Source organism: Mustela nigripes, chromosome 7 (assembly GCF_022355385.1).
Source record: "Mustela nigripes isolate SB6536 chromosome 7, MUSNIG.SB6536, whole genome shotgun sequence".
NCBI classification, from domain to species: Eukaryota; Metazoa; Chordata; class Mammalia; order Carnivora; family Mustelidae; genus Mustela; species Mustela nigripes.
Genome location: NC_081563.1, coordinates 22707478 through 22777702, shown reverse-complemented (window position 1 = coordinate 22777702; position 70225 = coordinate 22707478). Strand labels below are relative to the sequence as shown.

At 52.1% G+C, this 70225-nt stretch overlaps 1 protein-coding gene and 1 long non-coding RNA gene across 3 annotated transcripts; one reads left to right on the top strand and one right to left on the bottom strand.

Annotated features, from left to right (window-relative positions):
- Nucleotides 1–30605: 30605 nt before the first annotated feature.
- Nucleotides 30606–50218, bottom strand: FOSL2 (FOS like 2, AP-1 transcription factor subunit). 2 transcript variants are annotated; one of them, XM_059405363.1, is made up of 4 exons: nucleotides 49452–50218; nucleotides 39224–39475; nucleotides 34020–34127; nucleotides 30606–31619 (listed from the first exon to the last, which is right to left on the bottom strand). In XM_059405363.1, the coding sequence occupies exons 1-4, from the start codon at nucleotides 49548–49550 to the stop codon at nucleotides 31101–31103; spliced, it is 978 nt and encodes a 325-aa protein (XP_059261346.1). In that variant the 5' UTR covers nucleotides 49551–50218; the 3' UTR covers nucleotides 30606–31100. The 2 variants fall into 2 exon arrangements, with proteins under 2 accessions (XP_059261346.1, XP_059261348.1); XM_059405365.1 differs by lacking the exon at nucleotides 49452–50218 and adding an exon at nucleotides 48391–48476.
- LOC132021242 (uncharacterized) lies at nucleotides 31549–34013 on the top strand. The gene is made up of 3 exons (XR_009405270.1): nucleotides 31549–31636; nucleotides 32564–32687; nucleotides 33860–34013. It is a non-coding gene; the product is annotated as an uncharacterized LOC132021242 (long non-coding RNA).
- Nucleotides 50219–70225: the final 20007 nt, after the last annotated feature.

Below are 70225 nucleotides of genomic sequence, written 5' to 3'. Positions count from 1 at the left end.
GTGAGGACTTCATTAAGGTGCTTTAGGATGGAGGAACCAGAATTCTGAAGAACCTACGGTGAGGATGACTTGTTTAGTGAAGTCTGAGGTCCTGAAGGCCGGGGCTGGAACACAAGCAAGGCAGACAGCCTGACTGGCCACGCCCTACCCCATCCCTCCCGAGGGGAAGCGGGGGGTGGGGGACAGTCTTCTCCATTAGAAAGAATGGGTCCTCTACCCATCCCCCCACTCTTTTTTAACATTAGACTTAGTCCTTTATTTATTTTTTTAAAATAAAAGATTTTATTTATTTATGTATTTGAGGGGGTGTGGAGGGACAGAGTGGGTGTGGGGGAGAGAATCTTAAGCAGACTCTACACTACAGAGATTGAACCCTGCCTGGGGCTCGATCACACGACCCTGAGATCATGACCTGAGCCGAAATCAAGAGTCTGGATGCTTCACTGGCTGAGCCACCCAGGCACCCCCCACCCTTAGACTTAGTCATTTAAATGTAGTTTGTTAGAAGATCCATATGAAGGCAAAATATGTGTTAAGCAGTAAACTCAGAGATGTTTAAGGGAGATCTCTTTCTTCTCCCGGAACTCCGCTGAGACACCTTTGCCCCCAGAGCGGCAGAACGTTAATCACGGTTGATTCATGACCCTTCCTCCTTAGCATTGTGACTGATTTTCTGAAGCCAAGACACTGGGGTGACCTTCCTCAAGGCCACCTGGCCTAGCCTCTGCTGGGACAGCCATTGTTTTGGCCGCAGCTTCAGGATTCAGCTCTCTCCCCAGGCCACTGGGAGTGCCCAGCATTCACTCTGCTGCTCCTGGGCCATCGGAGATGGGGGGCTCAGCAAGCTGCCCCATGCCTCCCTGAGGTCTCTATGGCTCCTGAGGTCCTGACCATAGAGTTAGGGGTGCATAGTTGCTCTAATTCTTTCTACACTGCCTAGGGGATTTCTCTCTAGTTTTAGAAGTGCAGTTAACTGGAAGTAGAGGGTGGCAAGTGGGGGGAGGGGTGCTGTTCTCTAGCATGCCATTTTCCCCAAACTTTATGTATCCATTCCCCTAAAAACTTAGGTTTTCAAAACCAAAGCCTGAAAGGCCCCCCTTTCTTTTCTGCCCTGCATCTTGGGATTGTGCTCACATCCCTTCCCAATCAGCAAATGATTGCTTGAGTGCTGGTGTTAAGGGCAAAGGATAAATACTGGAGGGGATGGGTTGGTATTTCAAATACTTGCTACCCATGGAGGATTTTCACTGCCTAATTTCAGGCTTGCAGGAAAGCTACAGTAATCAAGTTCATTCTAGGGGCCGCCTCGGGGGCTCAATGGGTGAAAACCTCTGCCTTCAGCTCAGGTCATGATCCCAGGGTCCTGGGATCGAGCCCCGCATCGGGCTCTCTGCTCAGCAGAGAGACTGCCTCCTCCTCTCTCTCTCTGCCTGCCTCTCTGCCTATTTGTGATCTCTTGTCTGTCAAATAAATAAATAAAATCTTTAAAAAAAAGAAAGAAAGAAAGAAAGAAAAGAAAAAGATCGTTCTATATTGGTCTAAGAATGGACAATGCAATCAGGGATGAGTCCAGAAGTAGATCCACATGCATGTGGTCGACTGATTGTCAACAAAGACATCAAGGTCATTTGGTGGGGAAAGGAAAGTCTTTCTTAATTTTACAAGGTGCTGAAGCAACTGGATATTCATATATTTAAAAATGAGCACTGTCTCTTATCCCTCATCATACTCAAAAGTTATTTTGAAGTGGATTACAGACCTAAACACACAACCTAAAACTATGTAACTTCTAACAGGGAACAGAGGAGAAATTCTTCATGACTTCAAAGAAGGCAAAGTTTTCTTGAGCTGGTCACAAAATTACAGACTATTAAAAAATGGATACATTGGATTTCATAAAAAAATTTTTTTAAATCAAAGACACTGTTACCAAAAAAAAAAACCCACCATCACAACAAAAAAAACCAGACAAGCCAGTCCACAAAGAAATATTTGCAAAATATGTATCTGACAAAGTTCTGGTATCTAGAATATATAAAGAATACCAGCAAATCAATAACAAAAATACAATAAATAAATAATAAATGCAAACAAGCAAAAGACTTGACCAGACATGTCATGAAAGATTACAAGTGGCCAGTAACCAAATGAAAATTGCTCAACATCTTTGTTTTAGGAATTGTGCAATAACATTTCACACCCACTGGAAGGTTAAACTTAAAAAGAGCAACAATACCAAATGCTGGTGAGGATGTGGAGCAACTGGAACTCATACTTTGTTGGCGGAAGCTTAAAATGGTACAACCATATTGGAAAACTGTTTAGCAGTTTCTTATAAAGCGAAATATACCCTTCCTTATGATATACCAACTCCATTCCTAAGTACTTATCTAAGAATCATGAAAACACATATCCACAAGAATAATAATCCAAAAATCCAATCATCACAGCAGTTTTATTGATAATAGCAAGAAAACTAGAAACAACCCAAATGTCCATCTGTAGGCGGGTACATAAAAAACTATGTTGTCGGGGAGCCAGTTGGTTCAGCGACTGCCTTCGACTCGGGTCATGATCCCGGGGTCTTGGGATTGAGCCCCATGAGCCCCATGAGCTCTTTGCTCAGCAGGGAGCCTGCTTCTCCCTTTCTCTCTGCCTGCTACACTGCCAGCTTGTGATCTCTCTCTCTCTCTCTGTCAAGTAACTAAATAAAATTTAAAAAAAAAAAAAACCTCTGTTATCTTCATATAATGGAATACTACTCAGCAATGGAAATCAATATACTATTAATAGGTGCTACATGGCTAAATTTTAGGATCATGTTGAAAGAAAGAGAAGCCGGAAGGGAGTACCAATGGGATGAACAGGCAAAACCAATCCATGATAATAGAAATCAGGACATTGGTTGCCTTGGGAAGGGGAGACAGACAGAAAAGTTCTGGGGACCTAATATTCTGGAAATCATCATCACATGGTGACTATGATTCTAGTTAAGATGAAAATTTTAAAAAGGGAAATACAGCAGCTTTGTTGGGGATGGGAAGGTGTTGTATCTTGATTGGAGCTACACTTACACAGGTGTATGCATCTGTCAAAATTTGTCAGATTTTATCCTTAAGATCTATGCATCTCACTGTATGTAGAGTATTCCTCAATTAAAAAACAAAAACAAAAACAAAAAAAACTAGCCATGGGCTTGGTAGAGGGGGAAATGGGGAGTTGTGTTGAATGGGTATGGAGTTTCAGTTTTGTAAAATGAAGAAATACGGAGTTCAATCGTATAGCCATGTGGATATACTTAACACTGCTGAACTGTACATCTAAAGTGGCTAATAAAGTAAATTTTACATAATGTGTATTTTACAATCAAACAATATATGCTACCACGAACAACCTAACAAACCTTATTCATGAAGATTCGAACACAAACAGCCTAATTTCTTAATGTAATATTTATGTCGTCTCTTGAAACAGAAGAGACAAGGTAAATTATAGGTTATATTTGGCCCTGATACAGTATGACAGGAAATAAAATAAAACATGCGAGTACTGCCATGATCCCACTCTTGGGGCCCCTACCCCCTGGCTGGCTGAGTGTTGGCAGTTGTGTTGCTCTGCGGTGTGTTGGCTTTCCAGGCTGCACCACGGTGGGTTTTGAAGGGAAGTTTTCAGATGCTGGTACAGCTTGTACTATTAGGGGAGAAAGTTCCAGAAGGACTTCCTGGTGAATTTCACCCTAATGAGCCTGGTTTCTTGTGTCTCTGTATTGGTTCTTTTCCACCCTTGCTCTCCCCCACTCCCACCCCACACCCTGGCCCAGACACCACCTCCCACAGTCAAGGAGTGTTGGTGAAGGGGACTGGACTCCTCCCACATTCCCCCTTCTGGGCCCTGTGGGCCGCTCAGGGATGGGGCTGGCCTGTGGGTGCCCTGAGCCCTGAAGCACTGGGATCTGTGCTTGCCATGGGACACACTTGCCATCATTCCCGACAAGGATGCTGAGTCCAGCCGATCCTACCCCCTGCCCCAGGAGAATGCAGTTGAGGTGGGGGTCTTGAGTTTTCCGGAGACTGTGGCCTTGCTCTCTACTTCCATCGCGGCTATAGCTGTGCACTCAGCGTGAATCTTCTCCTCCTGCCCCAGCCCGGGGTCATGGTGGCAGGTGTGGGAGGTGGCCCCGGTGGAGTGGAGAAGGGAGGGCGCGCCACTGGGGCCATGAAGGCTCTCTGTAGGGCGACCTGGCTCTGGGGCTGAGCAACACCGTGGACCCTTCTCATTTTAGTCTCTGCCCACCTCGAGGACAAAGAGAGAGAGAGATGGAGCTAGAAGGTTCAGGAAGCCTCTCCCATGAACCCATTTTCTGAGAACAGGGCCCTGCAAGCCTAGCCAGTATCCTAGAGGTTTGCTCAGACCAAGAGAAGGCCCTGTCTCCGCTGTGTGTCTGCTGTGGAGGGGCCCACAGAAGGAAGAAGATGAGGGGACATGATGAGCCCCTGCCCTGGGGAAGCCTCAGCCTGCTAGCCTGGACGCCACAGACAATACCCTGCATGGTCTATGCCAAATCTATCATCTGTTTAAAAAAAAAAAAAAGTGTGCAGTGCAGAAACTAGCTCAGAGCTTTCTACACTGAGTTCCTCAGCACTGGCTGGGACTCCCCCCCTGGCCCTGCCTGTTTGGGAACCAGCCTGGGGCAGAGCTGAGGGCCCAGGGGACTGAGAGAGCCGATCCCCCATGCATGGCCAATGTCCAGGCCCACCGTGCAGCTGAGGACTGTGCAGTTGGTGGAATGGGGGTGGGAGCCGCTGCGGGGCCCAGATGGGAGGAACAGCAAGGGCACCCTTGAGAAGCAGCGAGTCACAAATCATGCTGTTCATTAACTCGAGCTAATTAGGAGGCGAGCATGAGGGCCACTGCGCTGGGCAATTTGCTTAACCCCCATTTCTATAGTCCCCACCAGCTTTGCGGATGGTGCCCCCACCTCCTCCTCAGTCCTGACTGTCCTGGGGTGGGTACCTGCCTTGGGGGCACCTGGAGGGGACAGCTGTCCTGTGGGAGAGGGAAAGAGAGCTGGCATGTATGAAACATCTCCCACATGCCAGGTCTGTGTTAAAGCTTTCGCAATGGTTGGGTCATTTGGTCCTCAATACCCTGGGAAGGGAGATTCATCATTCCCATTTTGGAGATGGGAAAATTGAGGCTCAGAGCAGGGAGTGGACTTGCCCAAGTTCTCCTACTAAATTAGGCATAGCCTCTGCCTCCCTCACCGCACTGAAGGCAGTCTTACAAGTAGGACTGAAGATACTTCTAGATTTTCTATTCTGACCCCTCCAGTTTGACGGCTGTCGCCTGTCCTAGCAATTAACCTCCAGGTCCTTCTGACAACCCCCTTCCCTCGCTGGAGATGGAAACTCCCTCCACGGAGACAGATTTCCAGAGCTTGGCTGAAGACTGCTCCCCATAAAAGGGAAGGTGGGATTTTCATCTTTCTGAAATAATGAGAAAAAGAGAAGTAAGAACAGCAACTATAATGTGTTGCAGAGACGATTGGAAGGGGGAGCTTAGAATGGTCTAGAGTCTGGGCAGGGTGGGGGTGCATTATGTCTGGAGTCTAGGGACCGAGGGAGAGGGTGGTGGGGGACAGGGAAGAGGCATTTTCACCTGGAGCGAGGGTGTCTAGCCACTGCCCTGTGTCGGGGGAGCAGCTCAGCAGGGTCTAGGGCTCCAAAGAGAGATCTGGGCTGGAGCTAGATGCAAGTCGTTCTGACAACAGCTCCCCAAAGGAAGGTTGGGTCTCCGCACTGCAGAGCCCACCACAGCGAGGTGCAAAACTGTTTGAAGGAAAATTTAGCAGATGCTAAATTTTTTGAAGGAAAATTTAGCAGATGCGCTCACTGGGGCCTGGGTGCTTATGATATGGGGAAGAGAGTCCAGAGGAACAACCTCTCTTCTGGGCCCCGCCCAGTGCCACACAGAAGCCTGGGGGTTCCGGAGTCTCACCCTGGGCTGCTGGACCCTACAGCATCCCCCTGAGATTCCGGAGCTCGTGCTGACCACCGCAGCTCCTCAGGCTGGCCAGCCCGTGTCTTCCCCGCAGCCCTCCCATCGAGAACTCTGATTCCCCAAGCCCATTTCTAAACTGGAGGCCTCCCAGTGCACAGCAAGACCTGGAGGGCAAGACCGCAGGTACACATAGAGGTAGCTCAGCCGCAGTTCTCTGAGGACCTTCTCCCACATGACTACCAAACTGGCCTATGCTGAAAGGTCCAGGGTATCAGCGGCTTGGAAACAGCCAAGTGTCCCATGAAGACGCTCGATGGCAAATGATCAGCTTCTTGAGTCCACCTGGCCGTTCCTTGGAGGACTGATTTGGTGCAGAAGACCATGGGCTCCCTGCTCGGCAGAAGCCTGTTTCTCCCTCTCCTGCTGTGTCTCTCTCTGTCAAATAAATAAATAAAATATTAAAAAGAAGAAGAAGTCTGTGGGCTGCCAGAGAGCTTAGGTGACAACCCTGTGCGGGGAAACCAGGCAGCCCTGGGCAGCCCTCGAGGGCTCCTGCCATGGGGGCTCAATCCCTGAGTGGACGGGCCGGGGAGGGGGACGAGGGGCTGAGTCGCTGTCATGTTCGCACACAGAGAACCAGGGCTATGGGGAATGGCCAAGGCATGAGGTCCGCCTGCCCACGACTCCCCAGGGACTGCAGAAGCCCTTTGCTTTTGAAAATCCTGGGAAAAGGGTTAACTGGGGGGAAGACAAGAAGCCCGTTATGATTGGGGCCTTTTCTAACCCCTCTATCATGGGCTGGAAACCCTACAGACTTGCATCACCTTTCCTAATACAACAGATTTGGGGGTGAAAAAGTGTGAGCGTGATGTCTTTTAAGTATTTAGAAATATTCCCCACCCCTGCCCCCAAAGATGAATATTTGTTTTACAAAAATAAACACTTGGGGTTGCCTGGATGGCTCAGTGGGTTAAAGCCTCTGCCTTCGGCTCAGGTCATGATCTCGGGGTCCTGGGATCGAGCCCCACATGGAGTTCTCTCCTCGGCGAGGAGCCTGCTTCCTCCTTTCTCTCTGCCTGCCTCTCTGCCTACCTGTGATCTCTGTCAAATAAATAAATAAAATCTTTTTAAAAAAATAAAAAAATAAAAAATAAACACTTGGCCAAGATGTCATGAGGGGCCCCTGACACAGGTGACTGTTGTGCAAGCTGGCCCGCCCACTGGCCGTGGGTGGGGACCTGCCTACGGCTGTCACCCAGCTCCTAACAACTCCTCAGGGCACACCCTGCTCGTTAGGCCCCAGCCACGCCCAGTCACCCAGACTCCTGGTTGAGCCGGAATGCCAGGAGCGGGCGGGGGCTCCTTGAACCCTGAACAATGGACTGCGAGGCGTTAATCCCGGCCCACCGCCCGAGAGCTGGGTGCTGGAGCTCAGGGGCTCCCTTCGTTATGCCTGGGGCTGGGTCCATGGGGCCTTCCCACTGGCCAGGCTCCCGTCTCCTTGGGGACCAGGGAGCAGCAGGGGCCCCCAGGAGGAAGCCAGAGCTCTAGGCAGTGAAAATAGACGTGTGTGTTGAGGCTGCCTCCCTCAGTGGAGGGCCGAGCCTGCAGACATTATCTCACTCCTGCTCAATGTCCCCCCAGGCGGGTAAGGGATGGGACTTGTTCCTGCATTATAGGTGGGGAGCCCAAGCAGAGAGGATGGGCGGGCAGAGAGAGGCGCCCTCCCTGGCACAGCCCAGCCCGCCCGGAATGTGGCCCCAGCCGGACAAATGGCCCTGTTGGCCCAACTTCCTGCCCCTGAGACAGGTGCTGCCCTATAGGGGTAGGAATGGGCCCCTGAAACAGGCTGACTGTGTCCCAGCCCCTCCTCAGCTGGCCCCGCTCAGATAACCCAGATCTGGCTCCCCTTCCTCCAGGGTCCCCACCCCCCTACTGCCTTGTTGGCAGCCCAGACGCCCTCAGGGCACAGGGCGGCATGAGGAAGGACGGGGCTGCCCAGCCCGGCCCCGCCTGGGAAGTACATCTCACGGGTGCTTCTGCTAACTCAGGCTAAACCGGATTGGGATTAGGCAGGTGGCAACATGCTGCTATTTGTGGAGGCTCCTGGCCTTTATGCTCCCACGACACCAGGAGGGTGAGGGCAGGGGCCATCTCTGCCCAGTCAGACTCCGGTTGGCTGGGGAGCCCAGATGGAGTCACTCACAGGCCACAGGCTGGAGGCACAGAGTCGGCACGGAGACACAGAAGGTGCCGGGAGAGAGCCCTGGCCTGGGACACAGGAAACCCCAACACAACATGCAGAAAACCCAACCTGGCCACTTACCTGCCTGGGTCAGCCTTCCCCTCCTGGGGCCTCATCTGTCCAATGAGGGGGTTGGAGTAAATGAGATCCTCCACTGTCATTAGGCTGGGTTCCCTGGCCCTTAGTCCCTCTACTGCATCTCTCAATAAAACCCATTCAGGTTGGGAAATTAGAATTAACCTCTGTCTAAATTAAAGGCCAGGCAGGGAGTGATGGCAGAGGCTGGGCAGGTGCAGCCCTGGGCAGGCAGCCCTGGGGCTTCCTGAGAAGAGCGGAGAGCCGACTGCAAGCCAAGGAAACCTGCCTTGCACTTCCTGCCCTGTCCCGGCCCCTAACCTTGACTTTGTGAGGCTTACCCACTCTCCCCAGGTCTCTAAAGCCTGGGCTAAGACAGTTGGGCCAGAGTCTCCCTCCCACCTCCCCGTGGAGATGTGAGCACAGAGGCTCTGCAGGGTTCATGCAGGGTGGGGGCCAGGAGCTCTCAGTAGAGAGCCCCCTCGAGGTGCCAAGGACCAGCCACAGGGCTTGAGAAGGAGTCAGAAGTTCTCTTAAAACCAACTCTGCTCCTGAAAGTCTTCCACAAGGAAGGCCCAGACCAAAGAACCTCCAGGTTCTGGAACCCCTTTACTTACCACTTGAATTGGCTAATCATTAGTAGACTGTCTTTTGGTTGACACAGCATTTTCCTATATGTGATGTCACTTGATCCTCAGAGCAACACGATGAGATATTTTCCTATTTTATAGAAGGCAAAACAAAAGCTCAGAGTTTAAACAACTTGCTTAAAGGATCCCAACCAGGAAGTGGAAGAACTAGGACTGGGAACCTGGTGGTCAGGAACTGCAAGAAGAGTGCTTCTTCTAGGACATCATGTCCTTGTCTCCAGGCTCTAGGGACCCAGAAAGATTCCACTGGAACTCAGACAATAGGCTGGGGATCTCCCAGCTAGCAAGGCTATGTGTCTGCTATGTGTCTGTAGTCCAAAGGGCTTAGAGAACCACCCTACTGTTGCCCTGGGCCCATGCCCAGGTCCAAACGAAGGACAGTAATGCAGTTTCTCTGTAGCAGATATGAAACTCAGGGCAAGCCTTCCCCCAGGCTTGAAAGGATTGGATGCTCCTCCTGCTAAACCCCATAATGTTCTTTCTTAGAGGAAGTGACCCAGTAGCTGCCTTCAAATCTCTGAAAAGCCATGGGGGACAGGGAATGTCCATTTTCTGTGGGGACTGTGGACAGAAGGATCAGGAAAGAGATGGAACACAGTGTAAGGAAGGACGGCATAAAGATGAACTCTCAGGCCGTGAGAAGTGTCTGGGGAGGTAACTGGCTGCTTTGTAAGGTGATAAGGTCCCCATCAGTGAAGGAGTTCACACAAAGACTAAGTAACCATTCCGCCCTGAAAATGCTCTATAGGAAACTCAAGCCCTAGAATGCTAAGTGGGAAGAATGAACTACATGATATTGACACTTCTTCATACCAAGAGCCTATGACAAAATGGGAATTATTTCAGCTTCTATTTGCACCTCAGACTCCCTGCTATGAGTACCATATTGGATCAAGACAAAGCTTCTGCTAAGTGTCTCGATTGCCTGCTGTGACAGACTAGGACAGAATGGAGGGAAGGGGTCAGGAAGCAGGGATGGGGATGAGTATGGTAGCCCCCAATCCATAGCCAAGTCTGACATGGGAAGGTCCTTCTGGAGCTCCATGCTCTGCGGGCAGAGTGTGTAAAGGCCACCATTATTTGCCCTTCCTAGAGGTAACTGGGGTATTCCCATTGATTTGGGCAGGAAGCCACAGGTCTGCCTAAGCCCATAACAGCTGTCCCCTTTGCCACAGTGACCAAAATGAGTTATCAGACCAGGTCAAGACAAGCCCTGCCTTGGCCATGAACATTGGCCGGCTACCTATGTCCAGGAGATAGCTGGCTGAGTCATCAGCCATTTCTTTGCAGCTGGCTTGGATCTTTCACACTGAGGAAGAGCTTGGACACTTGAGCACCTGGAGTCCAGAAAGTGGAATTTCAGGTGGAAAGATCTGGCACTAGTAGGCTAGGAACATCCAGGGGATAACCCAAGCTACAAAACTGTCTGCCACGGTTCCCTGAGGGTTAAGATACCAGACCATCCTCCTCCTCCAGAAAGTCTCCCAGGATTTCATTCAGTTGATGAATAGAAGGCAGTATACCTCCCCACACCCACCATCCTCTATGGACACTCACCTCCTGCCTGGTTTTTGTTTTTGTTTTTGTTTTTTCCCTGGAGGCGTGTATTGCCAACCTGGAGAGGTTAGGGATGGGGGCACCCAGACTTGGCCCAGCCTGGTCTATGTTCTTCTAGGAGTTCTGGATTCATTCCTTCAATCAATCAGTGTTTACTGAAAATCCATGCACCTACAAACCAAAAAGAACAATCACCTCATAGAAAAATGGGCAAAGTATGTGAACAGGCAATTCCCATGCCTGGCCTTGCACCTGATTTGCTAGGTCAGTTTGGGCAAGTAACTTAACCATTCTGTGACTGTTCCCTTATCTGTAAAATTAGGATTAAAATGATTCTAATTCACTAGGTTACTGTGGAAGTGAATGAGATCATCCGTCCATTATGGGTGGAATTGTGTCCCTCACAAATTCGCACGTTGGAACCTAACCCCCAGTCCCTCAGAATTTGAATTTATTTGGAGGCAGAGCCTTTACAGGGGTGAAGCAAGTTAAAATGAAGCCATTAGGGTAGGACCCTAATCCAATCTGACCAGTAACCTTAGAAAAAGACGGAGACACAGAAAGACAGGCACACCGAGAGAAGACAGTGTGAGCTGGTAACAAGAAGATGGCCATCTTCCAGCTAAGGAGAGAGGCTTCAGGAGAAAGTTACACTGTGGGCACCTTGATCTCGGACGCTCAACCTCCGGAACTGTGAGAAAATCCATTTCTGTCGGTGAAGCCCCCCAGCAGCCCTCGCTGACTAATACAGTACCTCAAGCACTACATTGGCATCTGGCAGATAGTCCACACTCAATAAGTACTAATTACTCCTGTAAATATTATTGTTTATCTCAGCTGTATGCATACCACATTAATTTCCTCCTGCTGCTGTAAGAAATTACAAACTTATCAGCTCATGACAGCGCACGTGTATTACTGTATAGTTCTGTGGGGCCAAAATCCCACTGGGCCAAAATCAAGGGTTCTGCAGAACTGCATTCCTTCTGGAGGCTCCAAAGAAGAATCTATTTCCTTGCCTTCTGCAACCTTCTAGAAGAATCTATTTCCTTGCCTTTCTTTGCCTTCTAGAAGACACCTGGCTTCCGTGTCTTGGTACTTTTCCTCCACTTTAACGCCAACAGTGGAGCGTCTTCTAATCTATCTTTCTCTGATCCTCCTGCCTCCCTCTTATAAAGACCCTTATAATCACATGGGGACAGCCCAGCTGGTCCAGGATAACCTTCTAGTCTCAAGGTCCTTAACTTAACCACATCAGCAAAGTCCCTTTTATCATAGAAGGTCGTATACTCGCAGATCTGGAGGATCTGAACATGTACCTCTTTTGGGGAAGAGGCATTATCCCCGCCGAACACACATACAATCAATTATCAAGTGACAAAGAAAGCCACAGAACAATGCGTAAGAGGTTAATCTCATTTAGGTGAGAAGATAACAAATCAATGTATGCAGAGAGAAACTCAAACTATTAACTGTGAGATTTTCTGAGGAAGGACTTGAGGCTTCTGCCTTTTGGGTATTGTTTTCTTTCTTTCTTTCTTTCTTTTTTTTACAGTATGCACATATTCATGAATTACTCGTGGAATTTTTAGAAATTTTAAATAATCCAGAGAAGAAAAGGAAGGGATGTGCACTCATGCTTGCGGAGGTAGGTTTTCGAGACATCAGACAAATCAACAGCATCAAAACCTTTCGGTAAGTATTCTGAGAAGCAGGAGCAGAGCATGATGGCAGCAGGGGAGGGGGCCCCCTCTCTGTCTGAAGTGACACCTTTGCTGAGTTCTGAAGAAAGAGAAGGAGTTTCCCGGGGCAGAGAGGAGGGAGAGGAGTGTCGCCCATGACAACGGGCGGAAAGGTGCTTGTCTCAGCCGCATGGCTGAGGCCAGGCCCGTGGAGAGGCGATGGGTAGAAGGCAAGGAAGCTTGCAGCGGCTGAGTCTCTAGCTGCTGGGTCCTGTGCTCGGGGGTGCTGTGGGCATGTCCTCCTTGGATGGAAGGGAACCAAGGCTGTGCATGTTGATGGAAGAGGGGGTTTGCCCTGGTTAGAAAGGGCACGGGAGAAGGTGACAGGCAGCTGGGCAGGGTCTGCTCCTGGAGCAGCTGATGCAGACATGAAGGAGTTAAGAAGGGGCCCGGGTCGGGGGGCAGTGCTGGAGGCAATACCTTCCCTCGCCCCACATCCCACTTCTGGGTGCCCCATTCACACCCTCAGCCCCAGGCAGGTGCAGTTGCTGGTCAAGATCTCAGGCAGCCTCTCTAAAGGGCTGAGGGTGCCTCCAGGCCTGACCCCATACCTGCTGCCTCTAGGTCCCCTCGAGGCAACTGGCCGCAGACCTGTCCCAGGTCATCCGGGCAGTAAGGTGACATTTCTCATAGTCCTTTGGGGCTATTCTAACAGAGTTATCCCAGGTAGGTGGCTTATGAACAACAGAATTTCTTTCTCAGATTTTTAGAGGCTGGAAGTCTAAGATCTGGGTGCTGGCATGCTTGGGTGACGGTCCCTCTTGGGGTTGCAGACTGCTGGCCTCTTATTGTGTCTTCACGTGGTGGGAGGGGGGTGACAGGAATCTCTGGGGCCCCTTTTATAAAGGCACAAATCCCATTCATGACCTGGTCACTCTCAACAGCTTCACTTCATAATACCACACCTTGGGGCTTAGATCTCAGCATATGAGTTGACAGGGCACCAACATTCAGATCACGGCACCCCTGCAGGGTTCCCAGGTGGGAATGAGGCTGGGTCTGCGGGCAGAGGGGCCTCGACTATGGCCTTCTACCCTGTGTGCTTGTCCTGATTTGCAGAGGGAACACAGCTGTGTCCTGAGGATGTCACTGTGGACATGACAGAAGGCACCTGCCTGTGGCAGAGGGAGGAGGGGAAGGGGTGTGTGAGATCACATGAGGCGGTGCCCAGGGGCACTCGGGCCCAGATGACGGGCTCAAAACTCTGCTCTGCCAGTTTCAAGCTGTGTGACTTGAACAAGTTACTAAACCTTTCTGGGTCTCAGTCTCCCCATCTCTACAGTGGGGCGATGTAGTAACTGCCTCCTGGATGACTGTCTGGTAAGTGTTTGGAAGAGAGGGAGGCCTGCTGCTCAGCGCTGGTGGTCATTCCCTCGCCATGTGGACTCCCCATGATGTCCCAGCTGCGCCTAGCAGGCAAAGGGCCCCTTTGGGGTCACAGTACCAGATCCTGCTCTCCACCAGCCACTCCCTCACACCTGCTCCTGGGGCCCACGGGGAGGTCCTGGGAAGGGAAAGGAGTGCTGGCTCTGGGGGTGGGGATGACGGCAGCCATGGGCCCTGCGGGTGGGAGTGGGGGGCGGGGGGAGGAGGGAGCCGGGGTTCTGAAGTAGTGGAGACCCCAGTGGGGAGGTTTGCCCGGGGCAAAGACTGTTGGTCAGCAGACGGCTGGCTCTGCGGTGTCAGGGACGGCTTTATGGGAGCCAGAGGTGTCTGTCACTATCTCTGGGGCCTGTTGCCAACATTTCCAAATAGAATTATTTTTAAGTCACTTTAACCGAACCGAAGATCTGTATGCCAGGCAGCACTTTTGAGAAGTGTCACCAGGTCGGGGAAATGCTGAGGAGTCTGGGTTCCCCTCCGGAGAGGCTGGGTGGGAGGGCTCTGGCTTTGGAGTATTAAAATCGCTCAAGGAGAGGAGAGGCATATTGATGCCCCGGAGCCCAACCATCCGCCCCGGGGAGGCCCATCTCACACGAAGTAGTGTAGAGCCTCAGTACAGAGGAGCTCAGCAAAACCAGACCTGGGAAACAGTGCCAGGCTGTGGTTTTCTAATTCCATTGCCCAATGTCGTTCAGGTGTGCAGGGCAGGCTATCAGTTCACCCATGGGTCAGGGATTCTCAGAAGAGGCTTGACTGAGGCAGGGGTGGAAATGCGTGCAGAGGAAGTTGGGGCCTGCCTCAGACTAGCTGCGTGGCCTCGACTGACTTGCTCCTCTCTGGGCCCCCCGTCCCTCGTGCAGGGAGGAGGGCCATGGAATGAGAGCATTACTCAAGACGCGGGCGAACTACGGCTGGGCGACCTTCGATGTGCTATCTCACACAAGCCTTCCAACAACCCTGGGCAGGAGGTATCTGAATCCTCCTTTTGCAGATGCAAAGGTTATATAACTTGTCCAAGGCCATTCAGCTAATGAGAGACCCGGTGCGGGCTGAGAGCCTTCAACGGCCGCTAACACCACGCTGCACCCCTGCAGGTCAGCTCTGCACTCCATCCTCTGCCTGAAAAATCAGGGAAGCCACCTGGGTGTCATTGGGCTCCACCTCAGAGCCGGCCGCAGAGGCCACGAGAGCCAGGCTCTACGCCAGGAGGGCAGGGACCTGGCGGGGATGGCCCTGGCCCGCCACCAGGCCCCCAGAGCGTGAGGGGCAGAGGCGAGAGCCCCCACACTTTCACAACAGGCACACTTTGCTCTGTCCTCACTGGCCTGAGAAAGGGGCCTGCTTTGAGTTTAGCCTGAGCTCCTCTCTCCAAGAGCTCACATGTATCCTTTACACAGCTGCTTCTCACTCTTCCACTTAAGACGATAATAACTTCCATAGAAACCTCTCCAAAGGACCTTTCCAGTCAGCGCTCAGGACCGTCTCAGCCAGCGGATGACATCACCATCATCATCATTTTCATAGTCCACTGAGGCAGACAGGTGGCCAAGAGCAGAGTCTGTAGTGACACTGCTCTGCAAAGATCAGCTGGGTGGCCTTGGACAAGTCACCCATTTGTCCGCCTGAGCCTGGGATGCTTAGAAGGAAGAAACGCAGAGTGGATGGGCAGAGCAAACACTCAACAATGAGAGCTTCCCCACCCCCAGGTCCTTTTTTTAAAATAAACTTTTTTTTTAAAGAGCAGTTTTAGGCTCACAGCGAAACTGAGAGGAATATGCAGAGATTTCCCATCTAGCTCACGACCCCACACATGCACAACCTCCTTGACCAAAGCAGCACAGCTGACGTGAACCTGCATCAGTCACATCAGCCCACGAATGACACGTCATTGTCAGCCAAAGCCCATAGTTCACATCAGGGTGCACTCTTGGTGGGGTACGTTCTGTGGGTTTGCGTGAAGGTATGATGCAATCTCTCCGTCGTGACGGCATCACAAAGAGTAACTGCATTGCCTAGAAAACCTCTGAGCTCCACCTAGCCAGTCCTCCCTCCCCTCTAACCCTGGGCAACTGTTGATCTTTCTACTGACTCCATATTTTTGCCTTTTCCAGAAATTCATGTAGTGGGAATCACACAGTATCATAGCTGTGTGATTTTCAGTTTAGCTTTCTTCACATAGTAAGAGGCATTTAAGTTTCCTCCACGTCTCTCCATGGCTTGGTAGCTCATTTCCTTAGCGCTGAATGATATTCCATTGTCTGGATGGACCACGGTTTATTTTTCCATCCATCAACCGAAGGATATCTTGGTTGGCAATTATTAACAAAGCAGCTACAAACATCTGTGTTTAGGATTTTCAACTCATTTGGGTAAAAATACCTAAGAGCACCATTGTGAGTTCATAAAGGTTATGTTTAGTTTTGGGAGAGACGGTCAAACTGTCTTCCAAAGTGGCCGTGCCGTTTTGCATTCCCACCACCAATGACTGTGGCTTTTATTTTTATTCAGAAATAAAAAGTGCCTTGCTTGAGATTACACAGCCATTAGCTGGCAGAACAGGGGCCAAAAAGCAATCCTTCTGGTTCTATACTGTGGGCGGTTTCTCTTTGACCACGTTGCCCATCAGCTAGACAAGCCCACAAACACATTCATGCTTACTCACTGTTGCTTTTGAAACTTGAATCTTGGTGTGGATGTATCCCAAAGGATTCCTCTTCTGCCCCATCCAGGGAAGCCCACTGTCTGTCTGGTCCCTGTACCTGAGATGCCTGTAAGGCTCCTGCACTGTGCCCAGTGCATACAGAGGTCAGCGTCCAGTTGGGCCAAGCTCATCTGTACCTAGAGGAGAACCACGCGGCTCTGGGAAGTGCCTCCTCCTTTCAGAGCTGACCCAGCCAGCCCCAGAGTCCTAGGAGTCACCATGCCCTTACCAGGGACACGGAGAGGAAAAGAAGTGGCCCCCACACCCACCCCTCAGTCCAACTCCAGGCCTGCCTGTTCTCCCTTCCTGAGGTGAAATTCACATAATGAAAGTGATCATTTTGGGATGCCTGGGTGGCTCAGTAGGTTAAGCCTCTGTCATTGGCTCAGGTCTCAGGGTCCTGGGAGCCAGCCCTGCATCAGGCTCTCTGCTCAGCAGGGAGCCTGCTTCCCCCTCCCTCTCTCTCTGCCTGCCTTTCTGCCTACTTGTGATCTCTGTCTGTCAAATAAATAAAGTTTAAAAAATAAAAAAAAAAAAAGAAAGTGATCATTTTAAAAGCATACAGTTCAGCAGCATTCAGAATATTCACGATACTGTGCAACCACCACCTCTACTTAGTTTTCAAACATTTTCATCACGCCCTCCATAGAAAACCTCACACCCATAAGTTGTCACTCCCCCTTCTTCCTTCTCCCCAGCCCCTGGCAACCACCAGCCATTTGCCTCTTTGGGTTTACCTGTTCCAGTAACGGAATAAACAGAATCCGTGCCTGGTTCCACACACACTTCTCAGACCACACTTTCTATAACTTCCTAGGGAAGGAGGAGAAGCAGAGACCTCCCTTATTGCTTTTGTCTCGGACTCTGCCCCTCCCTGCCCGCCTTGTCTGTGATCCAGTTTGTCCATTCTACTTCTGTTTCTTTTGTTTGTTGTGAGCAAAGGACTTTGACGGTTCCTAAATGCAATCAACAAACCATTCACTAGCGAGCAAGGGAGATGGGAGACAGTCATTAACATGGTGTGATCGGACAATGCTACAGATTTTTCAGAGAGGCAGGGAAGCCTGTACGTTACCCATCCTCAGAACGAGGGTGGTCAGCGAAGGGAACACTGCCCCGCCTGTCTTGTTCACCTGTTTCCTCGGGACTTAGTACAGTTCCTGGCACATAGAACAGGATGAGCGGAAAAGTCAATTAACCAATTAATGCAGCTCTCAACCAAGAGCTGCAGGATAACTAGAAATTTGCTTGGACTATCTGAAATCTCATAGGCGAAGGTTTCCCTGCTCTAGTGCACTGAAAGACATCTTGGTCTAGATGAATATGGAAGGGAGGAGGGAAGCAGGTCGGGGGCGGGGGGTGAGGCCAGAGCACGCAGAGCCTTCGAAGCTACATGAAGGAGCTTGACTTTCACCTGATTGTGAAGAGGAAGGGTTTTACGAAGATTTGCATTCTAGAAACGCATCTTTCTAATCCGGATTAGAGATTATAAAGATCTGATGCTGGGCCAGGTGGACAGAACAGGCATCCTTTTTGTCTTCCACCGGCTGATGTCTCAATGGGAAACGGAGTACTTAATATATTAAATATATTTTAATATTTTACTTAATATTATAACATACTTAATACTTAATAATATTAACATACTTTAATATTTTACTTAATATTATAACATACTTAACGTACTTAATATTATAACATACTTAATATTTTACTTAATATTATAATATACTTAATATTATAACATACTTAATGTTATAATAACATACTTAATAACATAATTAAAATAATTAATTCAATAGTCACAAGAGCATGAGGTGTTCTGAGGGAAGCCCTGAAGACAGTGACTTTAAGATGGAAACCTGAGAAATGAACCAGATTTGGTCAATTAAAGAGAGACAAAGAGCTTTCCAGACTGCACAAAAGCTTTCAGGAAGGTCCGGAACAAAACATGCTAAAGGAACTGAGAAAAGTCTGGTGTGACTGTTGTGCACAGTGTGAGGCTGGGAGTTTGATCAGATGGGGCGAGGAGATACACGGGGCTCAGACCCCAAAGAACATTCTTACACATTTTGGACTTACCCTAAGTCAAATAGGAAGTCTTGAATGACGTAAGCAGGATCCGATTTTGAAGAATGGGATAAATGCATTCCTCTTTTGTGCGGCTGAGCATGTGACTTTCTTCCTGGTCACCACAACCATATGCTTGCTCTGGAGGTGAAGTTAGGATTAGCAAAGAAAAAAAAAATGCAAAGGAGATATGTACTATTTAGCTTCGGATAACAAAATAGAATTTTTTTCAGCCAGACAGTACTCTTGAAAGACAGTCGTTGGTTAAGAAATAGGGGTTTCTGGATGTCTTTAACTTCCTCTTTAAGATATCAAGAAGCAAGCCCAGCAGAACTGATGGTAGAGCTTTACTTCGGGAAGCGAACAGAGGAGAGAGCGCTGCTCCTAGGTCTGGAGGATCCTGGGGAAGAGGTGAGAGAGAAAGCAAGTGTGGAAGGAAGTCAGGTGTGTGTCCTAATCACCCATCTTCCATTTGAAGTCCCAAGCAGACGTGTGTTCAATGGGTGGCAAGAGGAGGAGACTTCTGTACGTATCTATCTAGAGGTCGTCACATCAAAGTACACTTCCGTGTGGTTAGGCACAGGGAAGGTTTGAATTCAACTTTATCTGTTGTGGTTGTGCGTTCAAGCCCCACTTAGGGTGAATTTAACCTTCTTGACCCACCCGTGTTACAATGATGGCTACGCTAGATCTTTAGCTGTGGGTTTTGTATAAGAAACTAACCAGAAGCAGATAGTTTGAAAGCCTAAGCTTTAAAAAAAAAAAAAAAAAATGCATCGAACAAGTACTGACTATGGCTGGTCATTTAACAGCTAGTTCTAGTACAATCCCTGGGCCCCAGAACCTACAGCAACTGCAAGGAGACTGGGAACTCTCTGAAGCTCCCAATGTCCATTTCAATCAAGCATAGCTGCGGGGGGACGATGGACCAGGAAGAACCTTCTGGAAGGAAAAGCCCAGAGACACAGACAATGGGCAGACGAATTCTTCCCAGAGAACAGAACAGGGGTTCCCAGGGGGGCGAAACAAGCATTTTACTTCACTGCTAGCTGTGAAGGAGACTTTACTCCTCTAGCCTTTTAGCACTAGATGATTTTAATGAACCAGTGCCTGACATGCTCCCTTTCCCGAAGGGGGGTTTTCATCACAAATACCACATTGCACCTGGTACAGCTGCACCTGAAGCCCATGGAGAGGACTGCACATTGCCCGATAATCTTGGACCTTGATCTGCATGAAGTTTTGGGGTTTGACCCCTAGAGAAGGAAGGGGCTAATTCAATACATGGGAAGAGGGGAGCATAATGAATGTTCGGGTGACCAAAGGGCCAACTATGACAAACTTCTGGTTGCTTCCTCCAGGATCCATTCTGCCCTCTTCCTTATGAACTAAACCCCAGTTTTATTACTATGATTATATTTAAGATTGTATATCTCAGATTCCCTTGCAGTGAGCTCTGGCCTTAGGAGTAAGTTCTAGCAAATAAAATATAAAATAAAAATATAAACAAAATATATAAAATATAAAATATAAAAAAATATTAATCATAAGATTTCTCAGAGAAGGAGTCAAAACAAAAGTGGGGGTGGGGGTAGTAGCTGGGTGGCTCAGTCAATTAAGCATCTGACTCTTGATTTTGTTCAGGTCATGATCTTAGCTGGGCATGGAGCCTTCTTGGGATTTTCTTTCTCCCTCTCCCTCTGGCCCCCCAGCCCTGCTTGTGCCATCTCTCTCTCTCAAAAAAAAAAAAGGAAGGGAGATAAAATAAAGGAGGTAGGGGGTGCCCCTCTCCCATTCCTCTATACTGCATTGTGGAAAACAAATACAACAGCCAGAGTTTGCTGGAAATTGGGTCATGGGAATTAGGGTCCCACCATGGGAATAAACAAGAAAGAACAGCTGGAGGACCTTGGCCCCTGATGACTTCATGAAACCCTCAGACCAGTCCTTCACCTCTGGCTCCAGACTGTTGTAGGACAGAATAAAACCCTTCGTGTTCCAGGTTCTGTTCATCTGGGTTTTCATTCCCAGGCAGCTGAAAGGAATCCTAACTGATAGATGTCTAGGCTAGGCTTTGAGCTGGAGACTTATGTAATCAGCTGGGTGATAGGGTCCCCAAATCCCGCAGCAGCGGGAAACAGAGTACTAACACACAAAATCAGTTTGGGCAAAAGCGTGCGGAGTGGATATCGCTGTAGGTATCCCGGGGAAGAGGGGTTGGCCATGGACGAGGACGGCGATGCGGGGCTGGCTAGAACATTCAGATTTGAAACATGCCTAGCAGATGAGGAGGGCAGGGCAGTGTGCTGTCCTAAGATGGTCAGTGAGGAAGAGTCCAGGGTTATGGGCAGGAAGAGGGAGGCAGAGAAAAAGGCAGACCCAAGAAGGAGTGGGGAGCAGGACTGTGGCTGTCTAGGGGTCAAGGGCATGTGGGCTGCACTGGCTGCGATTTGGACACAGGGACGCAGTGCCGGGGCCGTGGGGGTGGCGGCCAACTGCTGCGGGGTGAGGGCAGAGGAGGTAGGAAGCAGCGCATCGAGGAAAGAGATCTCCACCAAGGCCCCCCTAGGCTGGGAAACTGCTCCAAGAGGAGGGGTCCAGGGAGGTTCTTGGCATTTTTAGGATGTTTGAGACTTCACCTTGTTTCATGCTTGTGGGAAAGCAAGGGACCTTGGAGAGGCAAAAATCCATGACAGGGTGGGAAGAAGACACTGGCTCCCGAGGCTCCCTGAGAAAAAGGACCCCATGGTACCCAGAACTGGACAATGGGGCAAGCCTGGGGGATCGGGAGGGAGCTTCTCTCTTAAAGCAGCAGAAGGAAAGAAGGCAGCAGACAAGCTGATAGGGTTGTAGATTTAGCGATGACAGGATGAGGAGATCCCCTTCCGATGGCCTCTGTTTTCTGCGAAGTGGCCGTGATGTCATCTGTGGTAAGTGAGGGGGTTGGAGGAGATCTGCGAGAGAGAGGAGGCAGTTTGAGCACCCCCTTTCAGAGGAACACAAGAGAGAACTGGCCAGGGAAGCAGAAAGGGTGAGACTCAAGCCAGGCTGGAAGCGTGCGCGGGTGGAAGCACCCGTCTGCAAGGTTGTGTGGTTTTCTCCAGAAGGAAATTCCTCGTTTGGGTCTCCTGGCCCACCTGAGCTCTAAGCCGCAGGCCCACCTTTGTGCTCAGCAGAATGTGTGCCCCTGCAGATCCTGTCCACTCCTCGAATTCACGTGCTTCCCCACCCCCACCCAACTCCTCCTCTTGTCCTCTTGCTCCTCTGCGTTTGATTCCTGGAACCAGATTATCTTGGACTCCCCAGGACAGCCTGCTGCAAGCTCCAGCTGTCTCCTGGGCTGTAGGCAGGGCCTCCTCCCTGGTCGTCCTGGCCTCCTTCCTTCCTCTCACCACCCACTCCTGTCCTGCACATCTGGTGCCTTCAGCTCCCTTGAATGAGACTGTCACTGTGTCACTCCACATTCAAATCCACTGCCAGGACCTCCAAAAAAAAAAAAAAAAAAAAAAAAAAGCTCTCCTTTCTGTTTACCTTCAGGATCTTGGTTTAAATGCCACCAGTTCTGGGCAGCTTCCTGAGGTTAGGGGAAGTCCCTGTGGGACCTGTATCCGTGACACCTTACAAGTCTTCCCTGAGACTCTCCGTAATTAGTCGATCCCCCGTCATTAACAAGGGCAGGGAGTGTGTGTGTGCGCGCACGCGCACGCCCAGGCACATGCTTCCTTATCACGCCCACCTCCCCAGCATGAGGACGTTGCCTGCCTGACCAACTGATGGCAAGCCTGTCAGGCCCTCTGGATCTCAGGTTAAATTTCCATCACCCCCTAAATCAGCCCATGCTTCAGATCCTGGCGATGCCTTCTCCAGCTCCAAAGCTGCTCCCCACCTCTCCTGTTGCACCAGGGTCTTGGCTCCAAAGCTCCCTCTGCTCATGTCCTTGTGCTCCAGTCCCTCTCCGGCAGACGTGCACCGCCCCTCCCTTCTAGCTCAGGGCCCTTGTGCTACGGACTCTTCTCTGAAACCTCCACCTGCCACATGCCAAACCCCAAAGTAGCTGCTTCCAGAACGCCTGCCTTCCCCCATCCCTTCAGTCCCATCAGACTAGAACCTCAAGGGAAACTTCTGGTTTATAGTTAACTGATACATCAAATGAAAATGTTTGACCTTGGAGCAAAGAACGACCTTTTGGAACACCTGTAAAAATAGCGCCTGATACAGTTGTGTCCCCAGTGGTGACTTTCATGGTGTCACGCACTTAGTAGGGACACAAAAATATTTTTCAACGAGTAAGCTATTTTCTCCTCGTATCCATAGGAATATGGTGATGACAGTCTCTGTCTACACATCACTTTTGGAAATTAATTTAGATGCCGTTGTCCTGTGTTTACATGAAAAAGACGTCTGTTTGCCCCAGTGAACGGAGTCTGTCTTTTCAGGTTTATTCCATCTTAACTTGAGGAACAAATGCGTGCCTTATGCAACCCATCAAGGTAGGGACTGTATGCCAGTGTACCAGACACGCCACTGTGTAAGGGAAAAGGAATTTCTCCTGCAGCCGATAATTCCCAACACGTTCAGTAACATTTGTCTCTTGGGCTTCTGAACAAGACCATGAACGTGGAGCCACCTGAAACCTATGAAACACTTCAACGAGGGGGCGACTATATTGCTATTCATACTAATTAGTTTATTTTCCATGCTGATGTTTCCCGATTGTTTTCTAGTCCAGAAAATAGAGTCATTGGGATTCTGAAAGAATACTGCCTAAATGTAAATCCATGGAGACAGAAAGCACATCAGTGGTTGCCAGGAATGGGGGGGCAGGAGGAAATGGGGAGCATTTACTTAATGCGTCGGGGTTCCTTTTGGGGGTGAGGAAATGTTTTGGAAGTAGGCAGGAGCGTGTGCCATAGGACACTGTGGAGGTACTAAATCTCACCGAATTGTTCCCTCGGAAAGGGTTGCTTTTAGGTTATGTGAGCTTCACCTTAATTTAAAATGTTACATATGATAAATAACAGTACTTTTCTGAATGTCCTACAAGGCAAGGCAGTGCTGCATTTGAAGGCCCCACAGCCCCCTGCACTTCACCTTTGGATGAGGAACAAGATTCCCCACCCCCCGCCCATGTCTAAGCAGGGCCATGTCCTCCAAGCGTCCTTGGAGACACCCAGCTGAGTCCCATCTCAAACCAGGCACCACGCTGCTGAGCATTCTCGTGTTTTCCTTCTGACACTGGTTCGTGGTAAGGTGTGTTTAGTCTGTCTGATTAAGGGCTTTTCTAGTTTCAGAGGTAGAGCCTGCGGTGGATTTCATTTTTTCCTTTAAATGAGTGGAATTTTCCAGGGACAACAACCCACAGACTGTGGATAGAACCCCCGGGGACACTTCACTGGGCCAGCAGTCCCCCAGGGCCCCCTTGCAGAGGAAGCAGGAGGAGCCTGCCCCCAGGGCAGAGGTCTGGGCTCCTCGTGTGTCGCCACTTGTGGCAGCTTCTACAAAGGCAAAGGCTGACTGTAGAAAGGGGGGCTGGACTTGTCCTAACGGCTCACAGGAAACAGTCCTTCGTTGTCTTGTCCAGGGAGGAACAGACTCTGTCGGGATGCAAGCCCAGCATGGTGGATCAGGAGCGAGGCTGACGGGATGGGAGGTCACCCGCCCTCCTCCTTGCTGGGGCCTGGCGGAGGGCCAGGGGCCAGCCGAGGCTGAGCTGCTCGTGAATAGACAGACCTTCCAGCATTTAGACACGTGGGGTCCAAAAGGAACTCACACCTTCAGCTTCAAACATGGCTCTGGAGCCCGGGGCCCAGGGGCTGTCACAAGCAGAGTGCATCAGTCAGCTTTCTAACCAAGGTCTATGGGTTTTAATCTCCTGATTTTAGCACCTCGTATGCCTTCATACATGCGGCACCATTCAGTAGCCCAAGACATAAATGCTGCCTCAACATCTCAGAAAATACCGGCTCCAGGATTTCTTTTCCTTCACGTGGTGGCAGTGCCATCAACAGAGAAAGCCTGGTGACAAAGTTCTGTGCACCTGGGGACTCTCGGTCCTGCAACAGAGGAGGGTCTCAAGAATCTGTCACCAACACATCTTTCCCAGGGGAGAGGACTCTACCTAATCCTGGAAACTCCAACTTTGCTGGACATGTCATCAATACGGTTTACCGTCAACCCGGGCCACTCAATGGGGTTTGGAGCAGGACAGCCTGGATTTAGCAGTGACTGCAAAATTCTGTGACAGACCCTGGTAGGTCTAGGGACCCAATGGTGGTGGCCCCTTACTGGTTTTCTCACAAAATGGGGGGAGGGGGATGCCTGGGTGGCAGTCAGTTAAGCATTCGACTCTTGGTTTCCACTCATGTCGTGATCTCAGGGTCATGAGATCGAGCCCCATATCCATAGAATCTGCTTAAGACTCTTTCTCTCTCTCCCTCTGCCCCTCCTCTTGCCCTTTCTCTTTCTCTCTCCAATAAATTAAAAAAAAAAAAAAATCTTAAAAAAAAAAATAAAAAGACTGAAAATCTTCCCCTATGTTTAAGGCATTTACAGCTGCCCAAAGAGGCTTCTAACTCTGCCTCCTGTCTATCATCGAGCTCTCTAATTGCCATGTGGACAAAAAGGTGGAAATTTAAACAAAGTAGATTTCGAAGTGTTAGTGGAAGATGAAAGCTGTTCCAGAAGGGCCTAGGCATGAGAGGCACGCAGAGACACGCGAGCACAGGCCTGTCTCCAGGCAGCATAGTCCCCGAAGCCAACAGAAGTCCACACAAACTTTCTCAGCAAGCCTTGACACTTAACACAACAAGGGGACACATCCAGGACCCAGGAAATCAGACATCTCTTCTGTGGTGTCTGCTAAGAGGCTCCTAGGAGACCCGGCACAGAGACTTCTGAGTGCTCTGTCCCCAAAGGCTCCAAACCCTCTTAGAAAGGAAAGGAGGAGCTCCCCTAATCCTCCTGGGGTGGGTGCTCTCATGGTACCGCTGCTGTTACCCTCCCCCTTTCCAAAGGAGGAAGGCTCGGAGCAGTTAAATGGCGTTCTCCCAGAGCTCGAGAGCCGCTGAGCAGTGGGGCAGGCGGGGGATTTAGGGCCCTTCTGATTCAGTCCAGTGCTCTTGGGTCCTCCAGAGAATGAGGCCTGCACACCAAACTGGTCTGATGCAGATCTGCGGCGACCGGTGCAATTTCAGGGGCTAATTCTCAGCCAGCTGCCAATCACACCCAGGATGGGTTTGCCCCCCCTACCATTTATGCTGTCAAGGAAAAGCAGCCCCAAACAGATGTGCCCCCTTTACCCAGGGCCATGGGGTCTGGGCTGACACCTCTCAGTTCCACACCTAACAACCTGTGTCTTTTCAGAAAGAAAATCTGAAGATGTGATCGTCCGCGGAGGCCTTTCCCGCGCGAGATCTCGTTTGCTCACCTGGACAATCTTAGCAATGCATTTAATTGGTTCTTTGAAGATTCCCGGGTTTCCAGAGCCAACCTGTTCAAACAAAATAGCCCCAGGAAGGGACAGAACCTTGAACTTTTATTGGCTCACGCCGTGGCCGTAGTTGGCAGCTAGCTGAGAGTCAGGCCCTGAGAGGAGGGAACAGGACTGAGGGGAGTTGAGAGGGGCGGGAGGGCAAGCAGGAGAAAGGAGGGAAAGAAATGCGGCAGCTCTACACCCCAGCCGGCAGCCCACCGCACCGTTTCACAGAAAGAGGCCATTCCCTGCTGGGCCCACCCACCAGAGAGACCAACCCCACAGCCAAGGCTAAAGGTAGAAAAGTCTAGAAGAGAGAAGGGACAGGAGAGGTGCGAAGAAAAAGATGGAATAAACCAACCATCAGAGCCTCTTCAATCTTAATTCATTTTATTCTACAAAAACTACTCAATTGAAAGTGGAAAAGCTAACCAAAAAAGAAAAAAAAAAGTTTTAATATGTTCTTTCTTCCATAGCAGCAAGCTTTTTCTAACAAGCTTTCTTTAGTGCAAATACTGTAGGCTTATTTTACAGTAAAATAACAAAACAACGGAAAACACCACCAGAAATGCTTCAGAGCAGAGCTACGCCTCAATTTTCAAAGCTATACAAAGATTTTTGAGCTCGTGGGTCCTGCCAGGAGAGGTCTATTTAGTAACCTTCCCAACGGGACCATTTCACCAATACTTACAAAAAGAGAGAGAGAGAGAGAGAGAGAGAGAAGAAAAAGAAGATTCTCAGAAAGGTAGTTCAATTCCCCCACAGAGCTATAATTGCCTCCAGGATCTTATAGCAGACTTTACTCCACATCATTGACATATCTCAAATACAGATGCACAAAGCCTGGGCTTTTCCACTATATACCAAAATACGATATATACATCTCTCACTGCAGAAAAGACACCCTGATACCTATTCTTTATACAAAGGCGAGTATTTTTTCCTCAACATCAAGTAACCACAAACTAAAATAAATGGAATAAACTTTTAATCATACAGAGAAAATGATTTTTGAGGAATAGGGCAGGATCTTTTCGTTGTATTGTCTTACAATGTAGAACTTTCTTGGTGACCACTGTCCCCAGAGGAATGACCATCCGTCTTTAAAAACAGAACCTTTTTTATACAGTTTATACAACATATGTCACAAATCATTTTAGAAACAAAAAAAGCATCATTAGCCTAAATTTCAAAAAAAAAAAAAATGAAGAAAAAGAGGGAGAGAGGAACTGAGTATTTTAATGCTGTTTCTCATCAGGCTTGGTACAACACAAAGATGTAAACATTTTAAATAAATAATAAAATAAATGTCAATTTCTTCTCCCCCTCCCCATCCAACCTCCGCTCAGAATTTGACCCAGCCTTTCCTGAACACATCAGCACTGGAAAATGAAATCCCTCTGTTGATGGATGGCCAAAACACTAGAACCGTGAGAATATGTCAAATTAGTAGTTGGACAACTGAGTTTCCTTTTTAAAAGCTACAGGAGGCACACTTGGAAATGTACACACACACACACACACACACACACCCAACCTGTCAATAAATAGTGAGATGCTGGCTTTTTAAATGAATGCCAAGAGGACTCAACAAGCAGAAAGTAGCAAGACCACTTAAGTTTTAAAAGAGAAAGTTACACACATCACCTATCCTATTGGTCCACAAATTCTATAAGGACTCAGGTTACCCCTCCAGCCGTCTGAGGAGTACAAAGGAGCACATCACGAGGGAGAGGGAGAAGAAGTTTGGAGGGGGGAGGATACTGTGGGTGATGGGTCTTTGCAAACAAACCTCAGACTGAAGGCAATCTTGCCTCAGATCTTTGAAGAAAGACTTTCTCACCTTCAAGTGTTTTTGTTTGTCCATTACATGGGGGCCTCGAATAGGGGATACCCTCATCCGTTAGTCTCATCGTAAAGAGGGTATATTTCTAAAAGTGCCTAACACAGTGCCTGGCACATAGTAGGTGCTTATGCCTTTCCTTCTCAAAGGGGCCGTGTGATATCTGATTGGGAAGGACACCAACTGGAAAGGTAAACGGTAAGATTACAGGAGCACTGTCGGTCCATCAGGGGAAGGGGAGAAAGTTCCGATACCTGTACCACTGAGCCCTCCCTTAGACGCAGAGCCAAGCGGGAGTGGAGAGGCGACTCTTTTCCTCAATGCCTGAGAAAACGAAGCAGTAGCCTCTGAGGGCTCCTGGCTGAGAGGCTTGTGCGACCGGCCTCAGTGGACACACCTGGCCTTTCTCACAGGCAGAACAATGATTGCTTTCTGAAAACTTCCCCCGTGAATCCTCTGCTTACAGCTGGCTCTGGCCATTGCCCAAGCAAGCTTCACCTGGGAATCTCCTCTCCTTCCTGCGTCAGCAGCTGTCCCCGTCCACTCAGCCGGAAAGAAGAACTGGTCCCGGAGAGGCCAGCCAGGTGGCCGAGAGGACGGTGTGGTTCACACTAGCCGGTCAAGGAGGGCCTGCCCTATGCCGTCCCAGAGCTGCCTGCAGCCCAGCTGGAATCCGCACCAGCTGCCTCATGGCTGGGGACACAGGGGAGGCCCAGCGGTTCCCAGCCCAAGCACGAAGGCACCCCCAACCGCAGCTGTTCCTGGAGTGTGAGCTGTGGAGGAGAAAGCGGCAGGCCTGGTGGCTGGTAATCCTGGAGCAAGGGTGTGTGTGCATGAACTCAGAGAACAAGCCAGAAGTCAGGAGGACATGCTCATGAGTTAGGGGTGCGTATTCGGCCTTCCCCAAATAACCTCTGGCTTTGGGGGAAGCCAAACCTCGACCTAGAACAAAGCCAGAGGGTCCTGAATGGGACAGCTTAGGAGCTGCTCAAGTCCTACGGGGTGGTGGAGTTCCTGCTTTCCGCTGGTCCCAAAGCCAACACAGCCTGAAATCTGAACCAGAGCCAAGCTCCGTTTCAGGAATGTCCAGCCTGGCCCCAAGTCACAGACTGTGGCCTGCCCTGGTTGGGATCAATGTTGAAGAAAGTGGGGCACAAAAGGACTTTTAGAAATAAAACACCAAAGCAGCTTCATTTAAGAAATATATATATATATATGTGTATATATATGCAAAAGCAGCAAATAGCTCCCAATTGGCCACAAATACCGCTTGAGATGATTAAGCCTTTCAGAGCTGAGGGTACCCCCAGTTTTCCTTGCCCACCACCTGCTGTTCCTGGCTGACTTCTGTTTCTTCGATTAATCTGAAGCCAGAAACTCAATTGCCCAGTCTACTAAGCAGTGCCCCTCCCAGAACCTCTGGGAAACCAGGAGGGCAGCCTCATCGCCAAGGAATGTGGGAAATAACATTTTTAAAGTATTTTTGGACAAAATCCATTTTCTTTTAATCTCCTCTCTCTGCGTGGCCTAGCCTTTCACAGGTCACTTGCAGTCGGAGCGGGCTGGGTCTTTTAAGCACCGGACCGGACCGCTCCGTTCCGTGTGCTCCCTTCTCGGCACGGAGGGGGGATGGGCAGTCAGGAAGGACCAGCGCTCGGGGCCTGGGTGTGTGAGGGGGCAAGTGAGCCAAGGTGTCACAGCTTGCTCTCTCCGCGTGCTCTCTCTCCCTCCCGAGTCTAAAAGTTTAAACCCCGCTGGGTTTGATTTAAATAATATCTAAATAATTTTAAATTATCATACAATGATCTCTAGAGCGGAATCACAACAGCAGGGTCTCCCCCAGAGCACTAGCCCAGCAGAGGCCCACCCCAGATCAGCCAGAGAGCTAAGCCCTAGGGAGAGAAAGGCTCAGAGGGGTGGGAGGCAGAGAGCAGGAGGCCGGGAGGTCTCCCTCCCCACTCCGGGCCCCATAGGAGGGGGGCGCCTCTCCCGTGGTGGGAAGCAACACATCTTATCTCTGATTTCAGCAGCCGCCCCACCCCCCAACCGCCCCAGGAATGGCAGGTAAGCCCCAAGCCTTAGAGACAGCTCGGGCCAGCGGTTCACAGCTGGCTGGCTGGACCCGAGGAGCACTCCGGGGGGAAGGAGTATGTAAAAGAGAAAGCACTCCTTCGGGGAGCAGGTGACCATAGAAGGTAGAAAAGGCCGGGCAGCTCACCGAGAGGCGAATCCCACTCTGCCTCCCTCCTTCCTCCCCTGCCTTTCCATCCACAGCAAAAGGGCCTTGGAGGCTTGGGGAGGGGCCACTGGGCAGCAATCTGGGGAGCGGCCAGGCCCACGCTCATTAAATCTCTGTGGGTGGCGTCACCCTGAAAGCCAGACTGGGGGAAGGCAAAGCCAATAGGGACTTTGGAGTGATGTGTGGTTCCTAGGGAGGGACGCCTCCCTGGTCTAGAGAGAAGGGTCCAGAGGCAGGATGGCGAGGCAGTAATTATAGGAGACGTCCTGCTCGAGACACCAGGTAAAGGGAAGCTGGCTAGGACACCTGTGTGGCTTGTTGGCACTATTCCTGGCCTGGTAATTAGGCATTTGGCAAACCCAACCTGTGCTCCGTCTGTCTCACTCACACCCTGTCTTCTGGCCAAGCCGCTCCTCCAAAGAGTTGTGTCCGAGGATGGGGAGGACGTGTCCTCCGAGCCTCCCAGTGATGGCAGCATCTCCTCGAGAGCTCAGGGAGCCCTGCTGGTGGTCCTGGAGATGGTGGTGGACCGGGGAGTGTCAAGGGAGGGAAGGTTCTGTATTGCACATTGACTGTCCCCTTCCGGACAAGTCAGCCCCAGCAGAAGAGTCAGTCACCTGCTGCCCATCTCCAGAAACGAAGAGCTTTAATATTCAGACCACCCAGATGAAATGTCATGGCAAATCTGATAAAAACCAAGAGGAAGTGAAATTGACACTGGGGGGAGGAAGAGGTGAGTAGAGGGAAGGTGAAACCAAAAGGCACTGAGCATGCTGGGTGGGGCGGGGAAGGACACCATCACTCCAGAGACGTAGCGTAACAAAGGGACAGGAACGGTCCACACCAGCCCCAGGCTCTTCAGAAGCCGGAGAGATGCCTGAGTCCACCAAACCGAGTTTTCCAAGGCTTTTCAAGAAACAGGATTTGCTTTGCAAGATGAACAAGGGAGGAGGTCCCATGACTTCTAAGAGATCGCTGAAGTCCTCCAGCAAAATCCCACCTAGGTCTCCCCAGAGCCGGGCAGCTCTCTGGCAGGGTCCCCCTCTTGCCCTCATGGCCCTGGAGCACTTGAAGGTGCTGGTCCCTGGGAAGGAGGCAGTGACGAGGACCCCCCGGGAGCTGGGTTACAGAGCCAGCAGGGTGGGGGAGTTCAAGGAGTCTGATGACTGGTCCCCACTGCTACTGCTTCTGCGGTGAGCCTTGGAGCAGGACTCGGAGGGTGACGCAGGCGACTCCTGCTCCAGGACGGTGGGGTAGGTGAAGACGAGGTTCGATGTGCCTGGAGTGATGGCTGGCGTGGAGGTTACCACGATAGGTGTGTGCAGGGGCTCCTCCCCGTAGAAGCCCCCAGCAATGCTGATGGGCTTGATGACAGAGCGCTGAGCCTTGTCTAGCCCCGCCGATGAGGAGGAGGGGCTGTCCTCTTCCAGGGGCTCCTGTTTCACCACCACGGCACCCACTCCCCCGCCCCCACTGCGCAGGGCCGGCAGCCCGGAGGCGGGGGGCGATCGGCGCTCCTCGGGGCTGATCTTGCACACAGGCCCGTGGGCCACCAGCATGAACTCCAGCTTTTCCTTCTCCTTCTGCAGCTCGGCTATCTCTTTCTGCAGGCCTGACTTCTCCTCCTCCAGCTCCTCTGTCTCCTGCAGAGGGAAGAGAGGTGAGTGAGGGGCAGGAACCTGCCAGGGACCTGCTGGGGGGTAGGGGGTGGGGCAGGAGGTTTGAAGCCAGGTGAGAAAGGGAAACCCAGAGCTGTGAAAGCAGCCAGCTCAGGCCCCCCAGCCACAGACCCCACCACTTCTCAAACACCTAGGGGCTCAAGATGCCTTTTAGGTCTCAAACTCCGGTCTGAGAAAGGTGGAAAGTAGGCTTGGAGGAAGGATGAAATGATAATTATGATAGAGGGCGAGCAAACCTCCAGAAGCTTCCTGAAGCAGGTGATTTCAAATCAACTCATTTTGCAGATAAGGAAACAGGTTCAGAGAGGTTTGTTAATTTGCCCAACGTCACAGAGCAAGCAGGTAGGGTAGGCCAGACTTGACCCCAATGTATCCAACTCCAGGGTCCCTATGCTACCATGCCCGGCCGCCTCAGTGCCAGGACTGCCCCCAGTTCCCCGGGGCTGGGGGGAAGGAGTGTCACAGTGAGGTGTGCAGGCCCAGCCCTCTCTCCTCCTCATGCTCCCTCAACCTGGTCCAGCCTGCCTGCGGCGGTGTCCACACCAGCCTCTCAGCTGCACACACCAGCTGAGGACGGCACCGGGCAGGCAGGAAGTTCTCCAGCAGTCCCGGCTAAATCGGCACTGCCCCACTTCCCTTTTTTGCTCTAATTTCTGAAGCATGTGATTCAGGACTCACAGAACCCTTGGAGAACATTCCGTTCAGTCCCGGCGCTTTAACAGATGAGGAAGCCCGCAGCCAGAGCAGGCTGAGGCTGGCAGGGTCCCACGGCAAGGGGCTCAGGGCCCTCCCCTGACACAAAGCCAGAGAGAAGCCACAAAAGCCCACGGGGAGGCGGGGGCGGGGAGCGGGTGGGAAAGACGAAAAGGTGTGTGTCACGGGCCTCCTCCCCACTTTTCCCCTAACAGAGTCCTGTTCCAGAATGAGATGGTACGGGCCAGAGCCTCACGGAGCAGAGAACAGCATATTCCACGGTGAAAAAAAGTTTCCATCTGTCTCAAGGGTCTGACGAACGTCATGAGCTTATGAGAGGTTTCCTGTGGAGGATGTGGCTCGGGGCCTGGGTGGCTGGGGCGGGTGGGGTGGCGGGGGAGTCGGGTGTGAGGCTTCTGGGGGAGGGAGGGGAGGAAAGCAGCGGGCCCCGGAGGAAAGGCTATTCTGGGGTTAGAGGTGGGGAGCACCCAGGGTAGACCCAGAGGACCTGCCCCCTTAGAAAGTTAGTGGTGGGGAGGACTCCCTCGGGGGGGAGTCTACCCAGGGAGCACTGGTCAGTAAAGGATCTTTTCACCTAGTGCGGGAGAGCTCCCGCTGGTCCTCCCCATGCTCGCACACACACCTCCACCGGACATCCCTGCCGTCTACGGGGAATTCACATGAACACGTCTGTCCCCAAGAGCGAGGGCTCCGGGATGGATGAAGGGAAGCTGGCGCGGGGGATGGTACCGGGAGCATTAAGTCAAGTCACGGATGGGCAAGGTGACTGACTTCCAGAGCTGCTCCCTGGCCGGTCACAGTAAAAACCGCCAACAGTCTCTCGTCTGCTCACTTTGAAAACATTCCACCAGGGACAGTCAGTCCTGGCTTTAGGCTTCCTCCCCGTGCCATTCGGCCCATCCTGTATGGCTAGGCTCTGGAGGGCGTTACGTGATGTTGGTCAGGTCAGGCTTTTGAGAGGGAAGGGCAGGGCCACAGCCCCCAGGTGTGGGCAATTAGGCAGCAGGGGAGAGTGACTCACAAGGGCAGAGTGATGAGCTACCAAGGCGACAGCTTCCGGCTCACGGCAGAGGTGGGGAACCCTTCTGCCGTGAAGGGTATGAGAAAACCCCAGGGGAGTACATACAACTCAGCTAGCACGTGACCGTGTCCATGAGACCCAGAGAGCTTCAAAACCCCTGCTGAGCTGAAAGGGGCAGGTCTCCCCCTGCCCAAACTAGCTCCCTTAAGCTAGCCAGGGCCACTCTGGCTGGTGGTAGGCATGGGGGCGGCTGGAACCTTGGGAAACAGCCCTGGAGGGGGCAGGTCTGGACCCGCACTGGCTCCCTCTGCCATCCCTCACCCAGGGGCCTCAGGAGGTTCAAGAGCAGGGAATGCCTAGATGCTGAATGAGAAAGGGTGTGAGGCCCCAGCAGGCTGTTCGGGTCCCTCGTGGGGCCCAGCCTGGTGCGAAGGCCAGCTCCCGCCCTCCCTCTCTCTTCTTCCATCAGGGCAATGCTAAACCTGCGCGCTCGAAGGAAGGACCCTTTCTATCTGCACTGGCTCATCTCTAGGCCACCAGAGGACGAGGAGAGGATGGGAGGCCAGGAGCCCCGAGGCCCTTGCTCTCATCCCCCTGGAAGTGCTCCCGCCCCACACAGAGCTCCTCACCGCCTGCAGTTTCTCCGTCAGCTCCCGGCGGCGGTTTCGGCACTTGGCTGCGGCCAGCTTGTTCCTTTCCCTCCGGATTCGGCGTTTCTCCTCCTCTTCAGGCGATAGCTAGAGGCCAGGGTCAAGGACTGTGATTAGGTTTGGGTACATGATTCAGCAGCTTTGCTTTCTCGCTGTAATTTAAGAAACGCTTCTGAGGGGCACCTGGATGCCACATTGGTTGAGTGTCTGACTCTCAGTTTCTGCTCAGGTCATGATCTCGGGGTTATGAGATCCAGCCCTACATCAGGCTCCACACTTAGCACAGAATCCACATGGCATTCTCTCTCCCTCTCCCACTCCTCTGTTAGTGCACGTGCTCTCTCTCTCTCTCTCAAATAAATAATCTTTAAACAAAGAAGGAAAGAAGCCCTTCTGGGACTGTGTGCAGGGAGGGAGACAGGCAAGAGAAGTGTGGCTGGGCTCGGCAGTCCCAGAATTGGCAGCTCACTGCTGGGACCCCCAGGGAGGGCCCTGACAGCTGGCCCCAGCCTGGAAGGTGACATCCCATGTCTGAGGGGAGACCAAGGCACCGACCTGTCAGGGACTCATCAGCCTAGGCAAGATGATAGCTTTTGTCATGTCAGCTCTGATTCCTGGCCAAGGCCAGAGAGAAGTAGCAGCTGGGGCCATGTCCCCAGAGTCCCCTCATGCCAGCCAGGCCTGGCCTCACCCACTTAAACAGCTTCTTCCAAACCCTGGCTAATTACTCCTCCCCAACGCTCTGCCAGCTCGGCAAGCCTCATTATCCCCATTTGGTTAAGTAGCTAGGCCCAGAATAAGAACCACCCTGGGGGGAATGTACTATGGCCGGGGGGTATAGGCCAAGGATGCCTCTCCCAATGTCGTCTCCCCGCCCCAGAGGGCCAGCTGCCCACCATTCAACCCAGAGGACTCAAGAGTGCGCCCGGCACAAGGCTAGGCTGGATAGGACAGGCAAAAGGAAAAGGAACCCTCAGGCACGTTCCGTCCTGTTACCCACCATGTCCATTCATTCAACCAAAGAGATGCTTCTTCCAGGTGCCAGGCATGGTTTCAGGGGTTCAAGATTTATCAGAGAACCACATGAACTAAGACACCCGTGCAGAGCTGACAGTCTAGCTCCCCACAGGGAGGCTGGTTAGGGGCCCGTGACTCATGCCCCAGGGCAAGACCTTTGCTCTGAGACTCAAAGCAGAAGCTCTGTTTACATATAGCCCTTCCTGTGACCCCAGTGTCCCCTGGCACGCAGAGGTGACACAAGGCCGTGGGCCAAGGCAGAAAGTAATCCCAAAAGAAAGGCCATCCCATGCTGTTTGCAGACAATGACGGCATCCCTACCATGTGCCAAGTACACACATAGTCCTGGGGGCTTAGAAGATTCTATGGGGTATAAGATCTGGATCCCACCCTCAAGGGACAACGTGGGGGAAAAGCCAAAGCCACTTTTGGACGTGAGAAGGGCTGCCCCACTGGGAGATGCTGCCTCCACTGCCAGGCGACCCATGAGGGAGGGAGGCATGGCCCTGGCTGGGCCCAGGTCAGAGTCCCCAGGCCTCCTCATAGCCCTGCAGGTCTGTTGTTGTGATGTCCAAAACAGCAGAGCAGGGCACAGCTTTGGAGAGGACAATCCCATCGCTGTCTACACTGAGGAAGCCCTGTGGCCCCAACCAAGAGGCCAGAGTCCCACATCGAATTCTCCAAACGCTGGCACAGAAACATGCCAGTCAATGGCTCAGATGTAAAGTCCCTCTGAAGCCTCAGGCCCCGAGCACAGAGAAGCTCGTCACACCTTCTCAACTTGCAAATCCACCCCCACCCCACACCCCACCCCCAGTAGTCAAGGCGCGTGGCCCACAGGGAGACAGGAAGCCTGGCAGGCTACAGGGAGACCTGCCGGCCTCCTGGTACCTCAGGTCCGTCTCCCAGGGCTTTGGCTGAGCTGCGTTCCCACAGAGGCCAACGAGGGCCTCCTTCCCTCCTGGGACATCCTCCCCAGGTTCCTTCAACGCCTCTGAGACCCCACCTCACTGGGGTTAAGAACCAGGCCCAGCTCCCCTCGCCCACCAGCTCCACCCCTGCTGTGTGCCTTCCCCCTGCAGCAGCCTCCAGGAGGGGCCCACAGAGCCCGCCCAGCTGCTAACACCTCTGTGAGCCCCCCAGGCCCCCCGGCAAAGGCCTGCTCTCAGAGTCCCACACTTCTTCCCGGCTGCCCCTCCGTCCTCCAGCCCCGGCTTCAGTCCCGACCTCTGAAACCCTCCACCTCCCCGGCAGAACCAAAGGCTCTACATTCTCTCTTCTGGGAGGTCTAAAGCGGCCTGGGTGCAGAACGCCGACGGGGCCATTCTGTGTGGCCTCGGACAAATCACCCAACCTTCTGAGCCTCAGATTTCCCATTTAGAATATGGATTACTGGGACCTGCCCTGCCTTCCACAAAGTTTCTGGGATGATCAGATGAGACGCACTCTGAGAGCCCTTTCTAACCTAGAAAGTGCTAGAAGGGAGAAGACTAATTCAGAGGTCTCCTCGCTGATGCTTTTTCAGAGCCCTGTAAGAGTCCAGGTGAACTGGAGATCCAGTGTCCACAAACTTGGGTACCCTGCTCTGTGTGGGGACCGGCTGCCTAGCTGAGGTCATGAGGCCACTCAGCTGAGGCCCTGAATCTGTGCTGCTCCCAAACCTGTCTCACCCTGAGCCCAACAGTTACCAAGAGCCTTGCTAGGCCCCCTGCAGTCCTGCATTCAGGGTTCACTACTCAAAGGGCTACTGGGGCTCCCCTTGAGGCCCAGACGAGCCCCCCATCCGTCACTGATGAGGGGCAGAAAAGGCGCAGAGCTGGTTGCTGCCCCTTTCAGCCTCCCTTCCCCTTTGGGGGCTTCCGGACAACTTCTGGCCTTCCGATTGGCCTAGAAGTCTCTCCCCTATCTGTAAGATATGGGGCAGCCTGTGGGAGCTGTCAGCATAGGAAGTGTAGAGGGGTGGTGACACCAACATGGTCACAACTAGAGTGTGTCAGCACCACCGCAGACACACCCACAAGCCACACACCCTCGGCTCCCCGCCTCCTCAGTCACCATCACGGGCCTCAGAGGGAGCCTCTGGGCAGGCTCTGAGGAGGGCAGGCAGGCACCGTGCTGGCTCTGGGGAACAGGCTCCTCTCCCTGGGGGAGGTCAAGCAGGCAGAATCAGTTCAGAGGAAGACCCCTGGGCTAGGGACGCAAAGAGCCGAGGTTCGAGGATGCTACTGTCCAGGCTTCCTCCAAGCTGCTGGCTGATTGTCTGAATTCCTGACTGATGTGGCTCTCTCCCTCCCTCTCAGAAAAGGAAGGAAATTCTCCAGACAGATTGTCTTAAGGCACGCCTAGGTGGTATGGTGGGAAAACCACATAGCTGAAGGTCAGGGGAGGTTGATTCCAGCCCCAGCTCAGCCACTTACTCATAGCATCGCCCTCAACAGAGCCCTTCTCCTTTCTGGACCTCTGTTTCCTCATCTGTGAAATGGGTACAGAGGGAAAATTGGAAAAGCTTTTCTTCAAAGTCTATTTCAGGTGCAAGCTTCTAAATTAGGTGTGAACTAGGCCCAGAAAAGAATGCAGAGTGTTCAGCACATCTTGCTTTTTTGAAAACCCGCTCTCACTGAGGTCACTTACATAAGTTGGGGAGTGGAATCCAGGTCATTGGTGACTATAAAGCTTGACATCTTGGGCTCCCGAAGGAAGCGTAATTTAAAGGACAGTGTAATCACGGCTACTGCAATGTTTACATCTACAATTTGGAAAGCAATAGCACAGGGGATAGTAGTCACTTGTCCCAGCAGCGGAAGCCCAACAACCATCATGCTCTGCGCTGAGTCCTGCCATTAACAGAACAAACCAGCATGGAGGGGAGGCCAAGCCCAGCCTTAGCCTCAGAGGAATGGAGATCCTATGAATGCTCCCGGTTCCTCAGAGCAGGGACCCTTGCAGTCCTCAGTATCCTGGGTTGGCACTGGATCCATGATTACCCATGGAGGACCATGTGTGAAAGATTCTTGTATGGGGACACTGGGATCCCAGAGCGCCAGTGGACAGTGGTGGACATGGAGAGGAGTGACTCACCAGGTGAATGTTTCATTTGAAAAAAGGATCCCACCGCTAAAGTATTTTCCTTCCCTGGATCCACAGTGAGATGGTATTGTAGAAAGAGCACTGTTCAGAGAGTCCAGGGAACTGGGTTCTAATTCAGACTTCCCATAGTCTTGCCAAATAGCCTCAGGCAGGTTTGTCTAGGCTTTGGTTGAATCGTTTGTGAAGGGGGATCCACGGGGCCCTTAGGAGGCTCACCCCCCTTTTTATGCATGATTCTGATTTTTCTTTTGGGAATCAGGGGGCCCATCACTACCCTGGCTCCCTACTGATAGAGATGGTATGCCTTGGAATAGTGGTAGATGGTGTCTAGAAGCAGCAGCCCACGCTGTCTCGTGTCCCTCCCTGCCAGGCAGATGCCTTCTTAAAGCTGAGCCCTCGGAGGGCAAAAAAAGCCGACATCCGACCTGCTCTCCCCTCACCCCCGACACACGCCGTCTGACTCCAAAGACTCCAAAATCACTGCCCTTCTGGAAGGGGCATTGTAGGTACTTGAAATGGGCTTCTGCTTCAAGTTGGAGGCCTGGGACACCGAGGAGGAAAGGCAAGTACTGTGGGCCTGGAGGGTGATCCTTCAGGTCTGCTGAGTGTTTCCCCCACACCAGACACCAGGAGACAACGCAGGGCTAACCCCCGAAAGTTTCTGGCTAGGGCTTCGTTGGCTGTGTGTCCTGCCATGGATCAGGGAAAGACATGTCCCAACAGTGCTTCCCATCTGCTGAGACCGCACCACACACAGCGCTGTTTTCCCACACATGGTCTCATTTGAGTGGCGACGAGTCCTATGTGATAGGCACCATTATCCCCATTTTGCACTGAGGGAGTTGAGACTTGGGGAGCCTCAGCGACATGAGCAAGATGACAGAGCCAGGTCAAACTCTCAGGCCTTCAGCTCTGCTTCCCACGAGGAAGGGTCACAGGCCCCTGGTCCCGAATCCCCTCTTCTCCTCGGTGCTCCCAGGACACCGACCCAGCTCCCCAGCAGATCACAGAAAAACACTGTGTATTACCAGGCCCTGAAAGTCCCCCACATGTCTGCTTTCCACTGATCTGAGACGTACCTGCTCATCTCTCCTCCTGCGGCCCACAGTGGTGCCAATAGTCTTGATCACACCGGGTCTCGGGAGTGCCATGTGCCCGGGGACAGAGGCCAGGCCCGGCAGGGGGCTGTAGGGGTGCGAGCGAGGGTACGGGTTGGACATGGAGGTGATCACCGTGGGCTGCACCATCCACTGCAGGTCCTGGCTGGTCGTGATGGCGTTGATGGTGGGGATGAAGGCGCTGCCTGAGCCAGGCATATCTACCCGGAATTTCTGAAATGAGGAGAGAAAACCGTGTTGAGCCAATAAGCATGGAGCAGAAGAGGACAACTTCGTGGTCTCAGCAGGCCCTCCCAGGGGCCTTCAGGGCTAGCTATGCCCACGTCTGCACAGCAGCCCTCCCCCTGGCCTAATGAGCCTCTGGGTCACCTGCCAATTAGCCCCCAGGGTACGGGGGCTGGGGACCCCTTGAGGAGATTTGCAAACCAACAGCTTTGGGGCAACAATGATCACCAGGAAGTTCAAATAGGTATAGGATGGGGCTGTGACCCCATCCAGGGGGAGGCCAGGTCCATGAAAAGGTGCCCTCCAATTCCTGAGACTGGAAAGTGGTAGCCTTTGTGTCCTTGTCCTCCTCCTGGCCCTCAACCGCCATCTGGCTTAGAGCAGACACACCGTGTCTCTACCTACCGACAAACCCATCTGCGTTCATAGATGTGTCTGTGTGAAACTTGAGTGCTGCTAGCTCAGAGTTTTCTGTCTCTTAATTTATGCCCAGACCATGTTGCAGAACTCTCCGGAACATACTGCAGGAAGCATTCTATTTAAAATATAAGATGATGACAGAGTAGAAACACTAAAATGGGTCATGCTCCTCAGCAGTTGGTCTTGGCCCTTCTTCAGGGCCAGCTACTAGAAAGTGCGAGGAGGGAGAAGGGAAAGAGCTCCCTGCCCCCGCGCCTCCCTGGCTCCCAGCTTTTCAGGAGGAAAGCACCCCAGTGGGAGCCCTCCTCCTCAGGTGATTCCTTTTTCCACACATAGGTTCTGCAAATCCTTTCTTCCCTAACCTGGTAGGTGACATGATGAATATAATAATGTCACTTACTGAGTACTTACTAAATGATGGGTCACCCTGGTAGTTTTTGACCTCAATTATCTGATTAATTCTCCCTCTGAGGTAAGAACTACCATTATCTCCATTTTAGAGGCAGAAATTTAGGCGTAGAGAGATTGAGTAACCTATCCAAGGTCCTGCTCCTAAGCAGGGGTGGGTCAGGACTCAAATATGGTTCAGCCTGACAAAGAGGACAGGGCTCTCACGCATGGTGCTATACAAGGTTCTGTGCATTGCTTTCTGCTTCCTAGAAATCCAGACCCAGGTGCTGGTACCCACCCCTACTGCCCTCAGAGCATCAGCTCATCCCTGCCAAGAGACCCTACAGACCGTCCCTCTCCCTGAAGAGGCCATAGATCTGACCCCAGATAAAATCCTACTATCGTCACGGGGACTATAGCATCCCCCCTCTCTTGGCCTGGTCAGACCAACCAGAAATAGAAGTATTAGTAGCAAAGCCAGCTGCCTTGTCTCTGTCCCATGACAGATGACACCTGGGTTCCTGTTGTGTAAATAAAGTGGGACTTAGAGCCCCTGACTGTAATTGAGGGAGTTGGGGCCCCTTTTTTGCTCGTTCCCCTGCCAGCTGAGTGGCCCCAGTCTGGGTCAGGGGGGATGTCTCTGCCTCATTTCTCAGAATGCCCCAGGGTCCCAGGCCAAGGGCGTTCAGTGAAGAAAGCACAACCCAGCACAGGGGATTTGGGGATTCCACAAGGAGACCCACCGGGGCAAGGAATCCTGGGATTCTGTGAAGCTACCCGCGCAATGGATTCTGGAATTCTAGAAGAGCTGCCCAGTACAAAGGATTCTGAGTCATCTTGGAAGGCAAAGACAACTCGGCTTTTATCAGGAGCTGACTGAGCTGGGGGTGTGTGTTGTGTGTGTGTGTGTGTGTGTGTATAGGAAGGATGCAGTGAACAAGGAAGAATCCAAGCAGGAAACGGTCTTCAAGGAGAAAACATGGACAACTGAGCTGGGCCTTGAAGAGGCAGAGTACTGAAAGCCCAGAAGTGTGGCTGAGTGTGCAGAAGCATAAAGGCCCAGACAGCTCCGTTTCTCTTGGGGGCTGGATGGGAGGGGGGAGGTGGCAGGAGGCCTGGATTTGAGGCCTTCGCAGAATCACGGAGGACTGTTTCCCTGTCTGTGAGGGAGAATCCGAACACACAACTCACCACACCATCATGAGGATTAAATATGTAGCTACTTGTAATCACTGGCTATAAAAGCACACCAGTGGTTCTCACCCGTGGCTGCCCATTAGAATATTCTGAGGAGCCTTTTCAAAACACCAACGTTGGAGCCGGCATTGCCATTAGAGCTCTAAAATAACACGTCTGGGGTGGGGTTCTGATAAGGTATTAAATAAAAAAAAATGCCTGAGGAGATTCTAACATGCAGAGCGGGGGTTGAGAAATACCGCGCCAAGCAAATGGAAGGCGGCCCCGTCCTCACCATCACCTCCACCACCACCATGATGGCGTCTCGTCACTGCGCCTGCGCACTCTGCTTGGGGCTCCAGGAAAACCCGCCAGCTTCCCACTCCCGGGAACCACCCAACATTTTTATTCCATTTGTCTCCCCAAGTCAGGTTCTGGGTCTGAAGAACACCTGAGGCATCCAGCATGAGGGCCACAGAGGGAATGGTCAGCTTTTCTCTCAATAAACCCTCCAAGAAAATCGCTCCTCATTTCAACAAACAAAAGAGCTCCCTTTTCAGCCTAGGGGAAGCAAGCAGAAAACCTGAAGCACATCTGGGAGGCTGAGATCCCTTGGGAATAAGTGGATGATTCGCAGCACACACACACACACACACACACACACACACACACACGCCCCGCCACCCTGGGGCCCCTTGGGCCCTCCAGGGTCCTCGCTCTGGGTCTCCAGAACGTGCTACCCGGCCTTCAGCCAGATTCCTTGCAGCAATGGCTTGGTCTAGACAAAACAAGACAGCAGTAAAAACAAGGCACTAGGTAATGACTGCCTCTAAGTGCGGGTACAACTTGTTTCGGAGGGAGGTAAAGCCATCTGGATAACACTGGCTCTAAACCACACAGAAAACAGTGTCCCAACCCCAGAGAGGACTGGGGCTGTGATCGAGAGGGCTTGTGTCTCCTCCAGGAGCCTGAGAGGCTCCCAAAAGTTTCAAGGAGATCTGGCGATGGGACTTGTCTCCCCTCCAGAGGTATTGCCCAGAAAGCCTCCCGGAAGTAGGTGAGAAGAGGTGAGGCGAGCGGTCTGTGGTCCCAGGAGTCAGCCGGGCACTCTTCTTCGCCAACAGACCCAGGAATCGGTCAAATACCGTGCTGGGAGTAGTCACCGTTCTCTACGGAAGGGTTATACTAAAGGGTTATACTAAGGGTTATATTACACAGAAACAAAGATAGGATTTCTGGGCTGCAGGCATGAGGGCCGTGTGAGCCCTGCCACAGCACCAGGTGTGTGCTGAGGGGGGATAGAGGAGGTAAGTCTGGACCTCACTTGAGTCCCCTGAGGCTCTCCAGCCCCTGCCCCTTGGAAGCCCCTCCTCCAGGGACAGGGCAGAAGATGCTGGATGGCTGGGTGGCCTTCCAGACTGGCAAAGCCCCCAAATGCTTTATTTGACTATGTCATCCTGCTGACTTCTGGGTGGGCAAGAATGCCTATAAAAGGACGAACTTCCCCCCACGGACCTCCTAGAGCGGAGTGTGACAAACTTTGGCTGTAAAAGGCCACATACTAAATATTTTAGGCTTTGTGGGTCACGCGGTATCTGTCGCAACTATTCAACTCTGCCGGGGACAGTGCGTAAACAAACAGGTGTGCCTGTGTTCCGTGAAATCTTATTTACAAAAACACTGGGGCTGTGCTTTGGGGACCCCCCTTCTAGAGGACCATTCCCTCTCCTAAGTATCAGGGTTGGGGGAAAGAATAAAGAGAGGAAACAAGAAAGGAAAAAGACAGAGAGACAGAGAGAGAACTTTTCCTTTAACTCAGGGAATCTCATTCACCAGCTTGAAACTCCAGACCAAGAAGCTGAAGTTCAAGCCCTTACAAGCTTTGTTGTGGGTTTGTGGGCATCATAAAGACCCCTCTTTATCCTGAAGCACCCCTATTTAAGGGTGCTGTGGGGCTGTCCAGTCCTGCTCCCAGAGTCTCTAAGGAAGACACCTCAGAACACAGTGCTCTACAGTCTCCCAGCTTCACCAGGTCAGAGAAGTCCCTGCAGCCTAGCACTTTCTGGTTTGGAAAAATGATCTTCCTGAACTTGACAGCTGGGCTTTGGTTTCAGAAATGAGGGTCACAACCATCGCCTTTTGCAGAAGGGTCTAGGAAGTAGGTTTTGGGTTTTCATTTCCTACAGACATGATTGGAACAGGGCTTGGGCCAGAAATTCCTGCGCTGGGTAGAAATGGCATTTTGGATGCATGGAGGGTCAGTGTTGTCAGCCTATCCACTCGGCCAGGCATCTCTCCATCACACTGATTCTCAACTGGGCTCCCAAGCACTCAAGCCACGAACCGCAGAAATACTAGTGACCTGTCTCAGCAGGCAGGTATGACTACAGATGTCTGGAAAGGGGCTGGCTTCTTTCTCTTAAGAAACTACCCTTTAAAAAAAAAAAAAAAAGACGAAGATTTTATTTATTTACTTGAGAGAGAGAGAGCACAAGCAGGGGGAAGGCAGGCAGAGAGAGAGGGAGAAGCAGGCTCCCCAGGGAGCACAGAGTCGAACGTGGGGCTCCATCCCAGGACCTTGGGATCATGACCTGAGCTGAAGGCAGACACTTAACTGACTGAGCCACCCAGGTGTCCCTAAAGCCCCATTTAAAAAAAAAAAAAAAACAACATGGGAAAAGTTCCAAAATTTCTACAGACTGGCTCAGGGGAAGAGCAAAAGGGACAACTCCTGCTTCAAACATCCCAGAACACCCCAACTGAGGTCAAGCTTGACTCCAATGTTCTCTGTTTCTATTTCTTCTTTGGAAGAAAGAAGTCTTCTATATGGAATTCAACCCGTCTTCACAGAGTATGCACTGGACAGCACTTTGACCTTTCCTATCTGAAGAAAGCCACTTGTGTCACAATGGAAATGGTTGCTAATAACTCGGGATTCCCCCCGACTTCACAGCACACAAACACTCCCTCAGGTGATGGGTCTCCTGTCAGCTTCCTCTCTTTCCCAGGTTTACTTAAAAGAGCCACAGTCTCCTCTTGGTCCTCACTGCCAGGGTGAAGCAAAACAAAGCAAAGGAAGAAAAGAAAAACAGCCAGAAGAACGTGGCCGGTATGGAGTTACCACCCAATTTCCCCAGTTTCTTTCTTCCCAGGACCCTTCCAGTGAGAAACCCCACTCCAAAGCATGGCAGGGATGGGAGTGGCAATCCTACTATCCTGTGTACCCCTTTTGCAGTCAGCGGAAGCGCACGGCATCTGATCTTTCCTTTAACCACAGCAGGGTGAGCGTGGCCAAGTGCCAGCCAGAGAGATGGTGCTGGGCAAGAGAACGCCTCACTTCCCTCTCAGGCCCAGTGAGCTGGAGAGTTACCAAGTGGGGTTTGGAAGACATCTATTTGCTTCAATCAAGGCAGCTGCCATCACGTTGAAAGGCTGTGGCCCAAAAGAGGATGAGCCAGATCCACAAAGGAATGATGCTATTTTTTTTCTCTCTCAACAAATAGAGCACAAAGTTAGCTTCTGGCATTCTCGTAACCAGTACCTTTCTCCCTGTTTCACAGAGGAAAAGAAACATCTAAAGTATGGATGGCAAAAGTGCCTACTTCAGGGTTAGGTGACTGCTCTTGGTGACTTCTCTCCCAGGGAAGACTCCTGAGCGGGGAGACGAAGATGACTCGGGGTCCCACTGGACTTTGGACCCAGTCTGGGATCACCCAGACCTTCTATGACAGACTCGAGTCCTTATAAGTCACATCTCCAAATATCAAAGTCCAGCCTCAAAGGACAAAGATCTGTGAGCAGGGAGGGTTTTTGAAAGAATTTGCTGAAGGGGATACCAAAAGAGGAGTGTTGTCAAACCTTGAGTCTGACCAAGAGCCACAGCAGTCAAAGTAGTAGTTGGTCTCTGCCAGGAATAATTTCGAAGGGCACCACAGTGATTTGGATGTGTAAATTCTGGTGTGTTTGCATTACGACAGCAACAAAAAGGGGCACCTGGGTGGCTTAGTCAGTCAAGTGCCCAGGTCATGATCCCAGGACCCTGGGATAGAGTCCCACATAGGGCTAGCCCCCTGCCCAATGCGGAGCCTGCTTCTCCCTATCTTTCAGCCCCTCCCCTACCGCTTTGTTCTCTAATAAATCTTAAAAAAAAAAAAAAAATGGGGGAAAAAACCAAACCCAAGACTCCTAACTTGATGCTCACCTTGAACAATAAGGCAGGCAGAAATAAAGCAATGGAAATGCACTCGGGTTTCGAGAGGAAAATTCAACCTCTGCTCAAACAATACATGACTGCTACTTCACCCCGTTCACTTTGATGAAAAAGTGACACTGACTTCCACCATCAAGAATCAGTTGAACAGACAAATTCCTGGGATAACATTTTGTTTGATCCTAATCTACAACCTCTACAAGATCAAAGAACCCCCCCCCGGGGGGGGGGCACCAAACCCCTAATATACACCTCCCACCTTCCCACCAATTCTGAAACCCCCCTCCCCCAAACAATCCTGTGTCCTAATACAAACACCTCAAGAAAACAAGCCTTGGGAATTTGAATTCCTGGCACCCTAAAGAAAAGACAAACATCAAAATAGGGAAAGGAAAAAAGCACTCCTTTTTGAACCAGGTTTTATTTAGAACAGATTAAAAAAAAAAACTGCATTTCAAAAAGTCAGGCAGTTCCTAGTTAACCGCTGTTAGATATATGGCATTTATTTGTCCCAAATTAAAAAGAAAAAAATCCTAAGAATTCCGAAAACTCACCAAGTTAACACTGTCTGGGGCTGGAAAAATACCTTCCCCAGACAGTTCTTCTAAGAATGTCCCGTAGGGGGCACTAGAGAGGTGTGATTGGGACTGACTTGGGAATCACAGTCATTTCTGGTAAAAGTTCTTTGATGTGAGGAATGTCCCAGCCTGGTACAGTTGGCAAAAGTTCACTCCGGGGAATTTTGTGTGTGTGTGTGTGTGTGTGTCTGTCTGTCTGTCTTTCTGTCTCTTGGGAAAGGGCGGCTGCCGAAGAAGAGAGCTAGCCTGGTATTCCTTGATTCCAGAAAGGAACTGTCCCTCTTGGTTTATTTTCACAAGTTATCTGAGGAACCGACAAATGGCAACCTTGGAAAAGTTCTGGGTCTTGTTTTTGTTTTGTTTTTTCATTAAAAGGGGGGCCCAGCTGATGAAAACAAGTTATGAAATGACCTGTGTTTGTGTAACTGGCTGATTGCGTAATGCTCAAGCCCTGAAACCGTAATAGTCGGGCAACCAGGCAAGGCATATATCTGGGAGGTGTTTTCCTAGGAAACTCAGAAGAGAGAGAAAACAACAACAATAAACAGAAAATGCCAGGAGGGGGAGGTGTGTGCAACGATTATTGACGAAACAAAATCACCAATGACCAGCCTTCGAGATTAAAACTATAACTGGAACAGGAAATATTTTTCATGCTTGGAGTTCCTGCCATATACAAGAAGACTGGTTTCAACATAGAGTTACCTGCCCCCCACCCCTCCGAAGTCCCTGGAACTCATGGCCATGTGTTAAAATCAAGCTTTATTAAACTAGAGAGAAGAAAGTTTTGGTTTGAGTAAACAGCAGCAAACTTATCGGGACTATCAGACCCCACAAACAAACAGATGGGGAAAAAATAATGTTCACTGGCCCAAGGGAAAACCAGAGCACCCTCTTTTCTTATACCGACCAGTCCACGGAGATGCTACAAAGGTGGAAGTCCCAGTATAAATGCCAGGAAAGCCGCCCCATAAAAGAAGCTGAGAGAAATAAAGTGATCACAAGTCATATCTGGTATGTAATAAAGTTACCTTGAGCCTGAGATCGGGTGGGGTCCAGGCGCAGACTTGGGAAATAACAAAAGCCTCTCAAGTCCGTCCGAGGACCACAGAACAGCTTGGCTCCAAGTTGGAGAGATGATGGAAAAACCTTCCCCCACCCCACCCCCGCCAGCCTCCTCCCTCCTCCTTCCCTAGGAGTGGACAGGCTGAGAAACTTGTCCAAAGCCGCATTACCTTGCCGATCCCTCTGGTTTGAAAGGCACCTCACTCAAGCTGCTGGGCCAAACAGGCAGGCGTCTATGCGAGAAGCCCGTGCACTAGTTATTACTAATTGCAAAATCCTTGTGTGTTACAGCATGCTAGGAATTAGCCCACAGCTGCTTTTTGCTTCGGTAATGAGGCCCCATTACACCCTGCTGGACTGAGTTCTCTTCCTTCTTCCTAGCACTGGTTTCCTGTCTGATTTTCTTCCAAAACAGGGAATTGCCTCCGCTCACATCCTGGGCTCAAAGCCCTAGTGACACAGATTATTCAATCTGGGCACTGATGTCCGGTCTGACTTCCCACTTGGGCCCCAGGGTCTGAGCAAAGCCAGGCGGCAAGACTGTCATATTACAGTGGTAAATGCCAGGAAAACGGCAGCAAAAGGGACAGACAAGATATCAAAAGATCTCTTTCAGATCCAGGGAGGAGGAGAAGGACGTTTTGGCAGCTTGTTGAATTGGAAAATAAGGGAATGGGTATAAATGACTCCGACCCGTTGCTTAATGATATTTAGATTCAATTAAAACCACCAACGGGACTGGAAAGCAAGCAAAAGCACTTTTTAAACAAGATTAAGACACATCACCTTGTTGCTCATTATAAAGGGTGCCCCAAATGCTCCCTTAATGCACCGACTAGATTCTCTACAGTGGGTGCTTGTGGGGGCACCAGGGGAGATACAGAAAAGCCATTCTGGGGACTCACCAAGTAAGGGGAACCCCTTTGCAACAAGGTATCCCTTTTCAGATCCCAAAGAGCGATGTCTTTCCATTTTATTTTCTGGCAGGATCCACCCCTCCAGGGGAAGCCCACCCCAGCCCCTACTGGCTGGCTGGCTTCTAGAGGCCAAGGCCACTGTCTTACCAGGGCAACTCCTGCTGTAGCCAACTTGCCCAGAGATTCCGCAGATCCTGACCCAGATGGGCTTCGGGTTGTAGTGGCCTTGTTTGCTAAGCCAGCTCCCTCTGAAGCCTGAGGGTGGGGGTGGGGGGCAGCTGCTGCAGAGGGCAGACACCCCACTAACCCCACCAGCACCCTTCTGGTATTTACAGACACAGATCGCAGGCACAATCCTTCCAGTGCAAACCAGTCCTGCTGCTTTAGAAACAAGTTGTTTTTCCGCTTCCAGAACCACCCAGGAGCCTAAGCAAGCTCTCTTCCCCCTCCAGCCACCCTCCCCACTTCTCTCTGCAGGCGTCCTTGCCCCAGGTACCCCTCCCCAGACCCTCAAGGCGCCCCTTCCGGTGGCAGTACAGGCTCCTTCTCTGACCCCAAGAGGAGATGGATGGGCGCAGGGGCACCACAGGGCCAGAGCCTATCAAGGCTGACCTCCTCCTTCCTGACCTTCGCACCCTATTCCCAGAGCGACAACCCTCACCCTCGCTCTGGATTACTTGAAGGAGCCTAACCATGTTTCCGAATCCCTAGCCTCTTTCAGAAATTAATACTGATGGAGAGCAGGGGAAGAGAGGGAGAGGGCTCTCCCGCAGGAACGGAGTCCTTGGATGTCGGGAGGCGCCAGTGGGTGCAAAGATTTTTTTTTTTTTTTTTTTCCCCACCGCGGAGAAGTGACGGGGGTGGGGAGGAGGGAGGGATTTCTGGGAGAGGAGTTAGGCTCCGGAGAAGGGGAGCTGCTGCTGCAATTCCAGGAGCTTGTCTGGGTAAGATGTAGAGTGAGGGAAAGGGTTTGCCGGCTCTTCAAGCCCACTCCTCGGTCCAATTTAAAAAAAAAAAAAAAAAAAAAAAAAAGTGTTTGGGGAGAAGGGTGGGCAGGACAACACGAAAATCCAAAACTTGCAATGGTGACCCCGTAGGAATTTTCTCGCCAAGCCAAAAACGGGAAAAGAAAGCAAAAGAGGCAGTGGCGGCGAGAGGAGGGCGGGGGTCGGCCCGCGCCGCCAGGTGCACCCGGGGCCCGCACCTACCTGCTGGCCGCCGCCGCTGGTGTAGGACTCGGCGTGCGCAGGAGAGCCGCTGCTGCCCCGGGACGAGGTGTCAAAGTTCCCGGGATAATCCTGGTACATGATCCGCGGTGGGGGCCGGAGAGGAAACAGGGTGTTTTTCTTCCCCCGCCCTCGCCGCGGCCGCGCACCGGCTGCTGCGGGCTCGCTCCCTGCCGGCCGCGCCTCGGGCTCTGGTCTTCGCTCCCGGGTTGCTCCCCGACGGTGGCGGGTGCGTACGGGAGGCGGCGACAGCCCGGGAACCGTGCCTCCCGAGCGCCTCGCGCTGCGCTGCTTTCCTGCCCTCCGAGCGCCGCGGGACCGGCGGGCCCCCCAGTCCCTCCCTCTAAAAGTCCGCGCGTCCCTCGGTCCCTCCCCTGCGCGCGCCCTCCCGCTCCCGCGCGCAGTCGGAGCCCAGCCGGGACAGCCGGTCCGATCAAAAACTGAAAATAAAAAAAAAAAAAAAAGAATAAGAGCCCGGCGGATCACGACTGCCAGGTCCGGGGGCCCCCCGATTTCAGACAGGGCAAAGAAAAAACAAACAAAACAAAACAAAACAAAAAAAAAGGCGAAAAGAAAGGCTGCCCGCCGGGAGAAACTTCTATTTCCTCCTTTTAGAAAAGGAGCTGAGAATAAACTTCCTGTGGCCGACTCGCCGCCGGAGTTTCGGAGCGGCTCGGACACTTGCGGGGAGAAGGTAGCTCGTGCCCGGCCCGCGCGGTTCCAGCCGAGCTGGCGCTGAGAAGGACGCGGCCCCGCTGCCCGTACCGCCGCTGCGGCGCCCGACTGCACCCCTTCCCCGGCGCCCGCTCCGGGACGGGCCGCCTCGCCCGGCCGCGCCTCTCTGCCTCTCTCCCCGGCCCGCCGAGCGCCGTTCACTTGCCCGTCGCTTCGCTCGGAGCCCCTGCGCTCTGCCCGAGATGAGTCACTACAATGGCACGAGTTCAACTCCACACTCTTTATTCTCCAGCCCCTGTACCATGTGGATTCACTCACGTCAACTCCAGACTCCACCTTGCAAGGGAGGAGCGCGCGGGGAGGCGGAGGGGGGGGGGAGGAGGAGGAGGAGGAGGAAGAGGCTCGGGAGGAGGCGGGCGCAGCGCTCCCCTCCGTGCCCCGGCTCCCGGCCGCGCTGACGCCAGTCGCACACCCGGCGCAGGGAAGAAAGGCGGTGGCGGGGCAGGAGCAGACCGCCCGAGCGGCCTGGGCGCGCCGAGGCGGCCCCGGTCCCGGCCCTTCCCCACCCCCGCGCACCCCCGAGCCCAGCGCCCTTGGTCTGTTCCATTGGCGCACGTTGCCAAAGATGGTCATTTGCGTTAGAGGACGCGAGTGCGGGTTCCCTCGCTTTCGGGTGACGTGGAGGGAGAGGGATTCCCTCGCCGGCTCCCGAGCGCGCCGCGGCCTTCCCCCTCCCCTCCACCGCCCGGGGAAGGGGCGCGGGGCGGGGCCCCCGAGTGCGGCCGCGCGGGCCTCGGCGCCGGGTTTTACAAAATAATCACAGCCTGGAGAGCGAGACGGGCGGTTCAGCGCGGCGCCACCGCGAGGCCGGGAGCCGGGCGCGCAGAGCCGCTCTCAGGGAGGGCGCGGCCAAGCGCGATCCTCGGCGCCCTCCGAGGCGCCGCCCGGTGCAGCGGACGCCCTGGGCGCGCAGGGTACCCGCGCCGCCCTGCGGCCGGCCCCTGGCGGGGCGCGGCGCCGCCGGGCGGGGCCGACCTGCCTATTTTTCCCTGCGTGGCTGGCTGCCCATTGCTCCCCCCCCCCCCCCCAACCCACCCCCCCCCCCCCCCCCCCCCGGCCCTACAATTAATTTGTTAGGAGTAGCCATGAAGAAGAAATTAACCAGTCAAGACATTCCGGCTTCCCTGTGTGCGGGACAATTAGGACGCATCTAATAGTAAGCGGGCGTTAGAAGCAAACTCGACTGTTAAGAATTAAGAAAAAAAAAGAGAGGAGAAGGGAGGGAGGCAGGCCCGGGAGAGGGTGTGCCCCAACGTTGTCTTCAGCTGTTTTGGAGGGAAGTTCAGGGAGCAAGGAGTCTGGACTCCAGGGTCTTCCCGCCTCGCCTGGTGGGGCGGGGCGAGGTGCGGGTTAAAGAGCACAGACCTCGGAGTACGAACGCCAGACTGTGCTATTTATGAGCTGTGAGACTTTGGGCGAGTCCCTTAACCATTCTGGGCTTCGGTTTCTTCCTGTAAAATGAAGGGGTTGGGAAAGATGACCCTCTAGGGCCCTTGCCAGCTCTGGAACTTCAGTTCTTCTGCAGAGAAGACCCGGGGGAGCACTGTACTGGGAGTCCAGGAACTTGGGTCCTGGTCCAGGCACTGCTTTAGTCTCGGTTTACCCAGGTCTTACGAGGTGTCACCTGTACCCCCACAGGGTCCTTGTGAGGACCCGACGCGAAGATGTGAAGATGTGTGAAGACCGTGAGCCCTGGTGAAGCGCTATGCGTTGTAACACGTCACAGATCCCGTCCTCAATTTCCTTATCTGTAAAGTGGGGGAGTTGCTAGGAAAGAAAAATAGAGCCGGGAACTCAAAGCTTTCCCGGGGCTCTATATAAAGCGCTGGCGTTTCCGGGACGGCTGGCGGCATCTGGCCGCCCCAGTGGCCCCAAGATACGGTAATCCCAAACAATACTCGGGGTCATTGTTTACAGCTATAAAACACATTCTGTCCTGAACTCCATCCCCAAGGACGCCCAAGGCGAAGCTGGCCAGACCCCTCACACCTCCGCCCGCCGCCCTCCGGGCAGAGTCCCCAACTCTGCGGCCGGGGAGAGGTGTGCGGCGAGCGGATGTGCACACCGGCCGCGGGGACTGCGCGGAGGGGGGGGGGGATGTTGTTTTGTTTGTTGTTATTGTCGTTTCATCCCTGAGTCCTGCCTGCCTGGGTGTTTACGCGCCTCTCCCAGCAGGACTGAGTAAATGCAGTTCTTTGACGCAAAACCGATCAGCCCTTTCCCCAGCGGCAGTGGCTAAACCAGAAAACTGGGGGTGGGGACGGTGTCGGGGAGAGCGCAGGAAAAGAAATCGTGACACTTTCTCACTCGCCTCTCCGTCCTCTCTTGCGCCACACGCCCCTCCCCCCGCCACACCTCGCAAGGTGCCTTAGCGAGATCTTGGTGGGGGTTGGGGAATGTGCTGCAAAGCTAGGCGCGCCCAGGACCCTCCCGGGGGCAGCCGCGTGCTGAAGAGGCGCGAACAGAGGCACTTTTGGTTTCCCTTGGAGCACCGGCGGCTGCCTGGCCCTCCCCCACCCCGCGCTCGAAAATCCGGGTGCTTCTGGGTCTCTCCCACACAGTCCTTCCAGTAATGCAGGGGGGAAAGGAGGAGGGGGAAAGGGAGCGGGAGCTTCCTCCGCTGCCTCCGCCGTCCCGGGCGCGCCCAGGCCCCGGCCGGCGCCGCCGGGAGCGCGCGGGCGGGCGAGCGCACCCTCTCGCCCTCGCCCGCCCCCGCCCTGCCTGCTCCCCGGCCCTTTCCTTTCTTGTGGGTTCCCGTAAAGCCCGGCAGCACCGAGACGTCTGCAGAGCATCACGGAATCTGTGCTGATGCAAGTCGCTAGCCTCCCTTTGGTGCGCCCGGCCTGCCTCGGAGCGCTTTGATCCCGGTCTTCCCCAGCTCCAGAACTTGGGCCGGTTTCCTCTGCCCGTCGGGAGGCCTGCGTTCTGGGTCTGCCCCTCACCTTTCATTCCGGAAGCGCCAGACGCGCAGAGTTGCGCCCTGGTGCTGCGCGGACTGGCCCTAGGGTCCAGACAAGAGATGAATGCCAAACCGAGAATTCAACCTCCAAGCCCAGTTTATTGCCTCCTTGGGGAATCATTTCTGATAACCCGGTTAGGAAGGGGCCTCTGCTCCCCGGACTAACATACCAAGAATAATAGAGGCCCTCTTGCTTCGTGGAGCCCTCACCAAGAGTCAGGCTCCAGGCTGATTACAGGAACGGTCTCGTGCAGTCCTCCTAACGAATATTTGAGGTGCACAGTATTCCCTGGTTGCAGATCAAGAAAGTGAGATTAAGTCATTTGTCCTGGAGATTTGGTTAGTGGGTTAGTGATCCGGGTGGAAACGCAGCTCAGCCTCTGTGACACCAGGGTCTTCCTCTTGACCAGGACACTGCGTGACCTGTCTCCTACTGGCATGTCTCTGTTTCTCTTACCCGTCTCCAGAAAGCATGGACTTTACTTGGCACATGACTTGGTCCTACACTTAGAGGTGCTCCTTAATTCTCAGCTGAATAAATAAACAGCCTAGCCTCCTGGCTCAGCTTAGGGAAAGGTCATGTCGGGTTTGAGAAGCAGAGGAAAGAGAAGAGGGAGAGGGAGAAGAGGATTGCAGGGGGCTGTCTTCTCGCTGTTTCTCTGGGTCTTTGGGACACCCCTGCAGGGCATGGCCATTGTGTCTCCTCCTTTGTCCCTCCAGCTCAATGTTTGGTCCCCAATTTGAATCCCAGAATAGCTGTCTGCTCTGGGCTGCTGGGGCCCACACATTTGAGTGCTGGGCAGTTCACGAAACCTTTCACATACATGGCCTCACTTGTCCTCATACAACATCCCTGCCAGGAATGTGACCACAGTGGGGTTGACTCTGGATTGCCAAAGAGTTGGCCAAGCCACAGAATGGCAAAACAGTCTACTCACGGTGTCCCAGCGTGGGGGTATCAGAGCCTGAGCTCCGAGCCATCCCACCTGGCTTTAGACCCAATGCTCTGCCTGTCACCTATGCTCCCAGCCTCGACGGGCCAGAAGCGAACTCCATGTCTCAATGATAAGTGGTCCCCTATGCATGCTGAGTAAGCCGTACATTTTGATGATCTTCAAACATTTCTGAAAGCCGGCGCATCTTCTAATCAATGACTATTTAATATGGAAGCCTTTGTGTTTGTCCAAAGATGTCTGGATCAGTCAGGAGTCTATCAGGAAAGACACTTCAGCCCAGCTGTCCCAAAGGAAGAGGCTTTTGCCGAGAATCTCTGAATAGAGATGGGGGCAGGACTAAGGGAAGAAGGGACCCTGGCACCCAGAGCCCAGTAGCAGCTGGAAACTGTGACCACCCATAAGACTGAGAAGGGGAGGGAACAGTGTTATTAGAGCCTGGTGTGCACTGGTCCCCAGGAAGAGGGCCATCAAGCAGGACAGAGAGAAGCAGCCACTGGCAGAGAGTGCAGGAGGAGGTGGGGCTAGGGAGGGAGGCCAGACCCCTCTCTCTCCTCCTCACACTCCCTCTCTAGCCAAAGGCAGTCCACGGAGGTCAGCACCCCAGGGCATACAGAAGGGAAATAAGGATGAACTGTGGGTCTGGGGAAGGGGGAGGCACATAGAGAAAGTTGGGGAGTAACCAGTATTAAGATGCCATTAAACCCAGGTGTCTCTTCTCATAGGGGGCATTTCAGGATGGTGGGGGGGGGGGGAATGCAAGGCAATCAGTGGGTCCCACACCTCTGAGTGGGGATGAGTGTCCGAATAACACACACAGCTTTTCCAAACTGCACCTCCCCTCCCTTTAAACTGAGGCACTAATCCTAAGGGAATGTGTCCTCTCTCAGGTATGGGGGCAGAAGACAAGTTGGGAACCACGGTTCAAAAGATATCAGCATCTGGGGCAAAGAGCTGAGCTCTTTGGGCCGGGGCTATAAGTAATGTGGCTCCCTCTCCTGGGGCCTCCTTTAAATTCCAAGGAGGACCCTCCCAGCTTAAGCTGTCCACCCCTCTGTCCACCCTGATTCCCATTTTGTGTACAGGACATACACCAATGAGAAGAAATGAAAACAAGGATGTCCAGAAACCCTCATTCCAGAGGCCATCATAATAGTAACATGAAAACTGCCGTGTGCTGCATCGGGCTGATGGTCCCATATGAACAACTCATTGATCTCTACCCTATGACGAGGGCACTTCATTTACCGTATTTTTTACCTTCGGTAACACACAAAAGCAAACAACAATAAAACCTTTTTGTTGCCTTATACCACATGTGGAGTTACACTGAAGTTTGTGCAAGACTTTTCAGAAAGCATATGCAAAGCCACCTGCTTATGGTCCCAGGAGACTCTGAGCAGTCAATTAGCCAGAAAGACTCGGACAGAGAGAGGGTACTTCCCAGTTGTTTGTGTATATATGTATACATATACACACGTGTATGTATGTATACACGTGTGTATATATACATATGTATATATACATATAGCCAGGTACATTATATATAATGTATACATATATGTGTATACATGTATTATATGTACACGTGTACACACACGTGTACACATATAGAGATACGTATGTGTATGCATACATGTGTACATATATGTGTATATGTACATACATATATGTATATATGTGCACACATATAAAAAAATATATATATTTAAGCCAGGTACATTAAATATATATATTTAAGCCAGGTACATTCCAGAGATAAAGCACCCAGTGCTATTATTCGGAAATTATCTTTTGGAGTTAGAACAGAAGCTACTGTTTGTGGGGTCTGCAGAGGAAGAAGAGGAAAACGTCCCTCACTTCTCATTCCAGGTCTCAGAGCTTTTTGGGGTGGGGATCCCACTTGGGAAATGAGTTCCAAAGATGACACTGCTATGGCTGCCATACCTGATGTAAGTCTCTTGAAATCTCTAGACTTCTGCTTCCTCCTCTGCTGCCTGGAGATTGGACTGAGAGCATAGGGTCTACGTTAGGGCAAAGGGAGGCAGAGAAGTCCTAAAGGGGAAACCTCTTTTCCTGACACTTCTCTGTCCAGAATGAGTCTCCTGCTGAGGTAGCTTCAGGGTCTGCTTGGGAACGGATCTTTCCACCCTCCTGTTCTAAGGACCCATAAGTCCAGAACAAAGGGGCTATTGGGCCCCGGCATGAGCATCACAACCCTCCCCACCAACACCTCCCCGTGCTCTTCCAAGGATGGAAGGCTTTAGGCAAGTCCCACTCACTTCCAATATGTCACAGCCATCCAGGATTCGCCTAGTGCATGCTGGGAAAAGGAGAGCCTAAGAGAGGCCTGAAGCCAGGATGGGCCCTGGCCTCAGGCAGCTCCCAGTCTAGCCAGAAGAAGTAGTGGAGGCCTGAAAAGGTCACAATGGTGACACCTGTAAAAACCTTTTATAGGACTTACCTTGCAACAGTGTCTTAATTGATTCATATACATTAACTCGGTTAATATTCACAAGCACAATTATTATCCCCCATCAACAAATGAGGAAAATTGAAGAAGTCAGGAGAGGTAAACTCATCCAAATTTTCAGAGCAAAACAAACAGAGCAGGGACTTGAATGTGTGTGTCCAGACCCCAGACTCTTGGTACAGAAGTTGTTCATGAATCTTCCCATTCGCATGGCACTGGGCCGTCACAAGCCGTCTCTACACACACGGGGACACGTCACCCGCTAGGGTTCTGTCTGATCTTCTCAACAGTCTATGCAGCAGACAGGGTTCATACTCCCGGTCCCCTCTTCCAGATAAAGAAACTGAGGTTCAGATAAGGTGAGTCATGGGCTCAAGGTCACACTAACCTTGCATGCGGAGCGGGGGTTACCCAGGTCTCCTGACTCCCATGGGCCAGTCTTCCTTTCTTCTCCACATCCTGGTCCCATAGGGGCCATAAGTGGAGCCCAGAGGAAAGCCAGGCACAGAAGACCACGTTGCTTGTTCCAGAGCAAATGAGCTGGTGATCTGTAACTTGCAACCGAGACAGTTGCCTCATGTACCTGGAGCACATAAAGAGCGCCTACTGCTAGCACTTCCTGTTTGCCAGGCATTTCGAGAAAAAGGAGGACAGACAAGGAAGTGGCTGTCCTCCAAGAATTTGGAAAATGGTGAGGGATGAGAAAGATTCTGAAAGAGCTTTACAACAGTCATAGCACAGTGAGCACCCCAAGGGAGCTCCTGGGGTTCCCTAGTGAATGCAGAGGGTGAGACTGTATCAGATGGAACACATCCAAAATGGCCTCTCGAAGGTGGTTGGTGGTAACAGTGCCCACAGGTGTCTGATGGGATGCTGCCAAGGTGAAAGTTGGGGAGGGTGCCGAGCAGGCAGCATTAGAAAGGTCCAGGTTCAGGAAAGTATATGCATATGCATGCCAGAGCAAGAATACATTGATGGGAATAACTGAGACCAGGAGAATGGGCTAAAGTTTATAGTCTGGGCGGGTGATCCGAATTTCCGGCAGGGATTCCCTGTAGAAAAAGAGCTGGGCTTATTGCTCTGCCCCGTGGCCCCCAAGGAGGAGGCCAGGGCCAAGGGCTGGTGTTGGAGGCAGCACTGCCTAAAAATATCACCGGAAGTTTGGGGGAGATGTTCAGAAAGAGGCTGGGACTCAGTGGGTGTCGTAAAAGGGATTCAGAAACCAGATGGGGATCTGAACCAGCTGACCAGGACGACTCTGTCAGCTCCAAGACGGACTTGGGAGTGGCCTGTGGCTGGCCTTGGAGGGGTTTGGATTTCGTTCCAAAGGCATTGCTGATATACACCAGCTTGTGAAGTGAGGAAAGGAGGCAGGAGCAGGGTTGGGGTCAGAGGTTCACCTGTACCTGTGAATTTCCTTTATAAATACACAATTTAGGGTAGTAGATGGATAGGAGAGGAGGCCTGGGATTCTTGTACAATATTTTTACGTTGGATAATGGCATTCTGTAAGATAACATATATATTTTTAAGATACCTATTAAAGAACATAAGGATGAATGACAATGTTTGGGTTCTGATTTTAAATATTTCAGCAAGACACTACTGGTGAGTGTATTATAATGTATAGCGTTGTCGAATTACTCACTATGGTGTGCACCTGATACTAATATAACCTTGCATGTCTACCGTACTTCAGTTTTTAAAAAGTTCCTAAAGATTTCTGCAAGAAAAGGAGAATTATACATTTTTGACACACATATATATACCTATGTGTGTATAATGTACTACACACATATACCTCGTCAACAAATACAGTATTGATCAAAAGAAACCAGAGACAAAGTGATACTTACTGTATGGTTCCATTATATAATTTTTTTTAAGATTTTATTTATTTATTTGACAGAGAGAGCTCACAAGTAGACAGAGAGGCAGGCAGAGAGAGAGAGAGGGAAGCAGACTCCCCGCTGAGCAGAGAGCCTGATGCAGGCCTCGATCCCAGGACCCTGAGACCATGACCCAAGCCGAAGGCCGCGGCTTAACCCACTGAGCCACCCAGGCGCCCTATAATTTTTTTTTTAAAAGGCAGAATGAGTCTATGATGTGAGAAGTCGAGACAGCGGTTGCCCTCATAGGGTCCAGATGACTAGAGAGGGATGAGGGCCCCTGTCTCTTGGCTGGGGCTGACTGACAAAAGTGTGTTCACTTCGCAAAAAGTCAGTGAGTTGTGTTCACCATTTGTGCACTGGAATGGACGTATGTTTTCTATTTCAATAATTTACCCCCAAACACAAGAATGAGAGGAAAAGATACTGAGTTGTGCTATATATGAGATAGAGAGAATCATCTGGAATCCCATGACTCCTCCATTGGCAGTTTCTTGAGAACAGAGCAAAGACGTGATCTAAGGTACGCCTTAAGCATGAGGTTTCCAAACAGTTTTGAATGCTACCATTAGGGTAGCACTTTTTGTCCCCACGAATCTGGGGAAACACATCGTGGGCTGCTGCCCTGAATTTGAAAACTCTAAAGAAGCTGATCGCCCTGGTGGCAGGGGAGCGGACAGAAGGGAGCAGAAAGGACCGAGGGTAGAGATGAAGGGGCGAGAGCTAGGGAGGGAATGTGGCAGGGCAGGGGATGGGAAGGCAGAGTCCAAGTTCAATGCTTCGAGCTGAGCAGTGCCCCCCACTCCAGGGTATGCTGTCCAGGGTATGCTCAGATGCAGAGGGCGGACCTGCACAGACTCCGCCAGACACCCCAAGTACAACACACGCAGAATGGGCCGAGTGCTCCCAGAACCCCTGCTGAGCCCTCTCCTGCCCACCCCCAGCCCCCCATCGATCAGCTGCTGTGGGTCACTGAGCACACGGACTGCCTTGTGGGACCTGTGTCTCTAAAGACGCACAGAGCCTGCAGAGTGGAGGCTCTGTTCTCGGCACAAGGGAGCACATCACGCAATTTCCTGTCTGGGACGTGAAAGCTCTTGCCAGGGTAGGCAATCAATGTTCCTGGAAAGAAGGAAGCAAGAGAGGTTAGGGAGGGAGGTAGAAAGGAAGGAAGAGAGAGAGGAAAGGAGGGAGGGACTCCACTTTTTTGTTCGGAGGTTTCTGTTTTGGGGCAGCTGTGGTGTTTCCGGAAACAGCCCTAGGTGTGTAGACTAGAGACAAGGTTTGATTCCAGGCTCTGCTGCGCAGAGTCACCAAACCTGGACAAAGTCGCTTTATCTCCAGACACCTCATTCACTCCTCGGCAAAGTGGGGTGAAGACTGCTTACTTGGGCATAGCTCAAGGGGACAGAAAGGGCCACGGGCATAGATCCAAGAAAGCTGGGTTCAAATCCTGCTGCTTCTGAGGGCCTAGGGACCCCTGGCAGTGACTGAACCCCTCGGAGCCTCACTTTTCTCCCTTGTGATGTGGTGGCAGTAATAACCCGAGGGCCACGGGTTATGTGTGTATGCCTTTATATAAATATCCATCTGCCGTCGAATTATTTACACTCTGCCTTACTCCCAAAAGGGTTTCTGAGGCTCTGGGGAAGGTTCTGCGAACAACAGGGGAGGGGCCCGGCACATGGCTCATGCTGGAAGCACAGCATTCCTTTCTTTGCCGGGCTGGGGGGGGCTGTGGTGAGGCTCAGATGGGGTAATATTTCTGAAAATGTCTCACAAACTGGGACTCTCTCTGCAGGTGGGAGCTAGAGAACGTGGGAAAGAAGGGAAGGGTTTGGGGAAACTGAGGCAGGGGTGGCCACCTAGCCACCCCACAGGGGAAGGGCTTGAGTTTTCCATGCCCAGGGGTCCTGCACCCACCAGCTAGGGGCCCATATGCTTAAAGCATAAGTCAGTCTCATGGCTGCAGGGTCCTGTGCTGTCAGAGCTGGAAGGAATCGTGAGAGATCATGTGCACCCCCACACACCTCCCCACCAGCATTAAACAGATGTAGGCACTGAGGCTCAGAGAGGGAAACACTTCAGGCCACTTGCTTCAGGCCGCTCAAGAGGTGGGACCAGACTTGTTTTCTGATGCCAAGGGCAAGGCATCATGTCCACTGCACCTTGAACTCTGGAGCCTGGTGCATTTCCCTCACTCTGGTCGGCCCCTCAGCCCTTGAGGCCGGTCTACAGGAGCGTCACTTTCCAGGGTGAATTCTAGGAGCTTCAGACAGGAAGGCTTGCTCCCCTCCTGGGGTAAGTGTGCCTGGGGCCCCATCCTGGCTTACGTGCACAGGGGCTCTCGAGAAGCAGCCCTAGCCAATGACTCTAATCCACAGCCGAGAGCAAACACAGAGACTTATTGTTAGGGACACTGATTACCGCACAGGGTTGGCCATTTATTTATGATCACATCTATTTCTTCTCATTAACAGAAGGCAAACATTCCCCACCCCAGTCACTGGAAGGCTACTACCTGTACCAGAGGACAGAGGATGTCTTTCCAGGCTGAGCTGGGAGCATATCCAACCTACTTACAGGCCCTTCCTGCAGATCCAACTCGGGCAAGGGTAGGAGACACATCAGACGAAGGGGAGAACTGGTCATACCATCAGGATCCGGAGGCTGCCTTATTACATAACCTCAAACGCTGTGGGATAGGACTGGAAGTCAGAAAGAGCCGGTCCTGTTCCTCGCTTTGCCTCTTGACTTTCAGCAACACGTGAAACCTCCCTCGGCCCGAGTATTTTCACCTGCAAAATTTTAGAGGTTGTGAGGATTAAGTCATAGTGGCTAATACACGGGCCCTTAATAAATAGTCCCAAAGCCGTGTCCGAGAGCACAGGCCACCTGTCAGCCGATGGGCTCTGTACAAGATGGATTCAAGCCAGGTTGCCCCTTCTGGAGTGTTAAAAACAGGAAAGGAAGGAGCCCCAGGTGTGTGTCCCCTGGAGGCAGGGGAAGAAACCTGGTAGCCTTTCCAGTCTATCGGATTCTCTTCCTTTGCCTTTCATTTCATCGTTTCTGTCTTTCTCATGATCTCGGCCTTGGAGCTCCACGCTCCGACCCACCCCTCCTCAGGCTCTCTCCTTGCCCTTGGGAGGACACCTCCTTCAGGCTCTTCAGCGCCCTTCCCTAGGGAGGCCCAGGGAAGCCCCCATTTCATAAGACCCAACTTCTTTGAGATTTTCACCACTGCCCCCACCCCCCAAGCAGAGTTAGGAGGGATTTAGTGGGGACGGTCACCAGAAGCTTCTGTGGAAGAACTTGTTCAGAGGAAGTGTTCCCCAAGCAGGCAGGGAGGGCTGAGCCGGTGGGGTCTGAGTTCGAGGTGAGGTCTGAATCCTGGGGGTGAGCAGGTCCTTCGGGGCGGGGCCACAGAAATGTTCCTTCCTCCCCTGGCTTCCTCCCACAGGCCCCGGTCTCGGCGGTGCCAGGCGGGGACCAGTGAGGCCAGGGCCCCTGGGAGGAAGCTGTGACCCACAACCTAGGCCAGCGATCTGCGGCTTGAGGGAGGGGCCTCTCGTGTACCAGATTCACGCCTCTCATCCAGGAGTGGATTGTTTGTTACCTCCTACAAAATGTTGAGCAACAGCTCTGGGGATGGGAACCAAAGACCATGAACTTGAACTCAGCGCTTTGGTTTACCTTCCTTTGAGAAAGCTGAAAAGACCCTCAGGCATCACAGAGACCACAAAGCAGCCCGGAAGTTCTGCAGGCTGATAAAAGATGGTAGTTGATAAAGGGATTCTATTTTCAAATTAGTTTGGAAAATACTGGCTCAAAGAGGTGTCTCCACTCAGAGCTTCTTAGAGCCTTTAATATGCCAGGGCCAGTTCTGACTATCCAGGATGCATTTCCCAAAGATGTCCCCTGGAAATAGTGGCTCAGCCAGCTCTCTGGTATTATGGAGAGGAAACTGAGGCATAAGGTCCTAGGAAAGGAGCCACCAGTGGGTCCAGGTCTCCTGACCCCAGAGTCTGTACACTGTCCCGGCATCAGGACTAAGCTGGCTTATGCTTTGTCTGATTTTTGTTTTTATGCTGTGACTGGGGACAGGGGACTGTAGGAATAGCATATTTATTTAGATGTATTCTTCTATGTGCTCTGAAGGTCAGAACTAGGGCCAACAAGTAGAGGTTCCTGCCTAGTAGAATTTCAGCTCCACCCAGTAAGAACCTTAAAATAATTAGACCTGTCTAGACGTGAATTGAGCCAACTCATGAGCTAGTGAGCTTCCCACCACTGGAGGTGTTCAAGTCCTCCGTGGCAGACGGACCACTGCAGAGGGTTGAATGCTCCCCCACCTTCCTGCACCCCAAAGAAATGTCCACTACTGAATCCCGGGAACCTGTGAATGTGGTCTAATTTGGAAAAAGTGTCTTTGCAGGTGTAATGAAACTTAGGCCCTCAAGATAAGGAAGCCATCCTTGGGTACCTGGGGGGACGAGTGTCCTCATAAGAGGGAGGCAGAGGGAGATGATACACACGTGGGGGAGAAGGCAATGATGTGAAGTCACCATAGTTAAGGAATGCCCAAGCGGCCCGAAGCTGAAAGAGTCCATGACAACATCGTGATGTTGGACTTTGGGTCTGCAGAACCAGTGCGTTTGTGCTAATTTGTCACAGCAGTCACAGGAGACTGATGGAGACGACGGGGATGCTGTCAAGGGGAGATGAGCACAGGTGGCCAAGGACGCTGCCCAGGAGGATCCTCAGGGTCTGTCCTGAGCCTCTGCCCACGGGTCATCACCCCTCACGACACCTGGGATTCCGTGCTAGGAAGCCTGAGCCAGGCTTTCCCTTCTGTCCCCGGGGAGGGGCAGCCCCCCAGGGTGGAAGACCCAGGTTAGGAATAGCAAACGGAGGCAGCTTAGTGGCCAAACCCTGGCTGGTGCTTCCCGCAGCCACCAGTGAAGACACCCCCGTTGGCCTCTGAAGCAGAGTGTCTCTTAACGTCAAGGAACCTGTGAGCTGCGTCCAATCCCTGGTGGGTCAGACCATCTCCACTGAGTGAGCAGATGGCCTAACAAGCAGGGCCATGTGTCACCAAGCTGGATGCGCCATCCGTCCTTGGTTCCCCTGCCTCAGTGACAGAACTCAGCCTCTTGTGCTCCCCCCGCCCCGACACACACACACACACACACTCAGGAAAGGAGCGCCAGGCCTGGAGCCCAGCATACAGCCTGCACTTTTACACGCGTGCACTTCTCCATGCACGCAGGGGCTCTGTAGCAATGGCTGGTGCCAGGGACAAGCGAGAACACGCCCGTCTGCCCGTCTCATCTTGCCTCCAGTCCCTGGCAGAGCGAGGCCAAGCCCAAGTTGCAGGCAAGAGGAGGAGGCTGTGTTCGACTGTCTCAGCAGCAAGCCGGGGAGACCTGAGGACAGGAGAGAGCGGAGCCGAAGCCCTCAAAGCTGCCGACTGCACGAATGCTCATGGTCCTTCATAAAGCAAGTCTCAGCTGCTTTGTCCTTGAAGCCAAGAACCCAGCTAATTGGGCACACAGGGCGGCTACCTTCCTCCTCAGCGAGCACAGTGAGCTGTGCCCACCCAGGCGAGCCAGGCTGGGCCCTGGGCAGGAGCCCCAATGCTGGCACACCTGTGTGTGTGGTCTGACTTGCTGACCCAGAGCCCAGCTGGCTCTCAGGGGCAGGAAGCGTTCCCAGCGGCCCAGCTCCGGTCACAGAAGCAGCCTGCACCCCCCCGCCCCAGCCCCGGCCCCCTGCCCCGAGACTCTGGACAATCTCTGAGGTGGCCCTTCATTACAGCCTGGCTCCTGTTCTCCACTTTCCAAATTCTCCAGACCCCCATATCCAAGTTCAGGGTGAAGGAAACATGGCGTTCTCCCCTTTCTAGGTCAGAACTGCTTGGTAACCAAGCCCTCGGGCTCTGTAAATGTTTGCTCGCAGGGCTGTTTTGCTCGGTTGGGGCAGGGCTGGGCTGAAGCCCCTCTGTCCCCGATTGCCTTTGCCCCCCCACCCCGCCCCCGCCCTTCACCACCCTAATTTCAGGCTCAACTGTGCACATTTAGGGCTTAATTAAACTCTTGTCTTGCTTTCAGAAGAGACATTTTCTGCCCCAGGGAGTTGCTACCGTGCTTTGTGAGGAGGGCAGGTCTGAGCAGGCTCTTGGGAGAGGATCTGCTGGGAGGAAGAACATGGCCTCCCGGAAGCTGTGGAGCAGTGGGCGAGGGGCAGCCAGCGGAGCGGGAGTGGCAGAGGACCCCAGCCTCAGGGAGGCCAGCTGCAGGCACAGGGGACCTCCCTGCCGCCACCGCCACAGCTTGCCACTCAATTATCACAGGTCACACCGTCCAGGTCATGCTGTTCCCGGTGCCCGCCCTGCCCTGCCCATCCAGCTGCAGCCTCCAGCACCTTCCGCCCACTGCTGGCCGCACCCTGGGCTCGCCATCTGAGAGTCCTCCCAAGAGGAGGTCCAACAAGTGGGCTCTGGGCCCTCAACACCGAGGGTGGGCTTGCCTTGCGTTGATTCGAGGAGGGCCTCTGTGGCGCAGAACTTTCTAGAGAAATATCTCTGCTTCTCAGAGAAACCTGGGTTGGAGGCCTGGGTCTGCCAGGGTCAGCAGATGATTTCATCTCCTTGAGCCTCCATGTCCTCATCTGTAAATTGGGAGGGCTATACCTCTCCCACAGGTGTGGAGAGGGTTGAGAGAAGCCACGTGGAAGCGAAAGCTTTTCGCGCTACCTGAGGTAAAAGGTCACAGACATCTTAGATAGTGTTTCTGTCAAGGTTAAGCAGGCTGTGAGCAAAACCACTAATGGAGCTTTTAGCTGCCACTCCCCCTCATTCTCTCTGTCTCTGACAAATAAATAAATAAAAATCTTTAAAAAAGAAAAAAAAAATAGAAGTCTTCAAGGTAACTCCCTTGGGGAGCTGGGCCTAGGAGAAGGAGAGTAGCTGCCCAGGCCCACGGCCTGGCCTCAAACTCTTCTTGCCCTTCACCCGCAGGGAGGTTCACGGCTCAGCCTTCTGTCCCAGGAAGCATGGTACTTTCCAGAGAAGCCCCCCAGGCAGGACATGGAAGGCTGCCCCAGAGCCCAGAGGGAAACCCATGGGGCCACTGTCCCCAGATGATACCCAGTCATCCCAGGTGACCCTGCTGTTTCCAGGCTTCTGAGAAGTTCCCTGCAGGATGACACAGAGCCCAGGATGGGAGGCTTTTCATCTTCCCCTGGGCTGCAGCCTCCAACACTTCAAAGCCCTTCCTGACATGATCTCATTCAACCCCAGCCTGTCCATGGGAGGGGGGCGGTTTGGGAGGGAGTCAGGGCTGCCAGGGAACTCTGGATTTGGGGGTGGGGGAAGGGTGAAGTTGTTAAAGAACATGACTTGTCCAAGGTCACACCTTTGAGCAAGTCAGTTTTGCCCTGCATACCTCAGCCTCCTCAGTTCCGAAACGGTGGCCAGGTAATGTTACCTGGATGGCTCGTGGCATAACTGGGGTCAAAGAAGGCAAAAGCATGTTGTTTGGTCCACAGTGGGTGAGAAGAAATGGTGGCTTCCTCAACCAGCCAGTTTGCTCACCTGTGAAATGGGAACAATATAGCCTCCCTCACAGGTAAGAACGAGACTAAACGACAAAAGGGCCTTGTACAGGGTCTCAGCCTACACCGAGTACCCTAGAAATGTTGCCTCTCTTCCCCAGTCTCTAGGGCAAGCCAGCAAAACCATGCCTATGGGCCTCCTTGTATTTTCCCAAGTCTCTCCAGAGCTCAGTGGCCCAGACTCCCCTCGGCAGACGGGAAGGTTCTACTGCGGCCCTGCCAGTTTCCCCGCCAGGCAGGGTCAAAGCCCGTGTTGTCAGGGGCCGGGGGCTGTGAGTTCCAGCCCTTCTGGGGCTGCCAACTTATTGTGTGGCCTCAAGCCAATCTCCAGGCTTCTCTCAGTTTCCCCACCAGTAAAATAGGGCTAATGACCACCAGCCTCTTGCACTGGGGTGTTGTGAGAATTAATTAAGGTTTGTAAAAGGCTTTGAGATCCAGGGATGAAAGGCACTGGAGAAGGACAGAGTGTTATTATCCATTATTAGTACTGTTATATTCCATCCAAAGATCTCAAAGTCTCTTACAGACGGTAATTAGTACCTTGCAGGGGTGTTTTGAGGATGATTAGTTCCATTTCACATATGGGAAAACCAAGACACAGAAGTTAAGTCAGAGCAGGGCAGAAGGGGTAAGAATGACCTCACTATTCCTAGAATCTGTTGCCACCATGGCCCTCGCACCCCCAGCCCTCCGGGGTACACGCGGGCATCTTCCTTGGAACCGGTCAGCTAAGGGCCACAGGGGCTGGTGAGTTTCCCTGATTCATCACCCCCCTGCCATGGTGCTGTCCCCGGGGAGCGTGCATGCTCCGGGCAGCCATCCCCAGAAGCGGGCACTGGGGACAGGGAGGGCTGGGAGGAGGGCAACAGCAGGAGATGAAAGAAGAGGCCATGAAGGGACAGGGAGAGTCAAGAGCCAGAGCGGCTCACTGCCGTGGGGTTCAAGGCACAGACTCTCCCTTTCTCCCTTAGCTTCCCAAACTCCTCTTGTCACCTTGGAGGCAGGATCACATTCGGGCTGGGGTAACTGAGGCCAGCCCAGCCATCCAAGCTGCCCCTATAGGGGCAGTCAAGAAGGGGAAGAAACAGAAGGCTCTAAGACTGACGGGTGCCTGGTGCTAGACGGTCCGAATCATTGAGGGCTCCACCGACAAGAGAGCCCACAGTCGGTGTTTCCTGGAGGAGGTCCATTACGCTCTCTGGGGACAATTAGGAGCCCCTGGGCCTGGTGGTTGGCTCTTGGGTGCTCTACTCTGTGGCTACTGTGCTTATTATTTTTTTTTAAAGTGCCCCAGAGCTAGTAATTTGAAGATAGGTTGCAATTGTTTGCATAATAAGCCCTGGTTCCCAGTACATAAAGTAAAATCAGTGCGTTAACATAACGAGGTGTTCAATAGAAAACCCAAGCTCCTAGCCTGAATCTGGCCAGCAAGGCGGGCAGACACCCATCTGCTTCACAGCCTCGCTCCCTAGGACCCCGAGCATTGGATGAGGGACACTGATATTCATTCAGTGGTGTGCTGGTACGTTTAATAACGAGCTCTCAAAACAAAACAAAACAGAACAAAAAAACCCTGACAGGTAGGATTTGCCAACTTCCCTGGTGGAAATCCTTACCACGGCTGACTTCAAGCTACCCATGTGGCCTCGAATTCTTGAAGCTCTGACACAGGTGTCTCTCTCCAGCTGGTTCAATCCCGCTCATTGCTCTCCTCTGAGACCTGTTTCTCCAAGGAGAGAGGGGTATCTGCTACCAGAGGGAGGGAGAATGGAGGTCCCTCTCGCCCCAAGTACTTCCTTCACTGGTTTTTCTTAATCACCAGAAATTCCTATGAAATCCTTGTGCACGACAGAACCCTGACATGGATGGAAGGAAGGAGCGCCCAGATCCCTGCTCCAAGAATGGGATTTGTAGGGGTCTTTCCCTGGAGGTTTCCTTGAGAGGTGGCAGCAGGTTGCTAAGGAAATGGGCGTAAGCCAGGTAGGTTTTGATGAAGGAAAGGGAAAGTTACAGGGTTACGGGGGACTGTCAAAGCAAGAGGTCTTGGGACTTGAAGCCTGGCATTCAGAGCCTGCCTCTGGCTCAGGCCAACAGGAGGAAAAGAGAAAAAAAAACTATGAAGGGGGCACGAGAAACCTCTGTCAAATTAAGATCCTATTCAGAAAACTGACAGAGCTTATTGCACCTGCGAAATAAGAAAAAGAGGTTATCAAAGGTGCCACTGGAAAATAGAGAAGAGCTCTTGGAAATGAACGTGCCGGAAAAGCTTTAAAAATCCAATGGAAGAATCAGAAGGTAAAGTTGAGAAACTTAGCCCGGAAAACTGAATGAAAAGGCAAAAAGTTAGACAAGAGGAAAAATCAAAAGATGAAGAAATTAGTGAATCCCAAAGTTCCAACATCTGCCTTTAAATAATCTGCCTTCAGAAAAAGACAGTGGAGAAATTGTAGGGGAGAGGTCACCGAAGACATAAATGATGCAAGGAAAACTTCCCAGGACTAACGACGTGGGTGACCAATTGGAAGGGACACTTCCCCCCACCCCAACCACCCCCCTACCAAGTGCCTAGTGTCCTGCACCAGAGTATATGACTGAAATTTCTGAGTGGATTCGAAGAAAGAAACCTAAAAACTTCCTGAGCAGAAAGAAAATGGGCCCGCGCCAAGGGTCAGGAATTGGAATGAAATTCAACTTCTCAACAGGAATGCTGAAAGCCACCGCACCATGGAGCTATGTTTTTAAAATTATGAAGGAAAATGATCTCCAGCCTATACTCATGCAAACTAACAGTGACGTGTGGGGGTAGAAAAATGTATATAGAATCAGAAACTCCAGATCTCAGAAAAGAGGACCTCCAGGCAATCCTTTCGCTGGAAGCTGTTATATAAGTACTTTCCCCAAAACAAGGGGGAAAGGAGGGATCTAGCACACCAGGCATATAAATAGGTGAGTGGTAGGGGCACCTGGGTGGCTCAGTCGGTTAAGTGTCTGCCTTTGGCTCAGGTCATGATCCCAGGCTCCTGGGATCGAGCCTGGCGTTGGGCTCTCTACTCAGTGGGGAGCCTGCTTCTCCTTTTCCCTCTGCTCCTACCCCACCGCCCTCCCCCGTCTCAAATAAATAAATAAAAATCTTTAAAACAAACAAATAGGTGAGTGGTGAAGAGAAGTGATGGGGAATTGAAGATGGCTTATGATCCCTCATCTGACAAAAGGAGAGCGGGAATGGACAGCCGGAGGCTTGAGCCAGTGGTGCAAGTTTGGCAGTTCTGTCTGAGGAATGAAAGGGTCAGTTAATCAGAAGACAAGGACACCTGAGCACTGGGTCAGTGTATTTGCCGGCCGCCTGTTGGCAGAGCTGTGTGACAGCCATCAGCAGGGTAACCCAGATTTATTCACTGATCATTTATTTTGAAATAACTTCAAACTACAGAAACATTTCAAGAACTGTTACAAAGAACTTGTATAGCCCCTTCACCCAGATTCTCTGTTAAGATTTTAGCACATTTACGCCCATCGCTCTGTGTCTCACTATATGAGTACCTAGATAGTTTTTCCCCTGAACCCTCTGTGAACAAGTTGTAGACCTAGGATGCCCCATGACCCTGAAATACCCTAGTTTGTATTCCCTTCAAACAATACCCTTTCATCATTCCTGTCATTCAACTCTCCAAATTAAGAAAGGAAAATTAGAGTAATGCCATCATTCAATCAACGGAGCCCATCCAAATTTCTCCAACTGTCCCAACAAAGCCTCCTGTGCCTTTCTGGTCCAGGATCCAAGTTAGGATCCCAAGTTGCATTCGTTGTCATGCCTCACTGGTTTCCTTCAGTCTGGAATAAGCCCTCAATCTTTCCCTGTCTTTCATGACCTTGACCATCTTAAAAAGCACAGGCCATTCATTCTGCAGGATGTCTCCCACCCTGGGTCTCTCCAGTGCTTCCTTGTGTCTGCTTAGGCTGTGGGTGCCTGGCAAGAATGCACCAGAAACGAGGCGGTGCTTTTCTCAGGGCGACACATCTGGGCATGCACTCCCAACCCGTCCTACCAACAATGATGCTAACCTTGATGACCAGGTCGGGTTGGTGCCTATCAGGTTTCGGCACCATGAACTCACCATCTTTGCCTTTGTCTT

Bases quoted from the DNA above. Each gene is read 5' to 3' on its own strand.
- FOSL2 (XM_059405363.1), bottom strand. From the start codon at position 49,550: ATGTACCAGGATTATCCCGGGAACTTTGACACCTCGTCCCGGGGCAGC. The intron at 39,476-49,451 runs GTAGGTGCGGGC...TCCTCATTTCAG, and splicing joins CCAGCGGCGGCGGCCAGCAG to AAATTCCGGGTAGATATGCC. The intron at 34,128-39,223 runs GTACGTCTCAGA...CCTGGCCTCTAG, and splicing joins GCAGGAGGAGAGATGAGCAG to CTATCGCCTGAAGAGGAGGA.